This window comes from Erythrolamprus reginae, chromosome 4 (genome assembly GCF_031021105.1).
Source record: "Erythrolamprus reginae isolate rEryReg1 chromosome 4, rEryReg1.hap1, whole genome shotgun sequence".
NCBI lineage: Eukaryota > Metazoa > Chordata > Lepidosauria > Squamata > Dipsadidae > Erythrolamprus > Erythrolamprus reginae.
Window position 1 is genome coordinate 16,701,639 of NC_091953.1, and position 68,720 is coordinate 16,770,358.

A 68,720-nucleotide genomic window follows, 5' to 3' on the forward strand; every position below is an offset into this window, starting at 1 on the left:
GCGTAGAGTGATGCATAGGAGACAACAACTGAAGAATTATTACAAGAGAAAATGAGGCCACCTGTGGTTGGGTGGGGCTCCAGTAATTAGGGCTGCTGCTATAAATAACAGCATGTGGTTTTGGCCGTTGTGAAAGAGTATCTGATCGCAGTTCATCAGGAATCCTGGGTTGCTGGTTTCTGGACTTTGTTGCTTTTTCACGTCTTTGAAAACAAAGCAGAGCAACATGTGTGTGTGTGTCTCACTTCATTGGAAGAAGAAGGGGTGTGAAGTTTCTTCACAGCTGCTAGCTAAGTACTTAAGGTTAATTGTACAGACTACCCGGTTGTTTTGGGACAAGTGCTCTTTGCAATACCAAAAGAGTGCTTAGTTTATTTTGACTTTTGGGATAAAGAACATTGTTTTGAATTTTCAAACGTGTGTGTGTCTGAAATTTGTACCCTTGAATTTCCGGGAGACTCCTACCAGAGAGCCCGGCAGAACATGTATGATTATCCAACTTTGGGCAGCTCCATGCTCTACATGGGGCTGCCCTTGAAGACCATGGGTGGGTCCCTACTGAAACAGTCTGGTATGCCGCTCCAGTAGTAGCCTGCTGACTGGGCAATTTAGGCATGACAGTTCTGGTGCCATGTTTCCGGGTCATCTTTTTTTGTAGTGTTTTGGCTTGACATGTCCTTCTGCACATGCACAGAAGTATAGTTGGCATGGGGTGTGTGGAGCAAGAGAGGGATCCTCTAGCCACCTGACCTGATTTCCAGCTCTGTCTCCCTAACCTAAGCATAGGAAATGGCAGGTAACGGCTGAGCATATGTCTAAATATTTTCAGAGAGGGCTTATTTTTGGGGAGGTCTTATTTTGGGGGAAACACGGTATATTCTCATTTACTAAAATCTGGAACTCATTTCTGACCTTGAGAAAACAGACAGAGAAGTTTTAACTCTGTGAAATTGTTCCAGTTCTTGAAACCAAATAAAACATCCTGAAAGCTGGAAAGGAATCTGAGACATTTCCCCCCCCCAAAAAAAATTTTCACCGGAACTTTTCAGTATTCAAGATCAAGTGAAAGAAACGCATTCACAGTTAATAATAGTCTTGCTAATCTAGGTTGATCAGAGTTGAAACAGCCAGCTATATATATTCAGCTATAGCTGAAGGGATTGGATACTGTAGCCTAGAGGATAATTCTCTGCCTTACAAGGCAAAGGTTGCAGGTTCAAGTCCCAGTGGGTATGGCTAGCTGATGAGGCCAAAATAAGGCCAAAATAGATCTATCCTAGTCTCCCTTAATTTTCAAATTCAGCAAAAAAACATGTGACATATATATATGTCATATATATATATATAAATTTTATATATATATATATAAATTTTATTTTTCATTTAAAATTTTAAACCATCTAATAATCAAAGCTTTCCGGATTATTTGGAATAAAAAAAGGAGAATTCTAAAATACTGGGAATTTTAGCTTTGCAAAAAGAAGTCTTTGGTGGGAGAAGACAACGCTTCTCCATTCCATGAACAGTTACCTGGTTAAGAAAGTATAGGTCAGTGATGGTGAACCTTTTTTGGCTTGAGTGCCAAAAGAGTGCAAGTGCCCACATCTATAACAAAATTCCCTCTCCCTCCTGTGCATGCACACAACCCCACCAAGCTGCCCACTCGGAGAGGGGCGGCATACAAATCCAATTAAATCTAAAATCTCATATGTCTAGGCTTCACTGAAGTCTCCAGACTTCCGGGAGGCCCGCTGGGCCATTTTTTGCCATCTCCAGGATTTAGGAAAGCCTCCTGAAGCTTGGAGACAGCGAAAAATGGCCCAACTGGAAGTTCATTTCTGAACTTTCAGTTGGCCTGTTGGCCCATTTTTCACCACCCCCAGGGTTCAGGAGGCTTTCCTGAACCATGGGTAAAGTGACCAGGTGTCCCACTTTCTGCAGAACAGTCATGATTTTTTGCAATTTGTCCCGCATCCCGGGGTATTTTTAAAAAGTCCTGAGAAAAGCAGGAAGGGGGGCTGGATGTGTTACTCAATGGTTGTGGAAGGCTGATGGGGTGAAGAGCAAAAAGGTGTGAGCCGCCCAGGCAGGAGGGTTCACTGGCAGCGACAACAAAGATGGGGAAAGGAAAGAAAGAGAGGCCGAGGGATTCGCTCCCTCCCCTGACAGTCTGTCCACTGTGCTTCTGCCTCTGAGTCAGCATTGCCTCGGAAGCAGGTGAGAGAGACAGTGCAGGAGCCCACCACAAAAGGGGAGAGAGAGAGAGAAAGCAAAAGAGAGAGGGCAAGAAAGAGAGAGAAAGAAAGCAAGTGAGAGAGAGAAAGAGACAGAGAAAGCAAGAGAGAGAGAGAAAGAGAGAGATAGCAAGGGAGTGAGAAAGAGAGAGAGAGATCAAAAGGGGGAGAGAGAAAGAGAGAGAGATAGCAAGAGAGAGAGGGCAAGAGAGAGAGAGAAAGCAAGAGAGAGAAAGAGACAGAGAGAGAAAAGAGAGAGAGCAAGAGAGAGAGAGAGACAGAGAAAGAGAGAGTAAGAGAGAGAGGGAGAGAGCAAGAGAGAGAAAGGGAGGGAGGAAGAGAGAGAGAAAAGGAGAGGAAGGGAGAGAGAGAGAGAGAGAAATATTTTTTTTGGCTAAAATCCTCCCCCCCCTCGCTCAATGGTCTTCCTCTTTCCCAGTCTTAAAATCTGGTCACTCTAACCATAGGGAGAGTGTAAACGGCTGAAAAGAAGGCTGAAAATCAGCAGGCCAGCATGCACATGGGTGCTGGAGCTGACATAGGGCCACGCCTTGCGTGGCCCTCAGATATGGCTCTACGTGCCACCTGTGGCACGCATGTCATAGGTACACCATCACTGGTATAGGTAGTCCTCAACTTACAATCATTTGTTTAGTGACCATTCAAGTTACAACATCACCGAAAAAAGTGATCCCCCCCCCCATTCTTATGAAAGTAAAATGGGGAAAAAACTCACTTAACAATTAACTGTGTTGCTCAGCAATGGAAATTTGAGTTCAGTTGTGGCCATTGAGATGGGCAGCTATAGAAATTGAATAAATAAACTATTTTAGCTAATGTCAAACTGTAGATTATATTTGTAGCTTGCTATGTGGGACTTTGGGTCGTGAATGAATGAACAAATGAATGAATGAGTGAGTGAATGAAACATTTCTATTCTTTTTTGTTCTTTCCTCTTTTCCTAAATATTGTCACCTCCAGTGTAGCTGGGGTTCCTGCATATTTTTTCGTTCACAAAATGTTTTTTCTGTTGCAATGCAAATTAAATAACAAGAAAAAAGTGACATCTAGTGTTGGGTTCAGAGGATTTTACCAGCTCTTTGCAATTCAGAAATTAGTAACTTCTCTGAAATATCCTTTCTATTTGATAACCAGGAAAACTACATATCACCATGCTTTTGTTGTCGCAGGAAGTAGGGTTTTTTTGTACCTAACAATAGCACATAGCACAGAGTAGGAGATAAGAAGTGCTGATAACCAGCCCTTAGGACATACCATGGAAAAAATATTTAACAGGGATGAAAAGAAAGGAGGAGAAACATCTTTCAGCTGTGGCGAGGGGGGCATTTGCCCAGGTTCGCCTGGTGCCCCAGTTGTGGCCCTATTTGGACCGGGAGTCACTGCTCACAGTCACTCATGACCTCCTCACCTCAAGGCTCGACTACTGTAATGCTCTCTACATGGGGCTACCTTTGAAGAGTGTTCGGAAACTTCAGATTGTGCAGAATGCAGCTGCGAGAGCAATTATGGGCTTCCCTAGGTATGCCCATGTTACTCCAACACTCCGCAGTCTCCATTGGTTGCCAATCAGTTTCCGGTCACGATTGAAAGTGTTGGTTATGACCTATAAAGGCCTTCATGACTCCGGACCAGGATATCTGCAAGACCGCCTTCTGCCGCACAAATCCCAGCGACTGGTTAGGTCCCACAGAGTTGGCCATCTTTGGGTCCCGTCGACTAAGCAATGTCGTCTGGCAGGACCCAGGGAAGAGCCTTGTCTGTGGTGGCCCTGACCCTCTGGAACCCGCTCCCCCAGGGATCAGGACTGCCCCCACCCTCCTTGCCTTTCGTAAACTTCTTAAAACCCACCTCTGCCATCAGGCATGGGGGAACTGAGACATCCCCCCTTGCCTATCTAGCTGTATGTATGATATGTTTGTGTGTATGCTTTTTTTATATACTGTGGTTTTTAGGCTTTTTAATGTAAAATTGTTATTTTAAACTTCAATATTAGATTTGTTGCTGTATATTGTTTTTATCATTGCCGTGAGCCGCCCCGAGTCTGCAGAGAGGGGCGGCATACAAATCTAATAAATAATAATAACAACAACAACAATAATAATAATAATAGAGAGACAGAGATAATGAGGCAAACATAAGTCTCTCAAAAGCTAAGACAAGGAAATATGATGAAGTGCATGTAGCATTTGGCTTCACTGTGACTAAGGTGGGAGACGAGGAAAGATCGCTATGTTTACTGTGTCTAAAAATGTTGGTAGAAGACAGTATGAAGCCAAATAAATTAAGGCCTCACTTAAACACATTACACCCCAGTCATGCTGATAAGCTTCTTGCATTTTTTCAGGGAAAATATGCCAACTATTGCAAACAACCATCCTGGTGGAGAGTTCAGGTGTGTGTGTGAAATGTTTACTTTTTCCGGGGGGGGGGGGGTTTAACAGAAAATAATTGAGATGCACTGCTTTAGATTAATGAAATCAATTCGTTTGTGATTCAGTGTGCTGTGGGAAACTGTTAATCAGGCCCTCCCATTAAGGCACATTATAGTTTATTGGGGGAGCATAGCTGATTGTGTAATTGTGTCTTATTAGTTTGCATTTAGGCTTCTGCATGTCCACTGAATGCTACAAAATTCTAAGGAAATGTAGACAGATAAGTGAAGCCATCCTGTAATATTTCATCTGGTTAGGAAAGGAATTTGGAGGACAGTACTAAAAGGCTCTAGATGTCGTATATTTTGCCTTTGCTTCCAAAATTTTGTGTAATGGGTTATCAATGCAAGATAATGCCCACATAAAATGACCAGAGAGGAATATAGTTAGGTAATTTCATTTGGACATCATATTATTTTACAGGACATCATGTTTAATTTACATGTTATTTTTACCTAGGCAACCTTGTTTTCTGTTTACAAAATTGCCCGCAAGTTTCCTCTTAATTTAAACCACACAAATGATGAGGAGGAAAAAACACACACATTTGTTATATGTATTTATACTCTTTATTTATGATTTTTTTTAAAAAAAACACACACACACACACATAACATATTGAAGAAACATAACTATAACTTCACATATTTTTAAATGTTAGGAATTTGTAGGCAGTGTTACACTAAATACAAAATGAATGAAAAATAATAACTAAGTAAGTCTCTTTCCTTGTAAAATGAGGAAATATGTTTTTTATATTTTTTGCTACATTGTTCTTATTTTTAAAAAAGATTGATATTCTTCTAAGGAATCTAGAACTCTGGAGAGGATTTTCAATTTTCAATTCAATTTTCCATGCAACATTACAATGCAAACTGGTGGCAAAGTTAGGTGGAACCTACCCCTACCCAGGATCATGTGATCACCTTTTTTGACCTTCAGAAAAGCAAAGTCAATGGAAAAACCAGATTCACTTAATAACCATGTTACTAATGAAACAACTCCAGTGATTCACTTAACAACCACGGCAGGAAAGGTCATTAAATGGGAGAAAACTCACTTAACAAAGGTCATCCTTAGCAACAGAAATATTGGGCTCAATTATGGTCCAGGACTACCTGCTTTAACAATTTACTTTCAGGTCATCGAGCATCGCTTAAGATATTCCTCTACAACACCTGCTACAAATGCAATTTCAATTAAAAACCATTTTGTAAAAATAAATAAATAAAACTATTTATTAAGGTCCAGGAGGGAAGTGTTTTTAATAAGAAAGTGAACACAAGAACAAGGGGACACAATCTGAAGTTAGTTGGGGGAAAGATCAAAAGCAACATGAGAAAATATTATTTTACTGAAAGAGTAGTAGATCCTTGGAACAAACTTCCAGCAGACATGGTTGGTAAATCCACAGTAACTGAATTTAAACATGCCTGGGATAAACATCCATCCATCCTAAGATAAAATACAGGAAATAGTATAAGGGCAGACTAGATGGACCATGAGGTCTTTTTCTGCCGTCAGACGTCTATGTTTCTATGTTTCTATTTAAATTCTCAGGATGCTGCCAAACTTTACCATGGTTTGCCTGTTCAAGATCACTTGAATGTGATCCTTGATGTGAACAATCACCTTCAAAACGTTCTGACATTCAGAGGTCTGCCCCAACACCTCCTTGCCCCATTTTTAATTTTATTATTAAACAATTGCATGATGCTGCCTACTACCAACTAGGATGTTTTTATCCAAGTGGGTTTCTTTTCTCCAGTCATCCCTTGATAGGAAGAGGGTCTTTTTATATATTTAACTATTAAATAGTGTTAAGCCGTACACAATGTTTATACAATACAAAAAGCTAAACCCTTTCAATTTAACTCAGTTCCAGACTGATAGCTATATGTGCCATATATACAATACAAAATCAGTGACAACATCATCTAAGCTCGTTCACAGAATCAAGCTTTTAGGTTAAAAAAATTATATCCACATACAGTATTATTTTTCATGAGTAGCAAATTATTCCACAGTTCAGAACCTGGATGAATATATTCAGCACCAAAAGATGGAGTTAGTTCTCAAGACACGACTAATTCTTTCATCCCAGATGCTGAATTCAAACTGCAGGGGTCCGTTGAAGAAATATAAATAGCCTGTAAAAGATGAAAATTCATTTTTTTAAAAATATTGTTTGGTATTTGCTATCATATTGCTGCTGATATTGGAGGCATTCTTGTTTTCAAAATATAAGACTTGGATTCTGAGTTTGCTTCCATCAACAAGATACTCCAGGGAGTTAATTCTATTCATAGGATATTTCTACCCAGATCAGGGGAAGAATAAAATTTTTAATCAAAGAGTATTTACAGTTTACGGTTGAACCATGTGGAATTACTGGTGCTCTTGATTGTTTACTGCAGATGTTTTAACTAGGTTACATCATTACATCACATCAATGTGGGATTCTCTCTCTGTCAATATATTGTAGCATGTCCTACCATTTTTTTATAGGGATGTGATTTTCTTTAATTAGTATCTTCTTTTCTGCCTGATTATTTGCCTGGTATGATACATCTGAGGCTGAAGGAATGTTTATTGCCTAATTCCTAGATTTTTATTACGTCTTTTGAATGGTGTGTAAATGTAGTTTATCTCTATGGGTCTATTGATGGCTGATTTGTATGAAATTTTCAGTTACCTCCCTTCTAAACCCTTGTATCCTCTGAATATTTAATCTTGTCTGAAGTAGCGAAAATGAAATTGATCAACATTCTCTCCTTTATCCATTCTGCTATTTCAACATTCAGTATTGGTCCTGTCCAATGACTTCTTGGACTTTTAGCTTAAATCAAGCAGAGTATCCAGAGATGTCTGGTCAAAGAAGCCCATGTCTTTGTAGAACAAGATGTATGTGTAACAACTAACAAAGGGAAAATATTGCTATAAACGAATAAGCTGCAAATCAATTATACTGTCATTTAGCAGGTGTAAATACCAAGCTCTGATACCAAAATAATCCGTGTATAAAGCATAATGCTTTATTTTTGTTATATGTTATTATCTCTTTTTTTACTATATGTATATACAATCTGAAAATGTTGTATTGTTATTTTGTCTTTTGTCTTTTTCTTTTCTTTTAATGTATATAACTAATAAAGTATTTTTTAAAAAAACCCAAAGAAGCCCATGTCTTTGTAGAACTCAGATTAGGACCCAAGTTCCTTTTGCAGGCATGTAAAATCACATTATATAGGCGGCAACTGGCCAGCATATCCCTAATGTGGATTTCAGTGAAATAGTTCCTGTATCACTTGTGAAAGATTTTGTCCTCTTCTTTGGCAATCAATTTATCTCCTGGTAAGTCAATTTGCGCATACAATGATACCTTGTCTTACAAACTTAATTGATTCCGGGATGAGGTTCTTAAGGTGAAAAGTTTGTAAGACGAAATAATGTTTCCCATAGGAATCAATGGAAAAACGATTAATGTGTGCAAGCCCAAAATCCACCCCTTTTGCCAGCCGAAGTGCCCATTTTTGCGCTGCTGGGATTCTCCTGAGGTTTCCCTCCATAGGAAACCCCATCTACGGACTTCTGTGTTTTTGCGATGCTGCAGGGGAATCCCAGCATGGGAATCCCAGCATCACAAAAACGAGCGCTTCGCTGGCAACAGAGGTCCGGAGGTGGGGTTTCCCAGCGAAGGGAGCATCAGTGAAATCGCAGCATCACAAAAACACTGAAGTCCTCGAAACCTCACCTCCGTACCTCTGTGATTTTGCGATGCTGCGATTTCACTGAGGCTCCCCTCAGTGGGAAACCCCACTTCTGGACTTCCGTTGCCAGCGAAGCACCCATTTTTGCACTACTGGGATTCCCCTGCAGCATCACAAAAACACGGAAGTCCAGAGGTGGGGTTTCCCATGGAGGGGAGTCTCAGGGGAATCCCAGCAGCACAAAAACGGGTGCTTCGCTGGCAATGGAAGTCCGGAGGCGGGGAATCCCAGCGGCGGTGGTGGGTTTGTAAGGTGAAAATAGTTTGTAAGAAGAGGCAAAAAAATCTTAAACTCTGGGTTTGTATCTCAAAAGGTTTGTATGACGAGGCGTTTGTAAGATGAGGTATCATTGTATTTTCATTTTGTGGAAGCTATGTGACAGAAAAAACAAATTACTAATTTCAGAAAGGGTGGGCTCAGACCTACAGAAGGAAAGATAATAATTTAAATAATTTAAAGCACCCTACCCAAATTATCTATATCCTGCCTCATTATATTAAGAAACTGCATTACTAAATTTGACACAATTGATAGAACGGCTCTGAAAATTATAGAAATCTCTCACTCACTGATTTGGTTATGATTATTGTTTATGCCTGCTTTAGAATTTAGTGGCAATTTTAGTCTTTTAAAATGACTAATATATTTACTTGTTCACAATTACTTAAAGACATATTGGAAAATGAAAATGTCTTCAACGGTTGTAAACCCCTTGCTTATTCATTCGTATGTCATTCGCATATCATTCTATTATTCCCTCCTCTTGTTTGTTTAGAGATCTTGCTTAATATTGTATGCTCACAAAGGCATTTTGTTGGTGATATAATTGCTTGTCATGCTGTATCTCACCATTTAAAAAAAAGTAATTAAACAGAAAGCTATAGTCCAATGCTATTCCTCTCTTGCTTTCAAACAAGAGCAAAGGACAATAAACCAGGAATAACTTCTGACTATTTTGTTCCTGGCTCCTTTCTCAGTCTGTTACAAATCTCCAAATAAAAAGAGCTCTGTTTAATATTACAGTTAGAAGAACAATGGGTGGTATCAAAGGAAGAACAAAGGAAGAACAATGGGTGGTATCAAATTTTGAGGAGGGTCCTAATGGTTTGGTTAGATTTAATTTTAATTTTAATTTTAATTTTAATTTTAATTTTAATTTTAATTTTAATTTTAATTTTAATTTTAATTTTAATTTTAATTTTAATTTTAATTTTAATTTTAATTTTAATTTTAATTTTAATTTTAATTTTAATTTTAATTTTAATTTTAATTTTAATTTTAATTTTAATTTTAATTTTAATTTTAATTTTAATTTTAATTTTAATTTTAATTTTAATTTTAATTTTAATTTTAATTTTAATTTATTTATTTTTGTTTGTTTGTTTGTTTGGATTTATATGCCGCCCCTCTCCAAGGACTCGGGGCGGCTCACAGCATATACAAAAAACCCCCCAATAATATAAATCCAATTAATACTACATTAAAGACAACCATTAAATTCACTTAAAAGAAAGTAAAACCTGTCAAACACTCATACTTAAAACATTCATTGATCAGGGGGAAGATCTAAAAGTCCCAAGCCTGGCGGCAAAGATGAGTTTTTAAGCTCTTTTGGAAGGCGAGGAGGGTAGGGGCAGTGCGAATCTCTTGGGGGAGCTGATTCCAGAGGGTCGGGGCTCCCACAGAGAAGCCTCTTCCCCTAGGTCCTGCCAGCTGACATTGTTTGGTCAACGGGACCCTAAGGAGGCCAACTCTGTGGGATCTCACTGGTCGCTGGGATTTGTGCGGCAAAAGGCGGTCTCGGAGATAATCTGGTCCTATGCCATGAAGGGCTTTATAACCAGATCCCTCCAAGGAGGAGGAAGAGGCTGAAAGTAGCTTTTACTTTAATCCCCCATAACATCTTAGATGACTCTCCCCCAATTTGGTATCTTTCAGGTAGGTTGGATATGTTATCACAGTTCAGAAAAATGTTGCTTTATGATTTTGTAGAAACCAAGATGGAACTTCAGCCACTCTTTCCAGGGCTGATGGACCAGAAGAAAGAGGAATTACTAAAGAAAGCTGGAAGCCCCTCAAATATCCCTATCAAATATCAAACACGCATACCATTTTTCTGATAGACTGCATCTACTCGGCGACCAATTCCTGGGAAATCATCTTGTATAAATCTAGGGTAGCCTTTGTCCATGATCTGATTCTGTTCATCAAAACTACATTGAAGAGGAAAACAAATGAAAAGCCGTTACTACTGTTATCCGTGGTTTATTTGCAGCATTCTATATATTGCAATTCTTTATCAGGGATTTCTTTGAAACATAGTTTACAACAGTTTACAACAGAGAAAGCATAATATAGCATAATATATTAAAGTAATGGTTTGTCATTAACATAAGGTGCTAGAAAAACAAAGCACTTGATTGTCACCCAAAAGCAGCGGTGGGCTACAAGCTGCAACGCTAAATTGCCCTCCCTGCCGCGGCTCATATGTTCTTGCGGGATTTTGCTGCTACAGCTGTGGAGGTAGCAAAATCGCACACGGAGCCGCAGGTAAAACCTCGCCAAAATATGGGCGCAATTTTACTACCTCCACAAGTGCAGCAGTAAAATTGCACTGGTCCTGCAAGAACTTACAAGCCACGGCGGCGAGCGCAATTTAGAATTCCAGCTCGAAGCCCACTGCTGCCCCCAAAATACTATCAGACCTAAAACCAAGAGTGATGCATGCAGAGGTGGGTTCTTCTCAGTTTGGACCGGTTTGGCCAAACTGGTAGTGACCCGCTGGTGACATCAAAATGACATCACAGAACCAGTTTGGACTATAAATCTGAATGATTGAATATTCCATTAATTAAAATTGGTTTAGTACACTATGAAATTTATGAATTAAAACAAGTAAGAATGAATGAATGGAGTGATGGCCTGCTACCGGAACGGTAAGGTGCTATGTTCCGGTAGCGATTTTGGGGATATGCACGCAGATCTGCATCCGTGATGCACACATGCTCACACACACATGGTATTTGGCTTCTGCGCATGTGCAGCAAGTAAAATCTTGTGGGAAGATGCTCGGGGGAGTGAAATTTTGGTATGATTTTCGCAGATTTTCTGCTTCTGCGCATGCGCGGAAGCATAAATATTAGCGAAAATCGCCAAAATCTTGCTCACACTCATGTCCTCACATAAGATTTTGCTTTCTGTGCATGCGCAGAAGCCAAATCCCATGTGTGAGAGAGCATGCATGTATCACGGATGCAGAGCTGCGTGCATATCCCAAAAATCACTACCGGAACATAGCACCTTACCATTCTGGTGGCAACTGGCCAGCATATCCCTAATGTGGATTTCAGTGAAACAGTTCCTGTATCACTTGTGAAAGATTTTGTCCTCTTCTTTGGCAATCAGTTTATCTCCTGGCTAAGTCAATTTGCACATACAGTGATACCTTGTCTTACAAACTTAATTGGTTCCGGGATGAGGTTCTTAAGGTGAAAGGTTTGTAAGATGAAACAATGTTTCCCATAGGAATCAATGGAAACATGATTAATGTGTGCAAGCCCAAAATTCACCCCTTTTGCCAGCCGAAGTGCCTGTTTTTGCACTGCTGGGATTCTCCTGAGGTTCCCCTCCATAGGAAACCCCACCTCCGGACTTCTGTGTTTTTGCGATGCTGCAGGGGAATCCCAGCAGGGGAATCCCAGCATCACAAAAATGAGCGCTTCGCTGGCAACAGAGGTCTGGAGGTGGGGTTTCCCAGAGAAGGGAGCATCAGTGAAATCACAGCATCGCAAAAACACTGAAGTCCTCGAAACCCCACTTCTGGACCTCTGTGTTTTTGCGATGCTGCAATTTCACTGAGGCTCCCCTCGCAGACAGGCACATGCCCGCTGGATGCGCACGCACCCATGGCAGCCTTGGAGGGTGCAGCAGTCACACCGAAGACGGCAGATCTTTGCTGAATGAATGATCTAACTGCAATTGTACAGGACATGGAAGTACCTGGCTGCACTTGTCTAGCGCAGAATCAGTTATCTACTTGAATGGGAGAAAATCAAAAAAAAGTCCAGGATTGTTGAAAAAAATAAAATGTAAAAAGAAGAAAATGACAAATAATTCCTGTATTGTCATGAAAATTGCATGGAGATAACCACGAGGTCATCCTGAATAAAATTTGATTCAAGGGCATATCTATCGAAAAGATGGTGAGAAAAATCTCCAACCTACCTCCAGTATTTTTCTCCTGTGAAAAAGAGAGTTTTCCCAGTCTCACCGATATGGACTGCTGAGTCTATCGTCTTTATGGCTTTTGGAAGACCCAATTCATAAATTTTTTTAGGGTAGCCCTGCACTATATCATAACCATTCAAAGCCCAAACTTTTCTGCCTGTAAAAAAAAGAAAAGAAATACATTGTCGTATTTTACATAATAATCATTATACAGAATATTAATCTCCACTTAGGTTTTCTTTGTTGAGACTAACCAAGAATTACTTCGGAAGGAGAAAGTGGTGATGAATAAAAGGTATAAAATGCTTTCACTTTATATATCAGGGGAAGCATCCTGTTGGAGTTTGAATTTGATTTCTAAAAGCAATACTTCCTTGAGTCTACTCAAAGCAGCAAGATTTAAAAGACTTGACTTTATTGAAATCTTACCCATTCTAATATAGTTTCTATTAGGGGAAATTATATTAATAAGTGTAGCAAATCCATGAAAGAGTCCTATAATACCATATAGTTCCTTAGTGTTCATTCTGATACTGGTACTGGGATATAATAATGACGAAGACTTCTATGAAATCTTCTTCTATAGTTCTTATATGAAGGATTAATTTAAACTACGGTAATTCTACTTTCTGGAAATGCATCCAAGAGGACACTGGAAGTTCTACATCTCCTCATTCAAGACACGGAAGTTTGAAGGAAGTTTTACTGAAAGAGTAGTAGATGCTTGGAACCAACTTCCAGCAGACGTGGTTGGTAAATCCACAGTAACTGAATTTAAACATGCCTGGGATAAACATCCTAAGATAAAACACAGGAAATAGTATAAGGGCAGACTAGATGGACCATGAGGTCTTTTTGTGCCGCCAATCTTCTATGTTTCTATGAATCTGAAATTTATTTAACAGATATCTGAATTTAAATGATGTTAAATTTTGTTTTAATTGTAACTTTAGAATGAAAGAATTATATTTGTAACTGCAGATTCAAAATTGTTTTTTAAAGTTTTATTACTATTCTGAACTTGGAAAGGAAGATGTACAGTACTTTAAACTTTTTTTAAAAAAAATCCTCTTCATCTACTTACCCCGAAAAAGCAGCACACGATCCTTGTCAGTGTATTCATATGCTGCATCAATTTTGGTTGGAATTTCTGGCCAAAATGACCTAATCTGTACCAAATCTGCTTCAACCATCTGTGGATGTAGGCGCCAAAAAAACCTATAGGGAAGAGGAAAGTTTTGTTATGAAGTGCCAACATTTTATTAAATGTACTGACTCGATTCTCTGGAGTTGGGACAGTATTGTATACCTACCAACAAATGTAACAACCATTAAATTGTGCAAATGAATTGAGGAAATTTAACTCTGGGCTTGCATTTCACAAGACCTTAAAAACACTTTTCTTGTAATGAACTTTTTATGTTTATTGTTTTTCTTTTTATAATAATCATCATGAAGCATCACTATCTGACAATGTAAAAAAGCAATAAAAAACTGGAATATGTTTTAAGCAACTTAAAACTAAGGAGAAAATTCCTGACAGAACAATTGATCAGTAGAATGGCTTTTCTCCAGAAGTTGTGAAGGCTCCAACACTGGACGTTTTTAGGAAGATGTTGGATAACCATTTGTCTGAAGTAGTGTAGGGTCTGCTGCCCAAGCAGGGGGTTGGACTAGAATACCTCCAAGTTCCCTTTCAACTCTGTTGTTATTAGTGATGGGCGAACCCAGTGGTGTTCGGGTTCGGCAAGTTCGGCCGAATTTTATGCAAAATTCGGCTGAACCCAAACCGAACCCGAACTCCCGAACAGGGTATACCTCCCATGAAGAGATTCCGGGCGTGGAGCTTTGACATGTTTATTTTTACGTGAAAGGACCGCCCATTGCTTGCAGCGCCGCTGCGGTGTCCTTTCACGTAAAAATAACAATCTTTATTTTTACATGAAGACCTCCCTTTGAAGGAGCTGGGGAATCCCTCCCACGAAGAGATTTCGGGGGCGGAGCCTTGACATCACCGGCAGGTTGCTAAGGACGCCAAGGTGATCACTTCCTGGATTCCATGGAATCCAGGAAGTGATCACCTTGGCGTCCTTAGCAACCTGCCGGTGACGTCAAAGCTCCGAACGCCGAACACGACTCCAAACTTTGCCCAAAGTTTGGAAAAATTTCATGTTCGTGTTCGGCATACCGAACACCACAAAATTCAGTACGGACCCAAATTGTGCGGGTTCAGTTCGGCCATCACTAGTTGTTATTATTATTACAATGCATATTTGCTAGTTTTGTTTGCTTTTGACTAGATTACATTTACACAATACAGAACAAGCCATTAATGGGTAAATTAAGTCAGCATGCAATGTGGTGAATTGCTCTTTAACATCATGCAGTGATTAATCATTGGTTAGAGGAAGAGATTGATGCAATGTTTTCATCTCTAGCATTTGGAAGATCTGCAGGCTCTGTTTGAGCAATTTAATCCTATAATTAATCATTTGCCTCCTTTAATCGGTAAAATATCTCATGAAGTCATAAGTGGCTGAGAAATCCTTCACGTATGATTTACCTGTCTTTGAAGATCATCATTTCTCCTCGAAATTCTGTGATAGCATCAAGTGTTAAGTTTTCACTGCATTTCTCAGGGGTTTTTGGATGATCAGGATGGGGATCATGATCTCCTGCACCTGTGTCAATACATTGTTTATTCATTAAATAGAGATTACATATTTGTTTATTTGTTTATTTATTTATTTATTTATTTATTTATTTATTTATGTATTGGATTTGTATGCCGCCCCTCTCCGGAGACTTGGGGCGGCTAACAGCAACAATAAAGCAGTCTGATATTAGAAATAATTAAAAGCCCATTAATATAAAAAAACCAAACATACATACATACATACCATGCATAGAATTGTAAAGGCCTAGGGGGAAGAGGGTCTCAATTCCCCCATGCCTGACGACAGAGGTGGGTTTTAAGCAGCTTACAAAAGGCAAGGAGGGTGGGGGCAATTCTAATCTTTGGGGGGAGTTGGTTCCAGAGGGCTGGGGCCGCCACAGAGATGGCTCTTCCCCTGGGTCCTGCCAAGCGACATTCTTTAGTTGACGGGACCTGGAGAAGATCCACTCTGTGGGACCTAACCGGTCACTGGGATTCGTGCAGCAGAAGGCGGTCCCTGAGATAATCTGGTCCGGTGTCATGAAGGGCTTTATAGGTCATAACCAACACTTTGAATTGTGACCGGAAACTGATCAGCAACCAATGCAGACTGCGGAGTGTTGGTGTGACATGGCCATACCTAGGGAAGCCCATGATTGCTTTCACAGCTGCATTCTGCACGATCTGAAGTTTCCGAACATTTTTCAAAGGTAGCCCCATGTAGACAGTAGTCGGGTTTCGAGGTGATGAGGGATCCTATTAGTCCACCCTTATTTATGCATGTCATTCTAAGTCTTCGGATGATCGAACACATACATTTGTGGAATGGATGACATTTTTGCAATTTCCCCCTTTCTCTTCTCATTTACATTTATGAAAACAACTTAGGCAAACGTTGCGTTGCTTCCCAGTTTTAGAACATAGAAACATAGAAGATTTATGGCAGAAAAAGACCTCATGGTCCATCTAGTCTGCCCTTATACTATTTCCTCTATTTTATCTTAGGATGGATATTTCCCCCACATTTTCATTAAATCTCTAAGCAGGGAATGTTCTCATTAGCTTTTGTCTGTTTGTTTGTTAATGTTAGATTATAAGGAGTAAGCTGTGCTACTCCTAAATTACAAAGGATATACAGAGGAAAATGTGGAGGAAGAAGATATCCAGCTAATAACCCAGAGATATGAGTAGTACTACATATAACCAGACCAGATAGCTGTAGTATATAAATATTATTTAAATTTATCAAATATCGTAGTCAATAACCATCCTAGTCATTCACAAAGTACATCAATCAATCTTCTCAATACATATACATATACAAACCAACATGAGAACACATACTTCTTACTACACTTAGTAGTTTTTACAACAAGAGAGCTGCTGCTGGCTCCCTCTTATGGCTTACTGTATCACCAGTTCTTCAACAATGTACTAAACCTTTTAAACATACATTGCTGGTTTGCTTTACATATCGTAACACCCAACTAGTTATGCACATAGCATTAACAGTTTGTTAGTTTGTTTTGTTATTTTTTTTTTAAATGAAAATTAGGAAACAAAGTCATGGAAAGATCAGCAATGATAAACCACAAGACTAGCAGTTTATTATTGCTTTGAAAGAAAGTAAAAAACGCCACTGGGAGAAATTCATATAAATGTTCAAGCATTCTGAAAATAAGAGAGAAAAGCAGACACTTCTTTTGCAGAAGAAGAAAAAAACTTTAAAAATTGCAAGGCAAGTTTTTGGCACGGTGTTTCTTTAAGCAGAAGAAATCTCAAAACACCAACTTACCATAAAGGGCCTGGATTCCTTGTAAATCATCATCTGGCAACAAGAAGCCAGTGTTGCCCGTGTACGTGTAGACTGGAAACATCAGAGCCCCTGGATCTCTGGAATGCTCGAGTCCGAGAGAATGACCCAATTCGTGGGCAGCCACGAGAAACAAATTATATCCTAGAAAACAAAATGCCTTTGTGTCAAGAACACAACCAAGCTTGCATTCTAATTTTGTCAGGTTAAAAAATGTGGTTTCTTCCTATTGTTTCTTTTAGTAGCATTAAAAATAATAATAATGTGGTTTCTTCCTATTGTTTCTTTTAGTAGCATTAAAAATAATAATAATAAAAACTATCATTTAATAATCACTCAGTATTTAATGATGGATACAATAACTGCTGCTAGAATATCTTATGCTAAACTAGAAAAATAAAATGACTCCATCAGAAAATAACAAAGATAAAATCTACAACTGCACAGAAATGGACAAAATGACAATGGAAATTAAAGGAACCAGTGATTCAGAATTTAATGAGATGTGGAATAACTGATACCAGTGGATAGAGAATAGAAACAGTGCATTGTGATATAATGTGTTAAGGCAGTGTTTCCCAACCTTTTTTGAGCCGCGGCACATTATTCATATTTTCAAAATCCTGGGGAACACTGAACGGGGGGACTGGGGGGGGGCGCGGGGGGGGGGGGCTAAAGAAAAGTTTGGACAAAAAAAAAATCTCTTCCTCAATTTCACTCTATTTCTCCCTCCCTCTTTCTCTCTCTTCCTTCCTTCCCTTCTTTCTCTCTCTCCATCCCTCTTTCTTTCTTTCTTCCTCTCTTTTTTGCTCTCTTTCTCTCTCCCCCCTTCCTTCCCTCTATGTCTTTCTCTCTCCCTTGCTCTCTCTCTGCCTCTCTTGCTATCTCTCTTTCATTCTCTCTCTTTCGCTCTCTTTCTGTCTCTCTTGCTATGTCTCTTTCTCTCTCTCTCTCTTTCTCTCTCTCTCTCTGTCTCTCTTGCTATCTCTTTGTCTCTCTCTCTCTCTTGCTATCTCTTTCTCTCTCTCTTGCTGTCTCTTTCTTTCTTTTTTTCTCTCTCTCTTGCTATGTCTCTCTTTCTCTCTCTCTCTGTCTCCCTCCCTCTTTCCTTTCTATCTCTCCCTCCCTCTTTCCTTTCTATCTCTCCCTCCCTCTTTCCTTTCTATCTCTTCCTCCCTCTTTCCTCCCTCCCTCTTTCCTTTCTATCTCTTTTCTTTCTATCTCTCCCTCCCTCTTTCCTTTCTATCTTTCTCTCCGTCCCTCAGCGGGGGCAAAGAAGAAGGAAGGAAGGCTGCAGAGGGCACCGAGGACAAGAGCGCTCACTCCCTCCCTCGCCCTCTGACTTCCCTCCCTCGCTGCTGAAGGGACGAGTGCGGGCACGCTGCAAGAAGGGGTTTTTTTGCTTTTTTTCCCCTTCCCCCACCTCACAGGAGAGAGTGAGAGAGAGAGAGAGCAGCGCCCTGTCGGTTCCGAGCGCAGCCAGGGAAAGCGACCTCGAGCCGAGTGCGAACTGTGGGATGCGGCAAAGGACTCCTTGTCAACCAAAAAAGGGTGGGGGTGGCAAAGGCAAAGCCTAGGAGGCGGGGAAGGGAAGAGCGGGAGACCCCCAGACAGAACGGCTGAGGGGAAGGAAAGATGGAAGGAGGGAGGGATTGAGAAGCGAAGCCAGGGAGGGATGAGAGAAAGGGGAGCAGCGCGCGCGCGAGAGGGGCGGGGCGTGCATTCCCAAAACGGATGGAGAAAGCCCTCTCTCGTAGCGAAAGCGCTCCCAGCCAGGGGGCTGCGAGAGAGGGCTGGGAGCGCTTCCGTCCCGAGGAGTTGAAGCTGCAGCCGCAGCCGCCGCGAGAGAAGTCGCGCCCCAAGGCAGGGGGCAGCGGCGGAGGAGAGGGGGCAGATCGGGCGGGGAGCTTGGCGGCACACCTGCCTGTGTCTCGCGGCACACTAGTGTGCCGCGGCACACCGGTTGGGAAACGCTGTGTTAAGGCATACAAAAATGGGTAAATACAAATATGAACCATATGATGTGTAAGGGTATACAAAAATGGCTGGAGATATATATATATCTCAAAATATTACATATATACAGTATATGTAGATTGTTCTGAGTTCGGGTTTTGCCCCGTGTAATATTTTGAGTGTCTATGCGATGTTTCGGTGAAATCACATTCACCATCATCAGGCTGAAGTTATAAGCTTCGTGCTGCTGTAAAGTATTGAACCTGCTTAGCTTTCAAGGCTAGATATGTGCTGCTAAGAGCTAAGCTTACGTACATTTATCTGATCTGAGTTCAGTGGAATATGCATTCGCCATTGTGCAAATAGGAAGAGAATTAATTGACCCAATTGGTATAGATAAGTTCATAGTAATCAAAACAAACATCTCTCCCTATTATGAAATTACAAGGCTGAACAATGATGGTTCATATTCATGTATTTCCATAAAAAGGAAAGTCCGCTTTGGAAAGAAGTTCAGATACTGTTCAGAACCAAATAACACGAAGGGCGTGGAAATGCTTTTTAACAAGTCCATTATAGTTACCTTTGGAATCGATTGACCATATTTCATCCTCATCAAAATGAGCATCTCCTCCATAACCTGGTCCAGGAGGGAAAGCATGAGCCAGGAGACCAGAAGGTCCATCGAAAGGATAGAAATCACCATGTTCTACAAACATATGGAACAGTTTTAAATACTATTAGTAGGTTTAATTGACAATCAAATCAAGCGATAACCCTTCCATTAACATTAAAAAAAAAAAAAAAGAACAGAAGAGCCCTGAAGCTGGACTAGTCCATCATTTCATGTTACCAATCGAATGCATACAAAAAGTTCTCAAATATAGACATGATAATGTTAGTTCTTTCCCACCATTGCTCTCCAGGATTTTGGATAAGTTGCTTGTGATTCCAGCATTACTAAAAACCCATCAAAACAACAACTACTACTACTAACTACAACAACAATAACAGCAGCAACAACAACAATAACAACAACATAGTTGGAAGGGACCTTGGAGGTCTTCTAGTCTAACCCCCTGCTTAGGCAGGAAACTCTATACTACATTACACGACACTACTTCAGACAAATTTGGTTATCCAACATCTTCTTAAAAACTTTTACTATTGGAGCATTCACAACTTCTGGAGGCACGTTGTTCCGCTGATTAATTGTTCTAACTGTCAGGAAATTTCTCCTTAGTTCTAAGTTACTTCTCTCCTTGTTTAGTTTCCACCCATTGATTTTTGTTCTTCCATCAGGTGCTTTGGAGAATAGATTGACCCCCTCTTCTTTGTGGCAACCCCTGAGATGTTGGAACACTGCTATTATATCACCCCAGGTCTTTCCCCCCCATCAAACTAGCCATAGAAACATAGAAGTCTGACGGCAGAAAAGGACCTCATGGTCCATCTAGTCTGCCCTTATACTATTTTCTGTATTTTATCTTAGGATGGATATATGTTTATCCCAGGCATGTTTAAATTCAGTTACTGTGGATTTATCTACCACGTCTGCTGGAAGTTTGTTCCAAGAATCTACTACTCTTTCAGTAAAATAATATTTTCTCATGTTGCTTTTGATCTTTCCCCCAACTAACTTCAGATTGTGTCCCCTTGTTCTTGTGTTCACTTTCCTATTAAAAACACTTCCCTCCTGGACCTTATTTAACCCTTTAATATATTTAAATGTTTCGATCATGTCCCCCCTTTTCCTTCTGTCCTCCAGACTGTACAGATTGAGTTCATTAAGTATTTCCTGATACGTTTTATGCTTAAGACCTTCCACCATTCTTGTAGCCCGTCTTTGGACCCGTTCAATTTTGTCAATATCTTTTTGTAGGTGAGGTCTCCAGAACTGAACACAGTATTCCAAATGTGGTCTCACCAGCATTCTATATAGCGGCATCACAATCTCCCTCTTCCTGCTTGTTATACCTCTAGCTATGCAGCCAAGCATCCTACTTGCTTTCCCTACCGCCTGACTGCACTGTTCACCCATTTTGAGACTGTCAGAAATCACTACCCCTAAGCCATGCCCAGTTCCTGCAACCTTTCTTCATATGCTTTAGCCTCCAGTTCCCTAATCATCTTTCTTGCTCTTCTCTGCACTCTTTCTAGAGTCTCAACATCCTTTTGGCATCAGACCAAAACTGAATGCAGTTTTACCAAGGTCTTATTGATATTAACACTTCACGTGATCTTGATTCTATCCTTCTGTTAATGCAGCTTGGTAATCATGTCCTCCATGGCTTCACCAAGAAAACACCAATGTCACTTCCTCACTATTTTTAACAGATTAATAGCCTTGGAAGAGACCCTGTAGTTCGTCTAATCCAACCCATGCCCCCAAGCAGGAGACCCTACCTTCACCATATCTGACAGATGGCAGCCCAGTCTATTTACCTCTTCGTCCAAAGGAGATCATGATATCTGCCTCGCCAGTCCGAATTCTGGTGAAGTTGAGTGGTGTCACATCCGACCAAACTTTGAATGCCTTTCGGAAAGCTCGCTCCACTTCAGACTTTTTCAGATCTGGGGTGTAATTTAAAATCCTACCAAAAATGGAACAAATGATATATTATTTTTGGACTCTGAAAAAGATTCCAAACACTCGGTGACAATAATGTAATATTCTTTCTTATGTTTTTGATTTTGCAAATAAAAGCAGTTTTCCTATTTACTGGAGTAGGTTTTCTAGCCACCAAAAATTTGTGTGTGTGTGTGTGTTAGGCAGAGTAATCATAAATTTGCCTTATTTTTAGAAGTGACTGTAAAAAGATACATTTCATACATAAAGGAAATAACTTCGATGGTTTGGATCTGTGGGACTCGTGGTTTGTTTATTGGAAGCTGCTTTAACATGTTTAAAGCTGTTTAAACACTGTTCGACCATAAAGCAGCTACACTGCATTCATCTTAATGTTGCATATGTAATGCATAACATTTATCGTAACACTCAGCCGTGTATGATATTATCATAAAGAAAAGTAGACAATCCCTCTGAGGATATGGAAGATATTCAAAATCACTTTCTCATTTCTATTAAAAACATCTTATTATAAAGCCCTACATGGCATCGGACCAGAATACCTCCGGGACTGCCTGCTGCCGCACAAATCCCAGCGACCAATTAGGTCCCACAGAGTTGGCCTTCTCCGGGTCCTCTCGACGAAACAATGCCGTCTGGCAGGACCCAGGGGAAGAGCCTTCTCTGTGGCGGCCCCGGCCCTCTGGAATCAGCTCTCCCCGGAGATTAGGACTGCCCCCACCCTCCTTGCCTTTCGCACACTTTTGAAAACTCACCTATGTCGCCAGGCATGGAGGAACTGATATATCCTTAGCTGCCTTTGACTTTATGGATGGTGTGTTTGGGTTGTATGGCTATTTTTAATAGGGTTTTTTTTAAAGACTGTTTTAACATTGGATTTGTATATGATGTTTTATTTGTTGTGAGCCGCTCCGAGTCCTCGGAGAGGGGCGGCATACAAATCTAATACATTATTAAATTATTATTATTCCCTCACACACCATGGCCATCAAATCTCCTCCAAATTTCAGTCCAGTCTTTTGATTCCCCCTACCCCACCTCTTATAGCAGTGATGGTGAAACTCTTTTCCCTTGAGTTCTCATAATTCAATGGCTGGGGAGGGCAAAAACAGCTTCCCCCATTCTCCCAGAGGCCCTCTGGAGGCAGGAAATACCTGTTTCCCAACTTCTAGTGGGCCCAGTAGGCTTGTGTTTCACCCTCCCCGGGCTCCAAAGGCTTCCCTGGAGCCAGGGGAGGGTAAAAACACCCTCCCCCACCCCCCCAGAGTCTCTCTGGAAGCCAAAAACGCCCTCCCAGAGCCTCTGTGCGAGCCAAAAATGAGCTGGCCGGCACACACATGCACGTTGGAGCTGAGCTAGGGCAACGGCTTGCGTGCCAGCAGATATGGTTCCGCGTGCCACCAGATATGGCGCCGTGCACCACCTGTGGCACCCATGCCATAGGTTTGCCATCATTGCCTTATAGCATAGGTGATAGGGGTCACTGCCATGAGAAATCCATCAGCCCAAATTGTTTGGATCTGCAGCTAAAGGCAAGCTGCTTCTCACCTGTATGTTAAATTAGTATGGGACCACTTTAGCTTTCGAGGGAAGAAGTTGTATTCTCCCACATCTGGGACCCCACATCGGGGCTGCTTCATTAACTCATAGGTTTCTTCATTCAGCTTCCCGGTGACTTCTAGCCCCAAAAACGATTGCATTTCTCGAAGTTTGGTGGAAAACATATCCCCCGACTTCAAGATGCCGGCGGGACTTGACCAGAGATTGTAATGATTCTTTAAATAGCGCTGGAAAGAAGAAAGAAGAGTGAAAAACAATGGTTCTTTTTTCAATGGTACTTTAATAATGATGGGAATAGTAACATAAAATAAAACCAACAGCAGAGTTAGAAATAGAAGAAATAATATACCACACAGATTCATGAAAACAAAAGTTCAGGGTCTTTTCTATTGTAGCTTACCATTCATATGTTAACAGAATAATAACAATCCAATCCCTGTTCAAGCTCCATATCATTGAACAAGGGGACACAATCTGAAGTTAGTTGGGGGAAAGATCAAAAGCAACGTGAGAAAATATTATTTCACTGAAAGAGTAGTAGATCCTTGGAACAAACTTCCAGCAGACGTGGTTGGTAAATCCACAGTAACTGAATTTAAACATGCCTGGGATAAACATATATCCATCCTAAGATAAAACACAGGAAATAGTATAGGGGCAGACTAGATGGACCATGAGGTCTTTTTCTGCCGTCAGTCTTCTATGTTTCTATGTTTCTATTGCAGGCAAAAGTTGTCCAATCTGCTAAAAATCTCCCCTGCCAAAACACCCAAAACTTCTGGAGGCAAGTTGTTCCACTGCTTAATTGTTATAATTGTCAGGAAACATTGAAACATGGAAGATTGCTGGCAGAAAAAGACCTCATGGTCCATCTAGTCTCCCCTTATACTATTTCCTGGATTTTATCTTAGGATGGATATATGTTTATCCCAGGCATGTTTAAATTAAATTTCTGTGGATTTACCAACCATGTATGCTGGAAGTTTGTTCCAAGCATCTACTACTCTTTCAGTGAAATATTTTCCCATGTTGCTTCTGATCTTTCCCCCAACTAACCTTAGATTGTGCCCCCTTGTTCTTGTGTTCACTTTCCTATTAAAAACACTTCTACCCTGAACCTTATTTAACACTTTAACATATTTAAATGTTTCAATCATGCCCCCACTTTCCCTTCTGTCCTCCAGACTATACAGATTGAGTTCATTGAGTCATTCCTGATAAGTTTTATGCTTAAGACCTTCCACCATTTTTGGACCTGTTAAATTTTATCAATATCTTTTTGTAGTTGAGGTCTCCAGAACTGAACACAGTATTCCAAATGTGGTCTCACCAGCGGTCTATACAGCGGGATCACAATCTCCTTCTTCCTGCTTGTTATACCTCTAGCTATGCAGCCAAGCATTCTACTTGCTTTCCCTACCACCTGACCGCACTGTCCACCCATTTTGAGACTGCCAGAAATCACTACCCCTAAATCTTTCTCTTCTGAAATATCTCCTTAGTTCTGGGTTGCTTTTCTCCTCAATTGGTTCCCATCCCTAGAGATGATAGTGATTGAGAAGAAGATACTGATAGAGAAGAAAGCAAGACAGAGGAGAAAAACAGACACAGGAGTGTGTAGTTGAACGAAACGATTGCTTTACCTCTGCAAACTGCAGCTCCTGTCTTGTGAACTCGTCGCTATCAGACTCATCGGAAATCGGCAACCTAAAACACCAGGACATGCCCAGCAGCAGAAACAAAGCGACTGCAGAATTCGGATGCATCTTGCAGGTTCGATGGAGGCTAAAGGCTGGAACTCTGATGGTTTAGCAAAATAGCCTGGCATGCCTTTTATAGAGCTACTCTGATGATTCATCATGTTTCACTGAGAAACACCAACTTCCGAGTGCTAGAAAGTAAACATTCTTACTCTCCCCCCACTACCCCCCCTTCTGAAAGGCTTGGCTTGGCTTGAGGGAAATATTCTGTTGCCCCATGGATGGCTTCAGAATTGTGGCTTTCAATAAGCATGGTCTCAGCATATTTTCAGGTGTTCTGGAAACAGTTGAGGTTTTTGTTTTTGATGACTTTGCAATACAGTGATCCCTCTATTATCGCGAGGGTTCCGTTCCAAGACCCCTCGCGATAATCGATTTTTCGCGATGTAGGGTTGCGGAAGTAAAAACACCATCTGCGCATGCGCGCCCTTTTTTCTATGGCCGCGCATGCGTAGATGGTGGAGTTTGCGTTCCCCGCCACCCATGCAAAGGGGAAACCCCGATTCGGCTCCTCGCTGCTGCTGCGCTACCGAGAAGATCAGCTGCTGGGCGGCCGAAGGAACCTTCCCTGGGTCTTCCCCCTCTTCCTGGCGGGCAGGTGAGCGGCGGGCATCAGCAAGGAGCCGGGGTTTCCCCTTTGCGTGGGCGGCCGGGAAGACCCAGGTTGGGGGTTCGGGGGGGTGCTGGGAAGCCCCCCAGGCCGGCTGTGACCTTTTAAAACAGCCGCGCCGCTTCCCAGCTGAGTCCTGAAGCCAAACGCGGAAGTTCGCCTTTGGCGTTTGGCTTCAGGACTCAGCTGGGAAGCGGCACGGCTGTTTTAAAAGGTCGCAGCCAGCCTGGGGGGCTTCCCAGCTCCCCCCGAACCCGGGTTGGGGGTTCGGGGGGGCTGGGAAGCCCCCCAGGCCGGCTGCGACCTTTTAAAACAGCCGCGCCGCTTCCCAGCTGACTCCCGAAGCCAAACCCGGAAGTGGTTTTTTTTAATTAATATTTTTTTAAAAATCGCGATATAGCGTTTCGCGAAGATCGAGATCGCGAAACTCGAGGGATCACTGTAATGCCATGGACCTTTTACTGCCCTTTTATTGTTCTTTGTGGAGTGGGGGGAGGAGTAATTCCTTTATTCTGACCAAATAGGCCTGAAACGCAGTGCATCATTTGCATATTGAATAAGGGAGCTTGAAGGAACATAAGAGATAATAATTAGTGATGGGCGAACCGAAGCCGCACAATTCGGGTCCGTACCAAGTTTTGCAGTGTTCGGTATGCCGAACATGAACCTGAAATTTTTTCAAACTTCGGGCAAAGTTCGGGGTCGTGTTTGGCGTTCGGAGCTTTGACGTCACCGGCAGGTTGCAAAGGACGCCAAGGTGATCACTTCCTGGATTCCATGGAATGCATCCCCCGCGGAAATCGAGGGAACACTGTATTACATCATCATATCAACAAGAAACCTTCCCCCCAACTTCAGGCAGTTGTAATCGCAAGGAACTCTTGGAATCACAACAATAAGATTGGGTTTAATATGTGGCACTAGATCATCAGGTTGACCAGTCTTGCTATATGGGAGTAGATCCAAGAATTTTTACTCCAGTTCTGTGCCTATCTATTCAGAAATAATTCCCAGCTACTTCAGTTGAATTAATTCCCAAATAAAAATGTATGGGACTTAAAATCTTGGTGATATTTCTACAAATAATACTATAATAGCAATAGCACTTAGATTTATATACCACTTCACAGTTCTTTATAGCCCTCTCTAAGCAGTTTACAGAGTCAGCATGTTGCCCTCAAGAATCTGGGTCCTAATTTTATCAACCTTGGAAGGATGGAAGGCTGAGTCAACCTTGAGACTCAAGGTCAGCAGAATCAAATCTCACCAGGTTCAAGGTTGACTCAGCCTTCCATCCTTTGGAGGTGGGTAAAATGAGGACCCAGATTGTTAAGGGTGATATGCTGATTCTGTAAACCGCTTAGAGAGGGCTATAAATTTATTTTTATTTTATTTATTTATTTATTTGTTTGTTTGTTTGTTTATTTATCCAATATACAAAACATATTGAGGGAAATGAAGTATTACATATAAGGAAAAGATATGAAAATGGAGAAGATATATGAAAGGGAGGAAAGATATATGACATATGGGATAAGGGGAGACAAATTGGACAGGGGACGAAAGGCACACTGGTGCACTTATGTACACCCCTTACTGACCTCTTAGGAACCTGGAGAGGTCAATCGTGGATAGTCTAATGTAGAAATGTTGGGGGTTAGGGGTTGACACTACTGAGTCAGGTAATGAGTTCCACGCTTCGACAACTCGATTGCTAAAGTCATATTTTTTACAGTCGAGCTTGGAGCGATTAATATTGAGTTTGAATTTGTTGCGTGCTCTTGTATTGTTGCGGCTGAAGCTGAAGTAGTCATTGACAGGCAGGACGTTGCAGCATATGATTTTGTGGGCAATACTTAGATCGTGTTTAGGCGTCATAGTTCTAAGCTTTCTAGGCCTAGGATTGATAGTCTGTTTTCGTAGGGCATTCCGTTTCGAGTGGAGGAGTGAAGGGCTCTGTGAAGCAGTATATAAATCTAAGTGCTATTGCTAACTCTTGGCTAGCCTGTAAAATGCCTTGGAAGAAAACAGTAGCAAACCATAGAATCTCCATAGACCAGTAGTAGCAAACCACTTGTGTTCAGTAGCCAAGAAAATGTTACCAAGTTGTCTAGGGAAGGTGCCAGGAGCCAAAATGACTCAAAGGAAGCTTTGATTTTCACCTTTGTTGCATAGTTATCCCAATTCTTCTATTGTATCATGAACTAATTATTCCTAAACATTGCCCACTAAGTGACTTTTTCAGTATGTGTTTTGCTTCCTGCCACGCTTCCAAAAATACCCACGATTGTAGACAACAATAACCGTCTAACAGGAAATCCTTCTGATTAAAGTTCAATCAATTATTAGGATAATAGAAGCGTTACAATTAATTCCACCAAAGAACATAAACAGTTGGAAGGTGGGTAGAAAGAATTACTCATTGCATTCATTTTTCAGTTTTGCCACTAGAAAGGAGCGGCGTGGAAATTACCTGTAGTAGTCAGGATTTACACTTCCCCTCCCTGTGTACACATAGGTGGGGTAGCATTAGTAGACTTTTATAAATTAAAAAAAACTAGACAACCTGTAGCCTGTTGGTTCAATGTTTCAGTGTTATTTCCTTATCTAAACAGAGAAACAAAATGACCAAAAGTAGACAAAAAAAAACATTGGGGACAAAAGTTGCTTCCAATTGCCTATCAGTTTTCCCATTGAGTTTCCTTGTGGGATACTGGCAAGGAGCAACAGAAATCTTCCTTTCTTCCAGAATTAAGATAAAAAAAGAAGGAATATAAAATCTGTTCTGTCGGGCTCTCTGGTAGACTCCTCCCAAAAATTCACAGGTACAAATTTCACACACACACACGTTTGAAAATTCAAAACAATGTTCTTTATAATGAAAATTCACTTAAACTAAGCCCTCTTTTGGTATAGCAAAGAGCACTCGTCTCCAAACAAACTGGTAATTTGTACAAGTCCCTTATCAGTTCTGTGATACTTAGCTTGCAGCTGTGAGGCAATTCACAGTCCTTCTTCTTTCACAAAGTGAAACACACTTTGCTCTGGTTTAGTTTCAAAGCAGGGAAAAATCAGCACACAAAAGGTCAAAGTCAGTAAAGCAGTCATGAAACACAACGATCAGATAATCCTCCACAATGGCCAAACCCACAGGCTGCTATTTATAGCAGCCTCACTAATTACCACAGTCCCACCCAACCATAAGTGGCCCCATTTTCTTTGATAATAACCTCTCAGTTGTTGTTGCTTACGCATCGCTCTCCGCATGCTTGGCTGTATCATTAACTCTTGTTCCGAATCCAAGGAGGAGCTAGATAATTGATCTCCTTCTGAGCTGTCTGCCATGCTCTCCTCCTCCCTGTCACTCATGTCTTCTTGGTCAGAGGAGCCTTCATCATCAGATTCCAACGGGGGCAAAACAGGCCTGCAGCATGTGGATGTCTCCCCCACATCCACAGTCCTTGGGGCAGGAGCTGGGCCAGAGCTAACCACAACAAAATCCAGGCATTTGCGGATGACGTGGTCTTCTTTATAGAAGACCTGATGATATCAGGGATAAAATTATTAAATGAAATAGAAGAATTGGTTAAGTGGTAGGACTTAAAGTAAATAAAGATAAAACTAAAAATTTAACCAAAACTTTTACAAGTAAGCAAGAAAAAAATTTGACGGAGAAAATTGGTATACAAACAGTGAAAAAAAATAATATCTGGGAATTTGGTTGACTAAAACATATTCATCAATAAAAGAGGATAATTATTTTAAAAAACTTACGCAGAAGACCAGGAAAGATTTGGAACAATGGGGGAGATTACGATTATCATTAGTAGGGAAAATAGCAGCGATTAAGATGAACATTCTTCCAATTGAATTGAACAGGACAATAACCAAACTTGTGTGGGGAAGAAAGAAACCAAAATTTATATTAAATTATTACGATAGTAGATTATAAGAGGTGGCTTCGGACTCCCTGAACTCAAATGTGTGTAAAGTATAGGTAATGTAATAGAATTGGAAAATATATGTGAATAGTTTTAGAAACAAAGTAAATGAAAGTTGATATTCCAGGATTGAGAGAATTGTATATAAGATGTTTTTAATGTGTAAAATTCAATAAACTTTATTTAAAAAAAGAATTCTTCCTTCCTTCCTTCCTTCCTTCCTTCCTTCCTTCCTTCCTTCCTTCTACTTACTTACTTACTTACTTACTTACTTACTTACTTACTTACTTACTTACTTACTTCTCTTTCATGTGGGACACAGATAAAAATGGGGAGAGTTTTGATCACAGTATTGTGGGTCCCATTTGGGGTGATGTGTAGATAGAAGAAGGAAACAAGATGGCTTTCATGGAAGGATGGAAGAACTGTTAACTAATCAAAGGGGTCTGAAACATATTTTAAACCCTGAGAAATAAGTTAATATTCAGAAGCATCACATGCAAATGCGTGATTCACTGGAATACAATGAGTGGTGGTAGATGGGAAATATAGCACAAATAGGCTTAAAAGGTTTTGTTCATTATAGTCACTCTCTATAAAAGTAGTTTCAACCTTCCCGTGGAGTTGATTTCTTGGTCTGTCTAGTGGGGCTGAACCAGTGATGGGCTACCAAAATTTTTACTATCACACCATGGGTGTGGCTTATGCATTTTGTTTCAACATCTTTCAGTGCAAATTAGGTGCTCCTGGGTGGAGCTCCAAATTTTGCTACCGGTACTGCGCACCTGACCGTACCTGTAGGAGCCCATCACTGGGCTGAACTCTGCAGATAGTATAGAGCAGGGGTGTCAAGCTCAAGGCCCTGGGGCCAGATTTGGCCCCCAGGGTGCTTAGATATGGTCCATGGGGCTGCCCTGGAAACAGTGAAGGACCAGCCTGTAGTGTCTCTGCTGGTGAAAATAGAGCTTGGGAGGGCTGCATATGGCTCTCTGAGTTCTATTTTCATTAGCAGTGGATTGCAGGAAGCCACCTTAACTGAAAATGGAGCTTGCATGGCCCTCCTAAGCTTTATTGTTGCTGGCAGAGGACTTCAGAAAACTGTCACAGCAAAAAATCGGGAGCCTGTTTTCACTGACAGAGCATTTGGGCCACCACCCAATACGAGTGACATCAAGTTGGCCATGCCCACCCCAGCCCCTCGAGGTCAAACACAACCTTGATGCAGTCCTCAATGAAATTGAATTTTATACTCCTGGAATAGAGCAATGACAACAAGGCAAAAGAAAACATCACTGCTAGAAGGAACACTTTTCTTTATCTCAAACAATAAAAGACCCTTAAAAAAACCCCCACAAAGAGACAATCAAAATAAATGTTCAAGGCTATTTTACAGAAGAAGCAAAAACAAAAGTTTCTTTTGCAGGGAAGAAAATACCAGATTATCAGAAACTTAGTAATAAATGCTTAGTGGCGTTGCACTCTCTACATCAATCACAATGCAGCTTTCTCTCTTGGGTTACTTAATCCTGTTTTAAATCCATTTTAATTATAGCTCATTATTCATCACTACAAATACTTTACATCTGTTTTACAGGCCGTTACTGGCTGCCAATAAGCATTCTGGCTGCAATTCAAAGTGTTACTTGTGAGTGAAAATGTTCCGTAAGATTAATCTGTATTTCTGCTTCAACGAGATGCTAAACATAAAACTCCCCTGTTAGACTTTACGAAGGATTTTACATGTATGTTGAACAAGGTTCTATTTCTCCAACTGAAGGGAAAAAACAGAGCACTTTTCTGGTTTTCACAATTAGGGAAAGAAAAAACAACGGCGTGGATTGGTTGATCCATACAGAACTGACAGAATCCATGTAAACATTCTCCAGGTTTCTCCATGCCATCTGCAATACTTTCAGTCGATCCTACTTCCAAGTTGATCAAATTCCTTGTTGTTTAACAGTCTAATACAGAGTTTGCGGGTGTCATGTGGATGATTTCTTTGTGTGAAATGCTATACTCAAGTTGGAATGAGCCACAGAAGAAATGAATGGAATCTGCAAGAAAAGAAATTAATTAGAGGCTGTAGTTCTAAAGATAATTGGCATCTTGTTCATGGAGGTTTCAAGAATTTTAGGTGATGTTGGGTCTGAAAGGAAGAGAATGAACTAAGACAGATATGAGTACAGATAATCCTTGACTTATAAACAGTCACATAGCAAGGGACTCCCCCAAAGCTACTTATAAATTGGTTTCTAAGTTCATATCATCCTGTCTATGTGACTGCATTTTGCATGCATATAACCAATCCATAGTTATGGCCATTTGGCGGAAGGAAGGAAGGAAGGAAGGAAGGAAGGAAGGAAGGAAGGAAGGAAGGAAGGAAGGAAGGAAGGAGGGTGGGAAGGAGGGTGGGAAGGAGGGTGGGAAGGAGGGCGGGAGGGAGGGAGATGGGAAGGAAGGAAGGAAGGAAGGAAGGAAGGAAGGAAGGAAGGAAGGAAGGATCAAGCTGGATGTTTAATGAATATGGCTGAGAAATTCTATGTTGAAAACATTTTTGTGACTTTTCAGGTGTCCTTGGTAACAATACGGCATCCACATCAAATAAAATTTCCCTTTCACACAGTAAAATATTTACCATTCTGCTGATATGCTGCATCCACCTTATATATAATTCCTTGAAATTCTTCCACAATTTGTTTTGGATAGCCATGCTCCATAGAATGAAATCTCTCATCATAGCTGTAGGCCAAAATGAATAATAATAAGAAACTAGCAGGAGGCTTAGAAAGAAACCGGGAAACTCATAATGGGAGAGAACTGAAGCCAAAAGATTTATACTATCTGATCAGAAACAATCTTACTCTGCCAAGGCTTCGTTCTCAGTGCTTTCAACGTTTTCCAATTTCCTCTGTACAATATGCAAACAGCATTCACTTTAGAGGGATCAAAGCTTTGCCTTCGGTATTAATGGAGGAGAGATATCGTAACTATTATTGATGTTGCTTTTTAAATAGTACGTCCTGATTTTGTTTTTAATTGTTAGACAACCCCTACCCCGACTTGTGTATCAGAAATGGGCAGCCATATAGATTTCCCAAATAAAGAAATTTTAAAAAAATCTTCCCTATGCAGAATAATTCTGTGTATGTTCTAACTCTGCAGTTGAATCAATAAGCCACATTTTGCAGCATTTTATTGCGTCAAACTCTCTTGTGCTTAGCGCGCAAATCTTATAACCTCACTTCTTACTCATTGCTCAGTCTGGCCCAAAACTACTGTTATTTACATTTGTTTGCAGATTCCCTCATGAAATTTCCAGGAAAATAGAAAAGTCCTTTTCATTGATGTTAGGAAGCTCTGTGGTTGATTCTCAAGCTGTTTAAAGGTGCTGATTTATTTCTTTATTTACATGGCTCATGGGCTGCTTCAATTAGTTGACTGATTGTGGCATACAACTCCCTCGTGTGTAATTGGGTTCTTTGTTCTGTGCATGCATAGAGGGTAAAAGAACCCAAATAGTGGCATCCGAGCGGGTGGCCGGAGCTCAAGGACACTGAAAAAGTGAGTTACAACTGGTGTTTCATTTATTTCATTTCATTTATTGGATTTATATGCCGCCCCTCTCCGAAAACTCGGGGCGGCTAACAACAGTCATGAACAATGTACAGTAAAAATCCAATACTAAAAACTAACTTAAAACCCCTTAATATATAAAACCAGCATACGTACAAACATACCATACATACAGTTGTATCAGCCTAGGGGGAGAGGAAGTCTTAATTCCCCCATGCCTGGCGGCAGAGGTGGGTTTTGAGTAGCTTACGAAAGGCAAGGAGGGTAGGGGCAGTTCTAATCTCTGGGGGGAGTTGGTTCCAGAGGGCCGGGGCCGCCACAGAGAAGGCTCTTCTCCTGGGTCCCGCCAAGTGGCATTGTTTCGTTGACGGGACCCGGAGAAGACCCACTCTGTGGGACCTAACTGGCCACTGGGATTCGTGCGGCAGAAGGCGGTTCCTGAGATAATCTGGTCCGGTGCCATGAAGGGCTTTATAGGTCATAACCAACACTTTGAATTGTGACCGGAAACTGATCGGCAACCAATGCAGACTGCGGAGTGTTGGTGTAACATGGGCCTATTTGGGAAAGCCCATGATTGCTCTCGCAGCTGCATTCTGCACGATCTGAAGTTTCCGAACACTTTTCAAAGGTAGCCCCATGTAGAGAGCGTTACAGTAGTCGAGCCTCGAGGTGATGAGGGCATGAGTGACTGTGAGCAGTGACTCCCGGTCCAAATAGGGTCGCAACTGATGCACCAGGCGAACCTGGGCAAACGCCCCCCTCGCCACAGCTGAAAGATGTTTCTCTAATGTGAGCTGTGGATCGAGGAGGACGCCCAAGTTGCGAACCCTCTCTGAGGGGGTCAATGTTTCTCCCCCCAGGGTAATGGACGGACAGATGGAATTGTCCTTGGGAGGCAAGACCCACAGCCACTCCGTCTTGTCTGGATTGAGTTTATCCAGGCACCGGCACATCACTTCCGCTGCTTCGTTGACTGGACATGGGGTGGAGATGTAAAGCTGGGTATCATCGGCGTATTGATGATACCTCACCCCATGCCCTTGGATGATCTCACCCAGCGGTTTCATGTAGATGTTAAATAGCAGGGGGGAGAGGACCGACCCCTGAGGCACCCCACAAGGGAGAAACCTAGAGGTCGACCTCTGACCCCCCACTAACACCGACTGCGACCGACCGGAGAGGTAGGAGGAGAACCACTGGAGAACAGTGCCTCCCACTCCCAACCCCTCCAGCCGGCGCAGAAGGATACCATGGCCGATGGTATCGAAAGCCGCTGAGAGGTCAAGAAGCACCAGGACAGAGGACAAGCCCCTGTCCCGGGCCCGCCAGAGATCATCCATCAACGCGACCAAAGCAGTTTCCGTGCTGTAACCGGGCCTGAAACCCGACTGCTGGGGACCTAGATAATCGGCTTCTTCCAAGGACCGCTGGAGCTGGAGTGCCACCACCTTCTCAACAACCTTCCCCATGAAGGGAAGGTTGGAGACTGGACGGTAGTTATTAAGTACGGCTGGGTCCAGGGAGGGCTTCTTGAGGAGGGGGCGCACGAGCGCTTCTTTATAGAGTGTTGGAAAAACTCCCCTCCCCAAGGAAGCGTTGGTAATCTCCTGGGCCCAGCTCCGTGTCACCTCTCGACTGGCCGAGACCAACCAAGAGGGACACGGGTCCAGTGAACAGGTGGCAGAACTCACAGCTCCAATGGCCTTGTCCACTTCATCAGGTGTCACCAAGTCAAACTCCTCCCAGACAGATGGACAAAGACGTTTAGCCCCAGTCACCTCGACTGACTCGTTGTCAGTCGACTCTGTTTTACAATTGGAGTCGAGATCGGCCCGGATCCGAGCGATTTTATCAGCAAAAAATGTGTTAAAGTCCTCGGCACTACTCTGTAAGGGCTCCCCAACTCCCCCCTGATTAAGAAGGGAGCGGGTCACCCTAAACAGAGCGGCCGGGCGGGATTCCGCTGATGCAATCAAGGCGGAATGATACGCGCATCTTGCCGCCTTGAGCGCCACTTTGTAAGTCTTAATAAAAGCTCTTACAAGTGTTCGATCGGATTCGGACTTACTCTTCCTCCATCGCTTCTCTAGACGTCTCTTCTGGCGCTTCAACTCCCGGAGCTCCTCGTTGAACCATGGAGCTCTACGGGGTCTAGCGCCACGGAGAGGTCACAGCGGCGCAATTCGGTCAAGGGCCTCCGCTGCAGCCTTGTTCCAGGCCTCAGCCAGAGACTCTGCCGGACTGCGGACGAGTGTATCTGGAAGAACCCCAAGCGCCTTCTGAAAACCTTCAGGATCCATCAGGCGTCTGGGGTGGAACATCTTAATTGGTTCCGCCTCCCTGCGGGGGAGGATTGGAGCCAGGAAGTCAAGCCGCAGTAGAAAATGGTCTGACCATGACAAAGGCAACACTTCTAAGCCCCTTAGTCTCAGACCATTACTCAGTTGCTCAGAGAGGAATACCATGTCAGGTGAGTGCCCCCCCTCATGAGTCGGACCCTGAACTACTTGAGTCAGGTCCATGGCTGCCATGGTGGCCATGAACTCCTGTGCCAGTCCAGAGGATTCGCCGAGCGACGGCAGGTTGAGGTCCCCCAAGACAATAAGTCTAGGGAAACCCACCGCCAGCCCGGCTACCTCCTCAAGCAGCACAGGCAGGGCTTGTGCCACGCAGCTGGGAGGCAGGTACGTGAGAAACAAGCCCACCTGAACCCCTAAGTCCAACTTCACCAGGAGGGACTCGCAACCCGCAATCTCCGGAGCAACGAGTCTACGCAGGCAAAGGCTCTCCCTGGCTATAATAGCCACTCCTCCCCCCCTTCCCCGGGATCGAGGTTCGTGCCATATCTGAAACCCGGCTGGGCAAATTTCAGAGAGAGGAACTCCTCCCTCTGGGCCCAGCCAGGTTTCAGTTACACATGCCAGGTCGGCCTCCTCATCCAGGATCAGATCCCGGATGAGGAGAGCTTTATTTACCACCGACCTGGCATTGAGTAGCAGCAACCTGATCCCAGGGCCAGATTTACACTCATCACCAGTATTCTGGGTTGAGCTCACGGAGCCGGAACAAGGGATCGTTATTAAGCAACGATCCCTCCTTCCCCTGGAACGGCTAGCTCCGTGGCTCCCGCCATATCTGCCTCTCCCCAGCAGCACTGAGATTTCCTGACCCTCTGTCACCCCAGAGATAGCCGCCCCTCCCCCTCCTGCCTCTCCAGCGCCAGGTTGGCCAAGTGTATTATTTACATCACTCCCATTCATTTCACCCATACTATGACCCCACCCATCCCATCCGCCCCATCCATACCAATCATTTGCTCCATACACCCTATGCCCATCCCAGTTATCCATCAATAAAACACCCCCCCAATAGTTTAGTTAAAAAATAAATCAATTATAATTAAAATACTAAAGGTTAAAATACTAATAAAAAGAAATAAATACAAATAGAAATGACTTTTGTGCTAATGACTTTTCCAACAGATCCAAAATATAGCCGCTTGGCAACCAGTATGTATGTGTGTATATATAACATAACATAACATAACATAACATAACAAAACAAAACATAACATAACATTAAGTATCTTCTTCAATAGTGAGTACCAGTAATAATGGTGAGTAATAATCTAAAGGGTATTAAGAAAATGGGAAATTGTAATTTAGGGGTTTAAAGTGTTAGGGGATGTCCTGCGATACTGTTCATAGCAAAAAATACTGTAATTACTTCCGCATCTCCACTTCGCGGAAATTTGACTTTCGCTGGCGGTCTTGGAATGTATCCCCCGCAAAAGTCAAGGGAATACTGTATAATAAAACATGGTTGTGTGTGTGTGTGGAATATTTAGAAACATAGAAACATAGAAGACTGATGGCAGAAAAAGACTTCATGGTCCATCTAATCTGCCCTTATACTATTTCCTGTATTTTATCTTACAATGGATATATGTTTATCCCAGGCATGTTTAAATTCAGTTACTGTGGATTTACCAACCACGTCTGCTGGAGGTTTGTTCCAAGGATCTACTACTCTTTCAGTGAAATAATATTTTCTCACGTTGCTTTTGATCTTTCCTCCAACTAACTTCATATTGTGTCCCTTTGTTCTTGTGTTCACTTTCCTATTAAAAACACTTCCCTCCCGAACCTTATTTAACCCTTTAACATATTTAAATGTTTCGATCATGTCCCCCCTTTTCCTTCTGTCCTCCAGACTATACAGATTGAGTTCATTAAGTCTTTCCTGATACGTTTTATGCTTAAGACCTTCCACCGTTTTTGTAGCCCGTCTTTGGACCCGTTCAATTTTGTCAATATCTTTTTGTAGGTGAGGTCTCCAGAACTGAACACAGTATTCCAAATGTGGTCTCACCAGCGCTCTATATAAGGGGATCACAATCTCCCTCTTCCTGCTTGTTATACCTCTAGCTATGCAGCCAAGCATCCTACTTGCTTTTTAATTTTTCATTTTAATATGATTAGAGAAGGACCAAGCAATCAGCAACAGATCCTGTACAACTCACACAGCTTCTGCTGGTGTATGCTATGATCAGTGGTATTAGGATTATTAAACAAGGTTTAGGCTGCCATGGCTTGCCTTTCATCTAACTACATCATGGAATAGCATCCATACCTTGTTGACAGCAAAAGAAAAAAAAAACCTGCATGAGCATTTGAAAACAGATCATCCTGGTGTAAAATGCAGAAAGGGAGAAAAAATGTAGCCAATTTAGATAATTTAGGTAATGTCGCATTGCAAATGTCCCAGGAGAGAACTGAGCTCCATGTTAACCACAGCATCATGACTAATATGTAACTGTATAAATACGATATGCCATCAGGCTAGAGAAGCTGTATTTTGTGGGTTTCAAAACTGTTTTTCAAAGTGTTTCTGGAAAATGTTTATTTGGTTTTATTACAGTGCGGACGTAAGAGTGGTTCAGATGAGCCACTTCCTCAACCACTTATTACCTACCTCCATAACTGGTCTCTAGTGAAAAATTTTGTCTTCCTGGATTTCACATCATAGAAAGCAGCATCTATCTTCTGAACATAGCTTGGGAATCCAAGATTGTATAGTTTCTGAGGATAACCACTGAGTATCTTATAGTCCTTCAGAGCCCAGTACGTCTTCCCTGTAGAATTTTTGGAAGCAAATGATAAAGGCGTCTGTAATATGGTAAATGATTTAGCTTTACTAGATAAATGGTCAAAGCAATGGAAACTGCAGTTTAATGTTTCCAAATGTAAAATAATGCACTTGGGCAAAAGGAATCAACAATCTGAGTATTGCATTGGCAGTTCTGTGTTAGCAAAAACTTCAGAAGAAAAGGATTTAGGGGTGAACAGTGCAGTCAGGCGGTAGGGAAAGCAAGTAGGATGCTTGGCTGCACAGCTAGAGGTATAACAAGCAGGAAGAGGGAGATTATGATCCCGCTATATAGAATGCTGGTGAGACCACATTTGGAATACAGTGGTACCTCAAGATACGAACCCCTCATCTTACGAACAACCCGTGATACGAACCCGGGGTTCAGCAAAATTTTGCCTCTTCTTACGAACTTTTTTCGAGTTACAAACCGGCGTTCGGAGACTGCTGGGAAGCCGCGCGGCTGTTTTAAAAGGTGACAGCCGGGCGGCAGGGCTTCCCAGAAGCCTCCCGAACCCCGGTTCGTAACTTGAACAAAGTTCGTAAGAAGAGGCAAAATTTTGCTGAACTCCGGGTTCGGTTCGGGAGGTTGCTGGGAAGCCCCCCAGGCCAGCTGCGACCTTTTAAAACACCCGCGCCGCTTCACAGCTGTCTCCCGAAGCCGAACGCGGAAGTTCGGCTTTAGCGTTCGGCTTCAGGAGACAGCTCCGAAGCGGCGCGGGTGTTTTAAAAGGTCGCAGTCGGCCTGGGGGGCTTACCAGCATGGGGGGGTGCTGGGAAGCCCCCCAGGCCGGCTGTCACCTTTTAAAACAGCCGCGCGGCTTCCCAGCAGTCGCCGAAAGCCGTTTTTTTGCGGGGGTTTCTTTGGTTGCACGGATTAATTGACTTTACATTGTTTCCTATGGGAAACAATGTTTCGTCTTACGAACCTTTCGTCTTACGAACCTCCTCCTTGCACCAATTAAGTTCGTATCATGAGGTATTACTGTACTGTGTTCAGTTCTGGAGACCTCACCTACAAAAAGATATTGACAAAATTGAACGGGTCCAAAGACGGGCTACAAGAATGGTGGAAGGTCTTAAGCATAAAACGTATCAGGAAAGACTTAATGAACTCAACCTGTATAGTCTGGAGGACAGAAGGAAAAGGGGGGACATGATCGAAACATTTAAATATGTTAAAGGGTTAAATAAGGTTCAGGAGGGAAGTGTTTTTAATAGGAAAGTCAACAGAAGAACAAGGGGACACAATCTGAAGTTAGTTGGGGGAAAGATCAAAGGCAACATGAGAAAATATTATTTTACTGAAAGAGTAGTAGATCCTTGGAACAAACTTCCAGCAGACGTGGTAGATAAATCCACAGTAACTGAATTTAAACATGCCTGGGATAAACATATATCCATTGTAAGATAAAATACAGGAAATAGTGTAAGGGCAGACTAGATGGACCATGAGGTCTTTTTCTGCCGTCAGTCTTCTATGTTTCTATGTTTCTATAAAAATAATTAATTTAATTACCAAGAAAACTTAGTTCTTCCCTTTAATGTTTTAAGTCTCTTTGGGTTTGGTGATTCAAGGGACCATCTCTCTACACTTGGGTTGTCAAACTCAATTTCATTAAGGGCTGCACCAGGGTTGTGGTTGGCCTTGGAGGGTTGGTTAGGAGTGGCTGTCTGGATGGGTGTGGCCAGCTGGGTGGGTGTGGCCAGTTTGATGCCACTTCCTAAGCTGCTAGCATGTTTCCTCTTTGCATTGGGTAAACTGGGAAGAAGTGACACATGATGGCCTCTTATATTTTCCAGGATGGCCCCCATGGACCAGATCTGACCACATTGTTGAGTGTATTCTGCCCATTGGCCTTGAGTTTGACACCCCTAGTCTCTAGTGTCAAAGTACATCTTCTAGGTATACGAGAGAAAATCTCTGCAATACGGTTGGTATTGGTTCCCGGCCCTCTGGAACTTGTAATTGGTTCCCGGCCCTCTGGAACCAACTCCCCCCGGAGATTAGAATTGCCCCCACCCTCATCGCCTTTGGTAAGCGCCTTAAAACCCACCTCTGCCGTCAGGCATGGGGGAACTGAGAGACTCTTTCCCCCTAGGCCTTTACAATTTATGCATGGTATGTTTGTTTGTTTGTTTGTTTGTATGTATGTTTGGTTTTATAAATAAGGTTTTTTAAAAATTGTTTTAGTATTAGTTTTAGTATTGGATTTACATGATGTTTTGTACTATTGTTGTTAGCCGCCCTGAGTCTATGGAGAGGGGCGCCATACAAATCCAATAAATAATAATAATAATAATAATAATAATAAATAATAATAATAATAATAATAATTATTATTATTATTATGTTTGATCTCATTCTTTTATATGAAAAATGCATCTTTGTGCTAAGCTTTCAACTGGTAAATGGTTTAGTATTTTTGATTTTAGTTCATTCTGATTTGTTTAAAATTAATATATCAAATGTGCTTTTTTTTTTTTACATTTTGACTTGAGCACTTGCCAGAAAAGAAAATTGGAGCATACTGATAAATTAATTGTAAACCTATTTAGTCAGGCTCTAGCAATATTGTAATTCATTCAATTGACACTCATAAGCCTCTATTCTTCCCACATAGGAGGGATCGAAAACCTATAGTAGATGGAATCATCTTTGTAATCTCCCTCAATCGTGCACTTCAGTAATATTTGTGCACAGTAGCAATAATCTTGTACCATGAGGTTCAACAAGCCATAATATAAATAATTATCTCCCCCCTAAAATTATTATGTATATTAATTGTATATGTTAATATGCATGTTAATAAAAGAGAATGTTTTTAGCTGAGGGTTGAACTATGGAGTCGTCAATGCTCTTTGCGCTTATTTGTTTTTTTATAGACATTTCACTATTTACAGTGAGTAAGTAATGTCTTTAGCACTGAAGATATTACCTAGCTGGGCAATAATATTAGAGTTTGTTACAGAAATATCAATTTCCAAAAGCACACACAGATGATTGATTCAGCTGGATTCATTAACTTCTTTATAAACATAATAATATAAATATATACAACAGCACAAGTCGATTATTTCTTCAAGTACACACAAGCAGGAGAGTTAGTTTCATTTTAGCAGAGCAGACAAGCACAGAGTGGGTTGAGAGTACAGAGTGGTCTGAGCCACTCTCAGTCTTAAGCTTCAGTTTTAGTTTCAATTCTCTGCACAGACTCAGAAGTGTTTAACTCCCATTGGCTGACATAGCTGCTATGCCTATTCATGGGCTGACCTTGTTAACATGGCTCTCCCAGTTATGAATATCTTAACAAATAAAACATCTGCAAGGAAACGAAAGCAAAGAGTACTAAGGCTTTACAAAATGAACATTAATCAGTAACTATTATTGTACATGTTGGGAAAATTAGCACTTGAACAAAATGAGTAAGGATAACATTAACATGTGTTGCTCCTTCTCAATAAAACAATGAAGAAGGGAAGCTAGCACAGATGAAAAGCAAAGCAACATTCACCTCGGAATAGGAAGAGAAGGTCCTTCTCTGGGGAATAATAAGCTGCATCAACCTGGAAGTTTGGAAGTTCTGGCCAAACAGAATCAATAATCATCCAATCTTCGTCAATCATCTGATAATTATGATGCCACACAAATCTAAGTAAGTGAAAAAAGCAGAAAAATTGTGGAATAGTATTAGATGTGTCCAGTTCCACCGGTGGAAATAAAACTACATGCACAGCTCCAGCTGACCGGTGGCAGTAACTTTCTGGATTACTGGTCTCAGCTGGGCTCTCCTTTCTTTCCCTGCTGCTGTGCGCTCCTCGCTTTTTTCCTCTTTCCTCCTTTCTCAGATGAACTTCCCTCTCTCCTGCCCGGCTCCCCTCCAGACTGATGCGGCCACTCCCCAAAGCCAGGAGAGCCGTGCTGCGCTGAAGGAATCTGGGCTGTGGGCTTTTTCCCCTCGCGAAGCCCTCACTCTGCCCACAGCTGAGATGAAAAGGCATCGTGCGCCAATAACAGTTCACTTGAATGATGATGATAGGTCAAGCCACTCCCACCTGGTCACATGGCACGCAAGCCACTCCTACTCAGCCACATGACCATCAAGCCACACCCACAAAATAAGCCACACCCACAGTGTGGCAGTAAAAATTTTGGCTGCCCATTATTGGGTATGTCCCCAAATCATCAACAGAAATCAAAGTCTGCAATTGGGCATTCATTGAGCTACAATATTTCATGTTTATAGAAACAACATATAGTGATTTATTTCATGGGAAAAGAGGCTTGAAATAGATGGGAGAAGAGCAAAATTATTATTATTGCAGACAGCTGGTTAAAATTTGAAAACAGATTACTTAGAAACATAGAAGATTGACAGCAGAAAAAGACCTCATGATCCATCTAGTCTGCCCTTATACTATTTCCTGTATTTTATCTTACGATGGATATATGTTTATCCCAGGCATGTTTAAATTCAGTTATTCTGAACAACAATGCAAATCTGTTGTATGAGCAATCATGGGCTTTCCCAAAAATGCCCATGTAACACCAACACTCCGCAGTCTGCATTGGTTGCCGATCAGTTTCCAGTCACAATTCAAAGTGTTGGTCATCACCTATAAAGCCCTTCATGACACCGGACCAGGGTATCTACGAGACCGCCTTCTGCCGCACGAATCCCAGCCACCGGTTAGGTCCCACAGAGTGGGCCTCCTCCGGGTCCCGTCAACAAAACAATGTCACTTGGCGGGGCCCAGAGGAAAAGCCTTCTCTGTGGTGGCCCCGGCCCTCTGGGACCAACTCCCCCCAGAGATTAGAATTGCCCCCACCCTCCTTGCCTTTCGTAAGCTCCTTAAAACCCACCTCTGCCGTCAGGCATGGGGGAACTGAGATATTCTTTCCCCCTAGGCCTTTACAATTCATGTATGGTATGTTTGTTTGTATGGATGGATGTTTGGTTTTACAATAAGGGTTTTTTATTTGTTTTAGTATTGGATTTACATGCTGTTTTTGTTACTGTTGTTAGCCACCCCGAGTCTACAGAGAGGGGCGGCATACAAATCCAATAAATAAATAAATAATAAATAAATAAATGACAGATGTAGGGAATACGGAGGATGACCCAGAGAGGAGAGAGGAAGAAGGGAAAGATATATTACCGGAGGAACAAAAAAAGGAAACATTGCTTAAGTACAAATGAGGGAGGTTCAGACACCCAGCTAAATTGCATGAATATAAAAAAGGGACGAGGGTAACCACAATCACACTTACATGAGTATGTTACAATAGCCAATCTAAATAAAAGTAGTTTTTATTTCCTGTAGAATCTATTTTTTGGTCTGGTCTGTCTTAAAAAGCTGACAAATTAAATATTTTTCCATCTTCTGCGGTCCATTGCTAAGAGCACTAACACACTATACTGTGTCTCTTATCTTTGCTTGATCCGGCTGCTTCCTCTGGTATGAAATACTATTTATTTATTTATTTGCTCACATAACTTCATGTATAGTAAACCTTGTAAATATGTATGCTAAGTACCATACTTGTAAATGGGGTGTGCTTGGGAAAAGATGGGAAAGTGACAGTAGAGATTTAGCAGTAAAATCATTTAATTCATTTAAACTTCTTTTCCTAGGTTTTTTTTTGTTAAAAACCAAGTGTCCTTGCTCTTCCTTGCAGGGTAAAATCCACAACAGCTATTGCAGCCCTTGCTCCAATATAAAATGTACATCTTTATGCTAACCAGAGGTGGTATTCAGCCTGTTTAGACTGGTTCGGGTGAACTGGTAGTAGTTTGTTTGTTTGATTGATTTTTTTATGCCTTCCTTCGCCTTAAATTCAGGGCGGCTTACTATATGTTAGCAATAGCACTTTTTAATACAGCCAGCATATTGCCCCCACAATCCAGCTCCTCATTTTACCCACCTCGGAAGGATGGAATGCTGAGTCAACCCTGAGCCGGTGATGAGATTTGAACCGCTGACCTTCAGATCTACAGTCAGCTATAGTGGCCTGCAGTACTGCACTCTACCTGCTGCACCACCTCGGCTCTTATTTTTATATCCATAATTTCAAACTGAATGCGTTCTACCATGTACCGGTACCAATTTTGTAATGTCCATTTTGTCGCATCCTTCCAACCTAAAACTATTAGAGAGGGAGAGAATCAGAGACAGAGACACAGAGAGACAGAGACAGAGAGGCTTGCGATAAGATATCTCAGCTCACAGAGAGGAGGGGAGGAGAGAGGGAGCGGGAGAGAGAGAGACAGACACACAGAGAGAGGGAGACTGCAAAAGGAGAGAGATAAAGGATATTTAACTTTCTGGGAATTTATTGGACTTAAGGAGAGAGAAGGGCCAATTGCCTTGGCATCCTTCAGTCTTGAAAGACCATGGTATTATGCTATGGATTCCCCAGAGCCTGAAGCCTGGGTAGCAGAGGTGGGTTGCTGTTCGGACGGGTAGGGGGGCACAGTGGGGTAGCAAAAATGGAGCTCCACCCCAGAGCACCCAATTTGCACTGAAAGATATTGAAAGAACATGCAGGGCGTCCTGCATAAGCCATGCCCACAGTGTGGTTGTAAAAATTTTGGTAGTCTTTCACTTCTGGGTAGGTTATTGGAATAATTCAGAGACATGGAGAGGAGGGATCTGCTGCTTGGAGGGGCAAATATATGAGATTAATATAGCCTCAAATTTACAACCCATTGCTGAAGCTCTCATTGTATCCCTTGTTATTATTTAATGATCATTAGTTATTTGTAACGCTAACGAATATGCTCAGAAGAATGGGTAGACTCTTTTACCACCATCTTACCTGTCCTTGAATATGATTTTATCACCATGTATATTTGCAACAGCATCTGCTGAGAAATTTGGATCACACCTCTGTGCACGTCTAGCACTGCTTGTCCTGTTTTTGGGACCTGAAATTGTTGAGAATCATTCATGTTATCCTTTGTCTTGAATGTACAGTATTTAGAATTCATTTCACAGTACAGTGGTCCCTCTACTTAAGAACTTAATTCGTTCCGTGAGCAGGTTCTTAAGTAGAAAAGTTTGTAAGTAGAAGCAATTTTTCCCATAGGAATCAATGTAAAAGCAAATAATGTGTGCAAACCCATTAGGAAAGAAATAAAAGCTCGGAATTTGGGTGGGAGGAGGAGGAGGAAGAAGAGGAGGAGGACAGTCGCTGCCGAAGGAAGACCGTGAGGTGAACGCCCCCTTTTGCCTTTCTGTGTCCAGACGCTCCAGGAGGCAACCTCGCACCGGGTGTATGGGAGGCAGCACAAGGGAGTCACCACAGCAAAGTGGTTTATTCCCTCTCCAAGAGCCCAGAGAAAGGAAAATGCTCCGTTCGCTCTGGGCTGCCAAAGCCTCCTTAAGCGCCACCGAAAGGCTCCTCTGGCAGCCCAGAAAAGTCTGAGATGGCCGGGATTAAAGGGGGAATGGCAGGAAACTGGCTGGGCCTTCATGCTGCTCTCAGATTTCCTGGGAAATCTTTCCAGGCTCGGGTTCTTAATAATAATAATAATAATAATAATAATAATAATAATAATAATAATAGTTGTTGTTGTTGTTATTAATTAGATTTGTTTGCTGCCCCTCTCTGAAGACTCGGGGGGGGGGGCTCACAGCAACAATAAACAATATACAACAAATCTAATAATTAAAACTATGGCTAAAACCCCCCTATCATTAAAAATCAAACAATACTACTCAGTCATAACCATACGTAAATCTTACTAGCCAAGGGATAGATCAATTACCCCATGCCTGGCGACATAGATGAGTTTTCAGAGTATTGCGGAAGGTGAGGAGGGGGGGGCAGTTTGAATCTCTGGGGAAGTTGATTCCAGAGGGCCGGGGCCACCACAGAGAAGGCTCTTCCCCTGGGTCCCGCCAGACGACATTGTTTAGTTGACGGGAGACCCGGAGAAGGCCGACTCTGTGGGACCTAATTGGCCACTGGGATTTGTGCAGCAGAAGGCGGTCCCATAGAAAATGGTTCTTAAGTAGAGGCAAAAAAATCTTGAGCACCCGGTTCTTATCTAGAAAAGTTCTTAAGTTGAGGCGTTCTTAAGTAGAGGTACCACTGTACTTGTATAATGCCCATCATTCTCCCAATCTACTATCTGCCAATAATTAACTAACAGCAGTGGGCAGAGCAAGGCCACTTCATTTTGCTGAAGCACAAAGAAAGGATCAACAAAACCCCACAATGAACAGCACGTCTACATATGTATTATACATACAGTTTGGTTGCTATAATATGTATTACATGTACAGTTTGGTTGCCATAACTGGTGCAACTATGCTCATGTTTGCAATATACAGACTATCCTGTTTTGTTACAGCACACAGCAATGGGTGCTGTTGGAAGGGTAGCTTCATTATGGCAAAGCACTCCTTTGAATTTGCACACTCTACTTCATTATCCATTTTAGAATGAATAAACATATAAGTACCATAAAGAGCTTGGATGCCTTCTACATCATCTTCAGGGAGAACAAAGTCCTTCACACCACGGTAAATGTAAAGAGGGTACATCAAAGCTTTAGGATCACTGGAGTGTTGTAGCCCCAGTGAATGGCCAAACTCATGGGCTGCAACCATAAATAAATTGAAATCTGGAAGGAGCAGAAAGCCATCAGATTAGCAATAGAGCATCAGGATGCCTTTTGGAACCCAAACATATAGAGTAGTATATTCTAACCAGCCCACAAACAGTTCTAGAAACAAGGTTATCTCTCCCATCATTATTTTTATGTCTGACTAAACTTCACAGTCAAGTTTATCCAGTCATTTACTGTATTTTTCAGAGTATAAGATGCACCAGAGTATAAAACAAACCTTAGTTTCTGGGGAGAAAAATAGGGGAAAATAATCTGCATATGAATTATTTATCTGGCAAGTCTTTAGGCTTCAGTACATTAGTTTGCTGGTTTTCAGCAAGCATGCTTGCTTTTTATCCCCTGGTTGGGGATAAAAAACAGTTTCTAAAATACTTCACTTCTCTTTCTCTCTTAGAGATAGAAACATAGAAGACTGACGGCAGAGAAAGACCTCATGATCCATCTAGTCTGCCCTTATACTATTTCCTGTATTTTTTATGTTAGGATGGATATATGTTTATCCCAGGCATGTTTAAATTCAGTTAATGTGGATTTACCAACCACGTCTGCTGGAAGTTTGTTCCAAGCATCTACTACTCTTTCAGTAAAATAATATTTTCTCATGTTGCTTTTGATCTTTTCCCCCAACTAACTTCAGATTGTGTCCCCTTGTTCTTGTGTACACTTTCCTATTAAAAACACTTCCCTCCTGAACCTTATTTAACCCTTTAACATATTTAAATGTTTCGATCATGTCCCCCCTTTTCCTTCTGTCCTCCAGACTATACAGATTGAGTTCATTAAGTCTTTCCTGATATGTTTTATGCTTAAGACCTTCCACCATTCTTGTAGCCTGTCTTTGGACCCGTTCAATTTTGTCAATGTCTTTTTGTAGGTGAGGTCTCCAGAACTGAACACAGTATTCCAAATGTGGTCTCACCAGCGCTCTATATAGCGGAATCACAATCTCCCTCTTCCTGCTTGTTATACCTCTAGTTGTGCAGCCAAGCATAATGAGAAAAACAGGCAAAGGGGATTGCTTCACTCCTTAGCACCTTGTTAGGGCTGAAAAAAGATTGGTAAAGGCTACATTCAGAATATAAGGTGCATCCAAATTTTCAGCCTCTTTTAGGGAGGAAAAAAGTGTGTCTTATACTCCGAAAAATACAATACTTTCCTTCATATTTTAAGGTGAATGGAGGTTATCTTAAAGGATCGTACTTTAAGAGGAATAAGTTTATTTCTTTGTTAAAAGCTTGCATGTAAAAGTAGATGCATTTGGAAGAAGGCGGAGAAGTGTACTATACATTTTAGAGAAAATAGCATACAAAAATTGTATCTTTCATTTTCAAATAGTAACATGATTTGAGAAATAGACTTATGATCAGAGCATCATATTAATCCAGTTAATTGATAGGTTTATGGATTTATATAGGCAAGGTAGTACTTCTGGAGCAGTGACGGCTGCCAAAATTTTTACTGCCACACTGTGGGTGTGACCTATTTTGTAAGTGTGGCTTGATGGTCATGTGACAAAGTAGGAGTAGCTTGCCGGCCATGTGACTAGGTGGGAGTGGCTTGACAATCATGTGACCAGGAGGGTGGCTTAAAGGTCATGTGGCTGGGTGGGAGTGGCTTACCGACCAAGATGAGGTTCAACACCGACAAATGCAGAGTCCTCCACCTCGGCAAAAAGAACCCTAGACATACATACAGCCTGGGAGATACCCCACTCAGCAGTAGTGACTGCGAAAGAGATCTTGGAGTCTTGGTGGACAATCAACTAAACATGAGTCAGCAATGTGCAGCAGCAGCCAAAAAAGCCAACTCAATCCTAAGCTGCATCAACAGAGGAATACGCTCCAAGACCAGGAAAGTACTAATACCACTCTACTATGCCCTGGTCAGACCCCACCTGGAGTACTGCATCCAATTTTGGTCACCTCACTACAAAAAAGACATCGAAACTCTGGAGAAGGTGCAAAAAAGAGCAACCAAAATGATTAGGGGACTCGAAACCAAGACTTACGAAGAGAGATTGAGAGAACTGGGCATGGACAGCCTAGAAAAAAGAAGGTCTAGAGGGGACATGATAGCAGTTTACAGATACTTGAGGGGTTGCCACGGTGAGGAGGGGGTCTCTTTATTCCCCAGGGCACCAGAGGGCCGGATGAGGAACAATGGTTGGAAGCTGACCAAGGAGAGATTCAACCTGGAAATAAGGAAGAACTTCCTGACGGTCAGAGCGATCAACCAATGGAACTGCCTGCCAGGGGAGGTGGTGAACTCCCCAACTCTGGACACCTTCAAGAGGAGATTGGACTTCCATTTGGCTCGGGTGCTGTAGGGTTTCCTGCTCAGGCAGGGGGTTGGACTCGATGACCTAACGGTCCCTTTCAACTCTATTAATAAATAAATAAGATAAGTTTTCAAATAGGTGCTTGGACTCTTTTTCAGTTGATTAAGTCACATTATTTGAATAGCCACAAAAAGGACAAATGATAGACAGCATTGTTTGTTCAGGAACACAGTAATATTTTAAAGTTTTGTACTGAACCCACTAGTTTCAGTATGATAACAAATTAGGCAAGTAGGCTACTTTTCTTTAATTGCTATAAAAGTTCAGTTCTAGATAATGATTAAAGCGTTTATGGGTAAAAACATACTATTTAATTATTTCCTATTTTAAAAGTAATTAAAGATCATACTAAGGTACTAGAGAAGAAAGGACAATAAGAAAAATAAGTATTCAATAAATAGTGGATAAACGTACTACCTCCACTTCCTGTCCCCCATGGGGACAGCAGCCCATTACTGTTCAGAGTCATAGAAATAAATCTACAATTACCACTCGAATCATTAGTCCATGTTTCATCCTCATCGAAGTGGACATCCCCTCCAATATTGTCACCCGGAGGGAAAGCATGAGCAAGTTGTCCCAACGGTCCATCAAAAGGTACAAAGTCTCCATGCTCTATAAAATAAGCAACCCCAAATAATTGGTAATTATCTAAGTGGTGTAGCAAATTTTAGAATAAACATGACAACATAGCATAAAACTTGGCTCTCACATCACCTTTGGATTCGAAAGAGATCATAATGTCAGCAGTGTCATTAAAGATCCTGGTGAAATGAAGTGGGGTGACATCACTCCATACTTGAAAAGCTTCATGTATTGCTTGGTCCACTTCTTCCCGGGTCAGATCCAGGGTATGGTTCACAATTCTGTTCATATCACAAATGCCAATCATCATTAAATACTCAAGATGGTTTAATCATAGAATCATAGAATCATAGAATCATAGAATCATAGAATCATAGAATCATAGAATCATAGAATCATAGAATCATAGAATCATAGAATCATAGAATCATAGAATCATAGAATCATAGAATCATAGAATCATAGAATCATAGAATCATAGAATCATAGAATCATAGAATCAATCATAGAATCATAGAATCAATCATAGAATCATAGAATCATAGAATCATAGAATCATAGAATCATAGAATCATAGAATCATAGAATCATAGAATCATAGAATCATAGAATCATAGAATCATAGAATCATAGAATCATAGAATCATAGAATCATAGACATGGAAGGGACCTCCAGGGTCATCAAGTCCAACCCCCTGCTCAATGCAGGATTCACTAAACCATCCCAGAAAGATGACTGTCCAGTCTCTGTTTAAAGACCTCAAGTGAAGGCGAGCTCACCACCTCCTGTGGCTTTATCACCCTTACCGTTAGAAAGTTTTTTCTGATATCTAATCTAAATCTACTCCCTTAAAGTTTCATTCCATTGTTTCTAGTCTTTCCATGTGCTTATGAGAACAATGCTGATCCCTCTGCTCTATGATAGCCCTTCAGATATTTGTAGACAGCTATCAAGTCTCCTCTCAGTCTTCTCCTTTGCAGACTAAACATCCCTAGATCCTTTAACTGTTCCTCATAGGACATGGTTTCCAGACCACTCACCATCCTTGTAACTCTCCTTTGAACTTGCCCTAGTTTATCAATGTCCTTTTAAAATTGGGCCCCCCAGAACTGAACACAGTATTCCAAGTGTGGTCGTACCAAAGTACTGTAGAGAGGAATAATTATATCATGTGAGCGAGATTCTATGCTCCTCTTGATACATTCTAGGATTGTGTTTGCCTTTTTTGCAGCTGCTTCACCCTGTCGACTCATGTTTAATATGTGATCTACCAATACACCCAGATTCTTCTCACCTGTGCTGCTGCTCAGACATATTCCTCCCATTCTATATTTTACACATAGAGGTTTACATGTTGTTTCCATAACAATCACACAAAATACCTTGGGCTGTGAATTTCTGGCACAATGTAACTCAGTGTTACATTGAGAGAACTAACTTAGTTCTCCTTGATCCATGTACAACACCTTAGCTATTATAACAAATTATAACTTACAAACATTTCCTTTATTAGAATTAGAATTCTTTTTTGGCCAAGTGTGATTAGACAAACAATGAATTTGTTTCCTGCGCAAATTCCGAATCCACAAGAGGGGCGGCATACAAATCTAATAAATTAAATTAATATTAAATTAAATAAGCTCTCAGTGTACATACAATGATAGTGATATATCATTATGATTAGTGTAGACAATATCGTTTGGCAGGGCCAAGGGGAAGAGCCTTTTCTATGGGGCCCCGGCTCTCTGGAATCAACTCCCCCTAGAGATTCGCATTGCTCCCACCCTCCTCGCCTTTCACAAGAGTCTTAAGACTCACTAATGTCACCAGGCTTGGAGCAATTAGATCTAGATCCCCTGGCCAATACATGTGATGTATGGCTGCAATTTGAATTTGTTTGATTGATTTTTAATATATCAGGTATTTTAGTTTTTAATTAATTAGATTTGTCTTTGTATTCACTGTTTTATATTGCATGCTGTGAGCTGCCCCGAATCTGTAGAGAGGGGCAGCATACAAATCTAATAAATAATAATTATTATTATTATTATCATAGTCATTGTAAAAAATACATTTATCATAAAACGTTAGATACAACAGTTGGTGATAGTCATGGATACTAAATAATCAATCAACATAAATCATACTAGGACACCAAGTAAACAATATATGTGCATGTGTGCAGATGTATAGCAGATGTATGATCAGAAATATATTTGGAACATTAAATTTTTATTCATTCTGTATAACAGAGATGGCGAACCTTTTTTGGCTCGGGTGCCAAAAGGGTATGCACGTGTGAGATATGGTGGGCCCCAGCCTAAAGGGGAGGGAACGCAGTTCTGGTGGCAGCCATGCACCGCATAACCTAGCTCCGGTGGCGATGCCAGGCATGCACAAGCGTGCACATTCGTGCACGTACCACCGGTGCTTCCCCGGACCTACGCCTGCCCTGCCCCGCCCTGCCACAAGCGCCGCCTTCCCCTGCTGTTCACCCCTCGCTTGCTTTTCACACCGACTCCCCCCACCGCCCACAGAGAAATGGGCAAACAAGTAAGTGCCCGCTCACCGCTGCCCACCGCCATTTGCCCTCCAATGCCCGCTTGCCGCCATTCACCTCGTTTGCCTCTCGCTCATCTCTCATGCCAGCTCCCACCACCACCCGCGCTGCTGATGTTCACCCCAAGAGCAAGAGGCGAGCGAGACCAAAGGCAGCAAGCGGGCGGTGGGGGGGCAAACAGCGGTGGGCAGCGGTGAACTGGCACTTACTTGTTTGCCCATTTCTGCCCAAGCGCAGAAGGGAAAAGAACCCAGAAATCGCGCTCACGTGAGATTCAGCTTCTGCACAGTGGCGAGCGGCCACTTACTTGTTTGCCCATTTCCTGGTTTTTTCACTTCTGCACATGTACAGAAGCAAAAAACCCAGAAATCGTGGGGCACGCGTGCGGGGGGGGGGGAAGTGGGTGGCATGCTCCTGGCCCGTTTCGGTAGGGCTGGGAATGGTAGCTTGCTCCTGGCCCACACCCATAATGCAATGCCCTTCCCCAAGCATGCGCACAATATCCACGCTGCCCCTCTGTGCATGCAGACAGCCTCCCACAGTGCCCACTCCACGCACGCGCACAGGCCTCACTGAAGCCTCCAGACTTCCAGCAGGCCCACTGGGTTGTTTTTCGCCATTCCCGGCTGTAGGAGGCTTTCGTGAAGCCTGGAGAAAGTGAAAACAGCCAAAAATCAGCTGGCCAGCACACACATGCATGCTGGAGCTGACATAGGGCAATGCCTCTCGTGCCCTCAGATATGGCTCCATATGCCACCTGTGACACGCATGCCATAGGTTTGCCATCACTGCTCCATAATGTATTTTTCTTGAAAAAAATTAATCTCACCATGTTGATCTAAATCAAAATAGAACTAATTTAATTGAACAAGAGAGATCAATGCACTGTGTAGATTGATTTACCTTTGTTTCAACTTCTGAACAATGCAAATACACAAACATTGTAAGTGGTTTCAACCTTTGAAATGCATTAACTCAATAGAAAAAAAATCAGGCCAAGATCAGCATAATACAGTGGTACCTCTACTTACGAGCTTAATTTGTTCCGTGACCAAATTTTTAAGTAGAAAAGTTTGTAAGAAGAAGCAATTTTTCCCATAGGAATCAATGTACAAGCAAATAATGCGTGCAATTGGGGAAATTCCTCCCAGGAGATTCCTTGAGAGGCCCCAAGGAGGCTTCTCCTTGCCTTTTCCGGTCCTGTTTCCTCCCAGGAGATTCCTAGAGAGGCCCCATGCAGGCTTCTCCCTGCCTTTTTCAGTTACAGTTTCAGAGGCTCGGGTTTGTAAGTGGAAAATGGTTCTTGAGAAGAGGCAAAAAAAAATCTTGAACACCCGGTTCTTATCTAGAAAAGTTCGTAAGTAGAGGCGTTCTTAGGTAGAGGTACCACTGTACTGGAATAATAATAAAATGATATTTAAAATGTTTTTGTCTCGGTGCTGCTCTCTGGGACTGTTATTCTCAAATCACATTGATCACTGGGTGTGTCTCGGTAAGAGTGATTTAGACTCGAACCACTCCACACAAATTTTCACTACTATAAGTGATGGTCTTTCTGTCATTTCAACAGCATCATGGTTTTTAAAATTCAATTTTTCCGAATATCAGAAAATGCTGAAAACAAAGGCAAAGAAACCCCACTCATATGGACCACAGAAACAATATTTTCCAAAGTGGTCTAGTACAAACACAATGAAGGGAAAATAATATGAAGTTAAACAAGTTCATTTTACCTGTATGTTAAATTCAACACCGGCCACTTAATTTTCCTGGGGAAAAAATGATAACCTGCCATATCAGGCACGCCGCATCGAGGTTGTTTCATTAATTCAAAAGTTTCTGAGGTCATTTGCCCATTTCCTCCCAAGTTAAAAAAAGACTGCATGTATTTCAGTTTGTTAAGCAAAGATGCTGAACTTCTTTTCCAAACTGCTCCTTGACCGTAGTAGGTGTCCAGATAACTCTAGAAATAAAAGGGAATATATGAAAAAAGATTAAAAAAATTATAGGACACGAAAAACAGTGTGGGGAAAACAGACAGATACTGTACCTCGGTTAAGAAGTTGCTTAAAACTTTAAAACAGTAGAAAGCATAACAAATATGTATATAAATTAAATAACCAGAGTAATTTTCCTTTTGCCGACTGAAATAGCTGTAAGAAAGACTTTTGAGACAAAGTGTTTAATGGATGAGAATATTTTAATCTAAATGGCCCTTTTTTGTGTGTATGTTAATGTTAGTTTGTATGTTGTGTTTAAGGGTTTTTTTCTTTTCTTTTGTGTCTTTTTAATGTATATATTTCAATAAAAATTATATCTTTTTAAAAATAAGTTGCTTACTGTCTCCGGCGTAGGACCTACTGTAATTTTGTAGGGAAGCGGGAAAGGTAAACTGACAGCAGGTATCCAGAAGAAGAAAACAGAGGCAATAAAGATGTTCATCTTCACACAACAGCTGAAGTACATTAACAAATACTTTAAGTTGGGATTAGTTTTTATAGGAGACACATCTAGGAATTTGACTTGTCACTCATTTATCTACGGTGCAACCTTCCTATTCTAGGTCAAAAATCTGCCTATCACTATGTTTAACAAAAACTCCATGCCTGTGGTTAAGAGATTACATTAGTTGTTCAACAGCAGTTGCTGACGCTAAAAATGCCCTTTTCTAAGGAAAATAATTTGCAGCCCTATTTTGTTTTAATAAAATGCCTTTGTTGAGTAATATGAAGCATATTACAGTCTCAAAATGTGTGAGCAGTGTGGTCGGGCGGTAGGAAAGGCAAGTAGGATGCTTGGCTGCATAGCTAGAGGTATAACAAGCAGGAAGAGGGAGATTGTGATCCCCTTATATAGAGCGCTGGTGAGATCACATTTGGAATACTGTGTTCAGTTCTGGAGACCTCACCTACAAAAAGATATTGACAAAATTGAACGGGTCCAAAGACGGGCTACAAGAATGGTGGAAGGTCTTAAGCATAAAATGTATCAGGAAAGACTTAATGAACTCAATCTGTATAGTCTGGAGGACAGAAGGAAAAGGGGGGACATGATCGAAACATTTAAATATGTTAAAGGGTTAAATAGGGTTCAGGAGGGAAGTGTTTTTAACAGGAAAGTGAACACAAGAACAAGGGGACACAATCTGAAGTTAGTTGGGGGAAAGATCAAAGGCAACATGAGAAAATATTATTTTACTGAAAGAGTAGTAGATCCTTGGAACAAACTTCCAGCAGACGTGGTTGGGAAATCCACAGTAACTGAATTTAAACATGCCTGGGATAAACATATATCCATTGTAAGATAAAATACAGGAAATAGTAAAAGGGCAGACTAGATGGACCATGAGGTCTTTTTCTGCCGTCAGTCTTCTATGTTTCTATGTTTCTATATGGAAATAAGTTCCATGCAATGTAAAAATTGTCTCCAATACTTTGGGAAATGTTTGCTTGACTTCTTTCCAAACTCCAGCAATTCTTTTTCTCTCCTCCTCCCTCTCTTCCAATGTCATTTTTTGGGGGAAATCTTGTGAGGGGATGGATCCATGCCTGAGATTTTGGTGGGTTTTTTTTTGCTTCTGCGCATGCATGGAAGCACAAAAAATGCTGAAATTTCTCACGCCGCACATCCCCTTGTGAGATTTCAGTGTATTTTTGCTTGATGTTGCCAGCGGGTTACTAGCAGTTCAGCCGATCTAGTCTGAACCAGGAGAAACCCACGCTTGGTTGGACTGCAGTTCAATTCAATTCAATTTATTAGATTTGTATGCCGCCCCTCTCCGAAAACTCGGGGCGGCTCACAATAATAATAAAAGCAGTATAATAATGGAACAAATCTAATAATAAAATTATATTAAAAAACCCCAACAATTTAAAAACCATATAACACATACATACCAAACATAAAATATAAGAAAGCCTGGGGGAGATGTCTTAATTCTCCCATGCCTGGCGGTATAGGTGGGTCTTGAGTAACTTGCGAAAAACAAGGAGGGGGGCCGTTATAATCTCCGGGGGGAGTTGATTCCAGAGGGCCGGGGCCACCACAGAGAAGGCTCTTCCCCTGGGGCCCGCCAAACGACATTGTTTGGTCGATGGGAGCCGGAGAAGGCATACTCTGTGGGACGTTATCAGCCGCTGGGATTCATGCGGTAGAAGGCGGTTCCGGAGGTATTCTGGTCCAATGCCATGAAGGGCTTTAAAGGTCATTACCAACACTTTGAATTGTGACCGGAAACCGATTGGCAGCCAGTGCAGGCCACGGAGTGTTGTAGAAACGTGGGCGAATCTAGGAAGCCCCACGATAGCTCTTGCGGCCGCATTCTGCACGATCTGAAGATGATCTAACAGCAACAATGACAAAAATATATCCAATAAAACTTGTCTTTTCTAAATTGCCAAGGTACAATTCTGAATTGTACAATGAGAATGAAATTGTTGAATCAAGTTATTGTCATATGCTAGACAATATTCTCTTCTTGTCAAACAATGGAAAGTCAAATAAGACATCAAACATTTTTATATTCCTTTAAGGAAAAAAATAGCATAATCTCCTGACAGTTTATATTTTTAATATTTTAATATTTTATTTATACATTGTCCGGTATCTCTTTGCAAGGGAGATGTGGGCCTTGAAAATTTGATAAATAATCAAATTTTAATGAATATTCTTCTCTACATTTTTCAGTGAATCACCAGCACCTGGCTCTCCATTACTGAATTAAAATAATACCTTAAAGGCATACTCATGCACATTTAATTGTTGAATTGAAGAATGCCGTTTATGCCATAGCAGCAGATAGAAATCTTTGTTTTATTTTTGTACTTTTGTCATAATTCCCGAATCAGCATTAACGAGTTGTGACATGATGTTCAAGTCATTTAAAATCAGATGCAGACACAACATAATGTAAGAAATGTAGAAAAATCTGGAAGAATGTTTTAAAAGATCCTCTAAGAATATAATTTCATTTCATTTCATTTATTGGATTTGTATGCCGCCCCTCTCCGTAGACTCGGGGCGGCTAACAACAGTGGTAAAAACAACATGCGACAATCCAATACTAAAACAGCTAAAAACCCTTATTTTAAAACCAATCATACATACAAACATACCATTTATTTATTTATTTATTATTTTATTACTTAGATTTGTATGCCGCCCCTCTCCGAAGACTCGGGGCGGCTCACAACATGTAAAAACAAATCATAAGCAATCAGACAAATTTAAAATATTTAAATATTTAAAAAACCCCATATGCTAACAGTCACACACACAGACATACCATGCATAAATTAAACGTGCCCAGGGGGAGATGTTTCAGTTCCCCCATGCCTGACGGCAAAGGTGGGTTTTAAGGAGTTTACGGAAGGCAGGAAGAGTAGGGGCAGTTCTAATCTCCGGGGGGAGTTGGTTCCAGAGGGCCGGGGCCGCCACAGAGAAGGCTCTTCCCCTGGGGCCCGCCAACCGACATTGTTTAGTTGACGGGACCCGGAGAAGGCCCACTCTGTGGGACCTAATCGGTCGCTGGGATTCGTGCGGCAGGAGGCGGTCTCGGAGATATTCTGGTCCGATGCCATGAAGGGCTTTAAAGGTCATAACCAACACTTTGAATTGTGACCGGAAATTGATCGGCAACCAATGCAGACTGCGGAGTGATGGTGAAACATGGGCATACCTAGGTAGGCCCATGACTGCTCTCGCAGCTGCATTTTGCACGATCTGAAGTTTCCGAACACTTTTCAAAGGTAGCCCCATGTAGAGAGCATTACAGTAGTCGAACCTCGAGGTGATGAGGGCATGAGTGACTGTGAGCAATGAGTCCCGGTCCAGATAGGGCCGCAACTGGTGCACCAGGCGAACCTGGGCAAACGCCCCCCTCGCCACAGCTGAAAGATGTTGTTCTAATGTGAGCTGTGGATCGAGGAGGACGCCCAAGTTGCGGACCCTCTCTGAGGGGGTCAATAATTCCCCCCCCAGGGTGATGGACGGACAGATGGGATTGTCCTTGGGAGGCAGAACCCACAGCCACTCCGTCTTATCCGGGTTGAGCTTGAGTCTGTTGACACCCATCCAGGCCCCAACAGCCTCCAGGCACCGGCACATCACTTCCACCGCTTCGTTGACTGGGCATGGGGTGGAGATGTAAAGCTGGGTATCATCCGCATATTGATGATACCTCACCCCATGTCCTTGGATGATCTCGCCCAGCGGTTTCATGTAGATGTTGAATAGCAGGGGGGAGAGGACCGACCCCTGAGGCACCCCACAAGGGAGAAACCTAGGAGTCGACCTCTGGCCCCCCACTAACACCGACTGCGACCGGCCAGAGAGGTAGGAGGAGAACCACTGAAGGACAGTGCCTCCCACTCCCAACCCCTCCAGCCGGTGCAGAAGGATACCATGGTCGATGGTATCGAAAGCCGCTGAGAGGTCAAGGAGCACCAGGACAGAGGATAAACCCCTGTCCCGGGCCCGCCAGAGATCATCCATCAACGCGACCAAAGCGGTTTCCGTGCTGTAACCGGCCCTGAAACCCGACTGCTGGGGACCTAGATAATCGGCTTCTTCCAAGGACCGCTGGAGCTGGAGTGCCACCACCTTCTCGACAACCTTCCCCATAAAGGGAAGGTTGGAGACTGGACGATAGTTGTTAAGTACGGCTGGGTCCAGGGAGGGCTTCTTGAGGAGGGGGCGCACAAGCGCTTCTTTATAGAGTGATGGAAAAACTCCCCTCCCCAAGGAAGCGTTGGTAATCTCCTGGGCCCAGCTCCGTGTCACCTCCCTGCTGGCCGAAACCAACCAGGAGGGACACGGATCCAGTAAACAGGTGGCGGAACTCACAGCTCCAATGGCCTTGTCCACTTCATCAGGTGTCACCAGATCAAACTCTTCCCAGACAGGTGGACAAGTACGTGCCCCAGTCACCTCGACTGACTCGTTGTCAGTCGACTCTGTTTTACAATTGGAGTCGAGGTCGGCCCGAATCCGAGCGACTTTATCAGCGAAAAACGTGTTAAAGTCCTCGGCACTACTCTGCAAGGGCTCCCCAACTCCCCCCTGATTAAGAAGGGAGCGGGTCACCCTAAACAGAGCGGCCGGGCGGGATTCCGCTGATGCAATCAAGGCGGCATGGTACGCGCATCTTGCCGCCTTGAGCGCCACTTTGTAAGTCTTAATAAAAGCTCTTACAAGTGTTCGATCAGATTCAGACCTACTCTTCCTCCATCGCTTCTCTAGACGTCTCTTCTGGCGTTTCAACTCCCGGAGCTCCTCGTTGAACCATGGAGCTCTACGGGGTCTAGCGCCACGGAGAGGTCGCAAAGGCGCAATCCGGTCAAGAGCCTCTGCTGCAGCCTCGTTCCAGGCTTTCGCAAGAGACTCTGCCGAACTGTGGACAAGTGCCTCTGGAATAACCCCAAGCGCCGTCTGAAAGCCCTCTGGGTCCATCAGGCGTCTGGGGCGGAACATCTTAATTGGTTCCGCCTCCCTGCGGGGAAGGATTGGAGCCAGGAAGTCAAGCCGTAGTAGAAAATGGTCTGACCATGACAAAGGCACTGCTTCTAAGCCCCTTAGTCTCAGACCATTACTCAATTGCTCGGAAAGGAATACCATGTCGGGTGCGTGCCCCCCTTCATGAGTCGGACCCTGTACTACTTGAGTCAGGTCCATGGCTGTCATGGTGGCCATGAACTCCTGTGCCAGCCCAGAGGTTTCGCCGAGTGACGGCAGGTTGAAGTCCCCCAAGACAATAAGTCTTGGGAACTCCACCGCCAACCCGGCTACCTCCTCGAGTAGCACAGGCAGGGCTTTTGACACGCAGCTGGGAGGCAGGTACGTGAGAAATAAGCCCACCTGAACCCCTAAGTCCAACTTCATCAAGAGTGACTCGCAACCCGCAATTTCCGGAGCAATGAGTCCACGTAGGCAAAGGCTCTCCCTGGCTATAATAGCCACTCCTCCCCCCCTTCCCTGGGGTCGAGGTTGATGCCATATCTGAAACCCAGCTGGGCAGCTTTCAGAGAGAGGAACACCTCCCTCTGGGCCCAGCCAGGTTTCAGTAATACATGCCAGGTCGGCCTCCTCATCCAGGATCAGATCCCGGATGAGGAGAGCTTTATTTACCACCGACCTGGCATTAAGCAGCAGCAACCTGAGCCCAGGGCCAGAGTTACACTCATCACCAGTACCCAAGATTGGGCTCACGGAGCCAGAACAAGGGATCGTTATTAAGCAACGGTCCCTCGTTCCCCTGGAACGGCTAACTCCGCGGCCCCCGCCATATCTGCCTCTCCCCAGCAACACAGGAATATTCTGACCCTCTGTCTCCCCAGAGATTAGTGCCCCCTCCCCTCCCGCCTCTCCGGCGTCAGGTGGGCAAAGTCTATCATTCATACTGCTTCCATTTATCACATTCATACCATAATCCCACCCGCCCCAACCATTGCATTCATACCAATCATTCGTCCCATATTTACCCCAATCATCCATTAATTACAAAACCCCCTAGTGATATTAAAATGAATTAAATTAGTAATAATTAAAATACTAATAATATATATCACAATATAAAATAGGAATAAAAAGTTCATAGATTAATAGTTAATAATATAAAATCAGAGCTTAGCTATTAATTAAAGTTGGTAAAGTGCAAAGTTCTAAAGTGCTAAAAATACCATACATAAATTGTAGAAGCCTAGGGGGAAAGAATATCTCAGTTCCCCCATGCCTGATGGCAAAGGTGGGTTTTAAGAAGCTTACGAAAGGCAAGAAGGGTGGGGGCTATTCTAATCTCTGGGGGGAGTTGGTTCCAGAGGGCCGGGGCCAACACAGAGAAGGCTCTTCCCCTGGGTCCCGCCAAACGACGTTGTTTAGTTGACGGGACCCGGAGAAGGCCCACTCTGTGGGACCTAATTGGTCGCTGGGATTCGTGCGGCAGGTGGTGGTCCCGGAGATAACCTGGCCCGGTGCCATGAAGGGCTTTATAGGTCATAACCAACACTTTGAATTGTGACCGGAAACTGATCAGCAACCAATGCTATTTAATAATAATAATATTTAATGAATAAGTACAGAAGAAAGTGGGAGAAAAAAAGAAAAAAAGAGAGATTATTAAAAAGACATTAATTCCCAATTGCTGCCTAATAGACAGCATTAAATTTTCGGTCACATTTCATATTATTCATGAATTAAGAATTCATTTCTCCAAAGCCCACCCACAGGATTATTTATTTATTTATTTTATTTATTTATTTTATTTCTATGCCACCCAACTCCCAAAGGACTCTGGGCAGCTTACAACAGGATATAAAATACATTTTAAAACATCATAAAATATTAAGAAGAAACAGTTTTTAAAAATCACATACATACATACCATTCAAGGCTAGACCTCGAAAAATTGTGAGATCAATGGCCTCAAACCTGCTGGAAAAGACAGGTCTTCAATATTTTCCAGGAGGTCAATAGAGTGAGGGCGGTCCGTATCTCAGGTGTAGTTGGTTCCAGAGAGCTGGGGCACCCTTCCCCACAGGCCCGCCAGCCGACACTGTTTAGCTGACGGGACCTGGAGAAGACCAGCTCTGTGGGATGTTACCAGTCACTGGGAACTATGAGGGAGAAGGTAGTCTGGGAGATAGCCTTCTGCAGAAGTAAAATATCGTCCATATCACTCTTTCTCGCACGTCCCCTCATGAGATTTGCCTTCCTGCGCATGAGCAGAAGCAAAAAAACCCACTGGGATAGAAACATGGAAACATAGAAGTCTGACGGCAGAAAAAGACCTCATGGTCCATCTAGTCTGCCCTTATACTATTTTCTGTATTTTATCTTAGGATAGATATATGTTTATCCCAGGCATGTTTAAATTCAGTTACTGTGGATTTATCTACCATGTCTGCTGGAAGGTTGTTCCAAGGATCTACTACTCTTTCAGTAAAATAATATTTTCTCATGTTGCTTTTGATCTTTCCCCCAACTAACTTCAGATTGTGTCCCCTTGTTCTTGTGTTCACTTTCCTATTAAAAACACTTCGCACACATTATTTGCTTTTACATTGATTCCTATGGGAAAAATTGCTTCTTCTTACAAACTTTTTTACTTAAGAACCTGGTCACGGAACGAATTAAGTTCATAAATAGAGGTACCACTGTACTTGCGAATGAAACATTGAAGAATTATGAGACATGTTTTCAGGTTGCAACGGGGAATGGTTGATTTCATTATAAATTCAATGCAAGTTAGACATTGTAGTGATAAGTTTAATCAGATCATGTAGACATATTTTTCATGTCTTGGGATTCCCCTGATGATGGAACTGCCTTGTTTATTACCCCTTCTTATTCTGTCTCTGTCTGATACTAATATATTAATCATACAGTTTGCTTATACAATCATACATTATACATCTATTTTATTTATGTTACTGCAATAGAAATGATGAATGTTAAAATAATTTAAAAATAGAAAGCCATGTATTTCTGCAGAGCTGTAACTATAATTTACAGATGTATGATACTGGTTCTGTCATTCTTAGACAAAGCGTAGCGTCCAATTTGCTTTGAGTCTGCCCCGTTAAATTCCCTATTTCCCAGCATTGTAGTCTTAAAGTCTAATTTTATTTATTTATTTGTTTTATTTATTCAATTCTTATGCCGCCCTTCTCCTTAGATGCAGGGCGGCTTACAACATGTTAGCAATAGCACTTTTTAACAGAGCCAGCCTATTGCCCCCACAATCCGGGTCCTCATTTTACCCACCTCGGACGGATGGGAGGCTGACTCAACCTTGAGCCGGTGATGAGATTTGAACCACTGATCTACAATCAGCTTCAGTGGCCTGCAGTACAGCACTCTACCTGCTGCGCCATTCTGGCTCCATTGCCTAGCTCCATTGGATAAGGATTAAGGGCAAAAATCTAGAGCCCCCTAAGTCAGGGGTGCCAAACTCAAGGCAGTGGTGGGGCAGATCTGGTCCAGTATCGAGTTGCTACCAGTACGGATAAGGACACTGCACCAATAGCAAAAATTGAGCTGTGTGCATAGGTTTGTGTCTCCGGTGTGTGCACCCACATGTCCAAATGAGATTTTGCTTCTGTGCATGCACAGGATTAAATTGAATTGATTAGATTTGCATGCCGCCCCTCTCCGAAGACGCAAAATCTTGGGAGGGGATGTCCATGCGTGCAAGACTTAGGCAATTTTTTACTTCTGCACATGCACAGAAGCAAACAAATTGCCGAAACCTCTGTCTCTCTCTCTCAGGGCACCCCCTCATGAGATCTTGCTTCCTGCACATGTGCAAAAACAAAATCTCGGCCAAATGTGCACGCATGCATGCCAGAGATGCAAAGCTGCACATGCAGTGCACCAGTAGTGACAGGAGCGGCAACTTCCGCCTGATCTGGTCCACAGGGTGATTAGATCTGACCCACGAGACCACCCTGGAAACAGTGAAGGACCAGCCTGCGATGCCTCTGCCAGTGAAAATGGAGCTTGGGAGGACTGTGGGCAGCTCTCCCAAGTTCCATTTTTTTTTGCTGGCAGAGGGTTGCAGGAAGCCATTGCAGCCGAAAACAGAACTTGAGAGCCCATTTTTGCTGGCAGAGCACTCGGGCCACCACAGGTTTCCCGAGGTCAAACTGGCCACACCCATTCTGGCCACACAACCCTGATGCGGCCCACAATAAAATTGAGTTTGATCTCCCCCCCCCACCCCACTCAAATAAAGAGGAATTGCAACAGATTGGGTGTTCATTCTGAAGTGAATGAAGACATGGATTTTATTGATGAGCCGGGGTGGCGCAGCAGGTAGAGTGCTATACTGCAGGCCACTGAAGCTGACTGTAGATCTGTAGGTCAGCGGTTCAAATCTCACCACCGGCTCAAGGTTGACTCAGCCTTCCATCCTTTCGAGGTGGGTAAAGTGAGGACCCGGATTGTGGGGGCAATAGGCTGGCTCTGTTAAAAAGTGCTATTGCTAATATGTTGTAAGCCGCCCTGAGTCTAAGGAGAAGGGCGGCATAAAAATCGAATGAATAATAATAATAATAATAATAATAATAATAATAATAATAATAATAATAATAATAATTTATTGGATTTGTATGCCACCCCTCTCCGTAGACTCGGGGCGGCTAACAACAATAATAAACACAACATGTACAATCCAATAATAAAAAACAACTAAAAACCCCTATTATAAAACCAAACATACACACAAACATACCATGCATAACTTGTAATGGCCTAGGGGGAAGGAATATCTCAACTCCCCCATGCCTGACGGTATAAATGAGTCTTGAGTAGTTTACGAATGAATGAATGATAAATAAATAAATAAAATAAAATAAAATAAAATATCAAAAGGAAGAGGGAGGCAGGCACTACAAGGCCTTCAGGGCTTGCGTCTCTAATGATCTAACTTTACCCGTGGTTAGCCATCTCTGGTCTGTGGTAAGAACTGTAAGAACCACTTGCTTCCCAGCAGAGATGGCTGCTGCAGGTTTGACAACAGAATCTCTGCCAAGCCAAGGAGCAGAGGCAGCTTTTGTCAGCAAACTCCAGAAAGACAGCACCCAGCTGTGCAGACCAGAAGGGTCAAGGGACAAGGTCATACTCTCTACATAAGGCAAGTGCCAAGCCTCAAACTATTTCCGTTCTCCCCTGATTTTGTCTTCTGCTACACCACAGTCTTTAAATAGAGTCCTTTACCTGTCTGTCTACTAAGATCAATGGGTTTCTCTTACCACTCTTGGATTCTTGGACTTCAGGAAAGGCCAATGCTGTTTTCCCTCCATTTACCACTTCAATAATATTAATGAAAAATGAGGTGACCCATCTTTGAAGCAAGATGGCCTTGAACACAAAGAGCCACAAACAAAACAGATCTAGTACATTTTGAGGAAATGCATCTTTCCATCAAAGGTCATCATGAATGGAACCTTTCCTCCACAGGTTTATTTTTGGTAGTGGTGGTGGTGATGGTCCACCAAGCTCCCTTTCTCTATCTATCTATCTATCTATCTATCTATCTATCTATCTATCTATCTATCTATCTATCTATCTAACTAACTAACTATCCATCCATCCATCCATCCATCCATCCATCTATCATCTATCATCTATCAATCAATCAATCAATCTATCTATCTATCTATCTATCTATCTATCTATCCATCCATCCATCCATCCATCCATCCATCCATCCATCCATCCATCTATCATCTATCATCTATCATCTATCATCTATCATCTATCATCTATCTATCTATCTATCTATCTATCTATCTATCTATCTATCTATCTATCTATCTATCTATCTATCTATCTAAAAAAGCGCTGCTGCTGTTTGGATTCAGGTTCAGGTAAAGTTCGGGTTCGGGTTCGCTGAACCCGAACTTCTTGAAGTTCGCCCAACACTATATGCCACCACTGATTGATTAAACCATTAACCAATTTTTAATAAACCATGATGAAGGAGATTTCAAAATAGGTGAGATCAAATCAAAGCATCACTTTTTGCATCAGCCAGGAACAAATGTGTAGTTATTTCCTTCTTTTTGTCTATAGAAGTGACACTCCTACAAGAGAGAAAATTTTCTGCAAGTCAGTGTAAAAATTTGTCAGCTCTGCTCCACTTAGCACACATCTGTCTTTAATGTTGAAAGCGTGTAATTTTTCCGGTCAATTGGAAATTCCCAGCAGGAAATATTCCCAAATTCTGCAATTTTGCATTTACTATTAATTCCGCCAGACTTGTGAAATAATCAAATAAAACTCATAGAAATATCCCCCCATGACTACATCTTTTTTCTGCATAGCTGTTCGTCTTTCATCCTTGCCATCTCATAAATTCATCATATTTGTGTTTGGAAAACATTTTGCCCTCCAATGAAAACAAGCAGCAGATTTTTTAAAAATAAGCAAACGAGTAAATAGAGTTATTGGAACAGTACATTGATTGAAGTGTGTGTAACTTAGGCTCAGAGACACTCCAACACGTAGACGCAGGGTGGAACACATACTTAATGTCACAAAAAGTAGCTGGTTTTGTGCACAGGAAGAACTGTGGCAGTATATGGGCTAGACCAGTGATGGCGAACCTATGGCATGGGTGCCAAAGGTGGCACGCGGAGCCATATCTGCTGGCATGTGAGCTATTGCCCTAGCTCAGCTGGCCAGCTGATTTTTGTGTGTGCCAGCAAGATGATTTTTGGTTTTTGACTTCCAGGGAGCCTCCGGGGAATGGGGGAGGGCGTTTTTAATCCACTCCCAGCTCCAGGGAAGACTTTGGAGCCTGGGGAGGGCAAAACACGAGCCTACTGGGCCCACAAGACATTGGGAAACAGGCCATTTCCGGACTCCAGAGGGCCTTCGGGGGTGGGTGGGGGAAGCTGTTTTGGCCCTCCCCGGGCATTGAATTATGGGCGTGGGCACTTGTGCATGTATGATAGCACGTGTCCACACTCTTTCGGCACCCGAGGAAAAAAAGGTTCGCCATCACTGGGCTAGACCTTCCAAAGTTCAGATAGGACATTCCAATTACAAAGCCGAGATTCTGTGGGACTTCTAGATCCACTTGGACAGATCCAGATCAATCAACCAGGCATCGTAGACAAGGACCAGAAGACAGCGGTGGGAATCGAAGTAGTGGTTCCTACTGAAAATAACTTCAGGAAGAAGGTGTAGGAGCTGGAGAACTACCATTGCCTGAAGGAGGAACTAGAGCAGTGGTGTCAAACTCAATTTCATTGAAGGGTGCACCAGAGTTGTGTTTGACCTTGGGGGGCCAGGTGGGCATGGCTAGGGCCAGTGTATCCCGAACATTCTGTCAGCAAAAATGGGCTCTTCCCCTCTCCGAAGACTCTGCCCCGAGTCTTCAGAGAGGGGAGGCATACAAGTCCAATAAATAATAATAATAATAATAATAATAATAATAATAATTATTATTATTAATTATTATTATCAATAATAATAATAATAATAATAATAATAATAATAATAATAATAATTATTATTATTATTATTTCAACTGTGATGGCCTCCTGCAAGCCTCTGCCAGCAAAAAACGAATTCGGGAGGGGCACACACGTAGAAACATAGAAACATAGAAGACTGACAGCAGAAAAAGACCTCATGTTCCACCTAGTCTGCCCTTATACTATTTTGTATTTTATCTTAGGATGGATATATGTTTATCCCAGGCATGTTTAAATTCAGTTACTGTGGATTTACCAAACATGTCTGCTGGAAGTTTGTTCCAAGCATCTACTACTCTTTCAGTAAAATAATATTTTCTCATGTTGCTTTTGATCTTTCCCCCAACTAACTTCAGATTGTTTCCCCTTGTTCTTGTGTTCACTTTCCTATTAAAAACACTTCCCTCCTGAACCTCCCAAACTTCATTTTTATATACAGGTCTCCCAAACTTCATTTTTGCTGGCAGAGGCACAATGGGCCAGTCCTTTCCTGTTTCCAGAGCAACTCCATGGGCCAGATCTAAGCATCACACGGGCCGGATCTTGGGCCTTGAGTTTGACACCCGAGGGCCTGAATGGTCATAGTCAGGGGCGCATTCCAGATTCCACTACAGTGTTCCCTCGATTTTCGTGGGGGATGCGTTCCGAGACCGCCCGGGAAAGTCGAATTTCCACGAAGTAGAAATGCGGAAGTAAATACACTATTTTTGCCTATGAACAGTATCACAAGCCTTCCCTTAACACTTTAAACCCCTAAACTGCAATTTCTCATTCCCTTAACAACCATTTAGATTATTACTCACCATGTTTATTTATCAAAGTTTATTAAAAAATATATTTATTAAAGGCGGACGAAAGTTTGGCGATGACGTATGATGTCATCGGGCGGGAAACCCCGTGGTATAGGGGGGGGGAAACAGCATAAGTATTTTTTAATTAATATTTTTGAAAAACCGTGGTATAGCCGTTTCGCGAAGTTCGAACCCGCAAAAATCGAGGGACCACTGTACTACCAGTGCACTGTGCGTACAGCTTTGCTTCTGTTGCGGGTGTCCACACACGTCCCAGTGAGATTTTGCTTCTATGCATTTGCAAAATCTCACGCAAAATCTGGACACACAGACACACCCACAACAGAAGCAAAACTGTGTGCACAGTTGAATTTTCGCTACTGGTATGCCATCCTTATCCGTACTGGTAGCAACCTGATCCTGGTCATAGTGATGACAGGAGCACTCAGGGCTATTAGTCCTAAACTGGGAGATTTAAGATTTAATTGGATTTGTATGCCGCCCCTCTCCGAGGATTCAGGGCGGCTCACACCA

At 42.3% G+C, this 68,720-nt stretch overlaps 2 protein-coding genes across 5 annotated transcripts; both read right to left on the minus strand.

Annotated features, from left to right (window-relative positions):
• Window positions 1-5,233: 5,233 nt before the first annotated feature.
• LOC139166310 (collagenase 3-like) lies at window positions 5,234-25,061 on the minus strand. Its single transcript, XM_070749675.1, has 10 exons — window positions 24,903-25,061; window positions 23,248-23,486; window positions 21,555-21,703; window positions 19,693-19,818; window positions 17,136-17,297; window positions 15,248-15,365; window positions 13,769-13,902; window positions 12,682-12,841; window positions 10,567-10,670; window positions 5,234-6,837 (listed from the first exon to the last, which is right to left on the minus strand). The coding sequence occupies exons 1-10, from the start codon at window positions 25,023-25,025 to the stop codon at window positions 6,737-6,739; spliced, it is 1,416 nt and encodes a 471-aa protein (XP_070605776.1). The 5' UTR covers window positions 25,026-25,061; the 3' UTR covers window positions 5,234-6,736.
• Window positions 25,062-30,866: 5,805 nt separating this feature from the next.
• LOC139166311 (collagenase 3-like) lies at window positions 30,867-54,922 on the minus strand. 4 transcript variants are annotated; one of them, XM_070749677.1, is made up of 10 exons: window positions 54,779-54,894; window positions 54,151-54,380; window positions 49,989-50,137; window positions 49,761-49,886; window positions 46,766-46,927; window positions 45,115-45,223; window positions 41,810-41,946; window positions 38,121-38,280; window positions 32,206-32,309; window positions 30,867-31,624 (listed from the first exon to the last, which is right to left on the minus strand). In XM_070749677.1, exons 1-10 carry the CDS (start codon window positions 54,881-54,883, stop codon window positions 31,524-31,526), a joined length of 1,383 nt encoding a protein of 460 aa, XP_070605778.1. In that variant the 5' UTR covers window positions 54,884-54,894; the 3' UTR covers window positions 30,867-31,523. The 4 variants fall into 4 exon arrangements, with proteins under 4 accessions (XP_070605778.1, XP_070605777.1, XP_070605781.1 ...); XM_070749676.1 differs by having other exon boundaries at window positions 54,758-54,894; XM_070749680.1 differs by lacking the exon at window positions 38,121-38,280 and having other exon boundaries at window positions 54,779-54,922.
• Between the last annotated feature and the right edge of the window lie 13,798 nt (window positions 54,923-68,720).

What these genes read in the sequence shown, in the direction of transcription:
- LOC139166310 (XM_070749675.1), bottom strand. Translation starts at nt 25,025, where the DNA reads ATGCATCCGAATTCTGCAGTCGCTTTGTTTCTGCTGCTGGGCATGTCC. An exon ending in GATCTCCTTTGGACGAAGAG is followed by an intron (nt 19,819 to 21,554) that starts GTAAATAGACTG and finishes ATATGTTTGTAG; the next exon opens with AACATGGTGATTTCTATCCT. An exon ending in AGGAATCCAGGCCCTTTATG is followed by an intron (nt 15,366 to 17,135) that starts GTAAGTTGGTGT and finishes GTATTGACACAG; the next exon opens with GTGCAGGAGATCATGATCCC.
- LOC139166311 (XM_070749676.1), bottom strand. Translation starts at nt 54,883, where the DNA reads ATGTACTTCAGCTGTTGTGTGAAGATGAACATCTTTATTGCCTCTGTT. An exon ending in GTGTTGAATTTAACATACAG is followed by an intron (nt 50,138 to 54,150) that starts GTAAAATGAACT and finishes TGATATGAACAG; the next exon opens with AATTGTGAACCATACCCTGG. An exon ending in AGGCATCCAAGCTCTTTATG is followed by an intron (nt 45,224 to 46,765) that starts GTACTTATATGT and finishes CAACAATTTCAG; the next exon opens with GTCCCAAAAACAGGACAAGC.